A 60,948-nucleotide genomic window follows, 5' to 3' on the forward strand; every position below is an offset into this window, starting at 1 on the left:
GCCTTCCCTCAGATTAGTGCTTTACTAATCTTCTAGGTGTTTCTCCATTTGACAATCAAAATTAGCCATCAAAGCAGGTTAATAACTTTTAAGCCATTATAGGTATATAATAGAACTGAAAACATCAAATAAATGTATGGCAGATGGTGAGAGCTGGTTTCTCACTGTTAGAATAGGAGGTTACAGAAAAGAAAGGAAAGGGGGCCAGAATGATCAGCATAGAAATGGATTCGAATTGGAGACCTCAGTATGATCACATATGTAGCTTGACATAGATGTAGGTAGTTACATATAGAAATATTTCTAGATATTTTACATATACACAAGTGAGTATACACACTTATACATCTCCTTACCCTGTCCGTTGGATGCATTTAGAAGCAATGACCACCCAGTAATAGTGAATACCATTCAGATCTTGGTTTATAATAGAATTCTCCAGTAAAGAGAACCAGGACTCCTTGGATAAATAGCTGATTCTAGGACTGGGGCAAGAAATAAATGAGATGATCCTAGAGTGTCTTGAAATACCATAAAAGTAAGAAGGTGTTCAACATGAAAATGAAAACAAAAAATCCCCCATTGTTGAGAATGTGTCAGAAGGACATAGAAATGAAAAATCTCTAATGAAAGACCTTTCAATGGCTAGAGTAGGAACAAAGTTTATGATTCAATGTATATAGCAAATATAAATCAGCCCATGATGATATAACTCAATTATCAAATAAATAAGGAAGGATAAACAATCTCTTCTGCAGAATTCCAAGTAATTTGCATAGGGTGCCACATACCTCAAGAAGTTGGAGCGTAACTCTTCACTTCCTTTTTTTTTTTTTTTTTCTTACATTGGTTATTTTTGCTTTATGCCCAGGCTGGCCTGAACCATGATCTGTTTGTGCTTCCCTGGATAGTTGGGATTCCAGGCACATGCCATGATACCCAGTTGAGTTGGGAGTCTTGCAAATTTTTTGCATGTGGTTGGCCTTGAACTGCAATCTTCCCAATCTCAGCCTCCCGAGTAACTAGGATTACAGGCTTGAATCACTACATCCGGCTGACTCCCCACTTCTTAAGTATGGGCTGTGCATAGTTAATTTCCTTCAAAAGAATACCAAGTAGAGAGGGAGTAAACTTTGAAATCTAGACACCTGAAAAGCACTACCTCAGTCAAATGACCAAGCTTAAAATCAACAGTGATAAGTCATGTTGATTGTACCTTTGATATTTGATGTGATGAAAAGGATGCTTTGCCTTTTTGGTCTTCCTCCCCAAAACCCTATAGTCTTATTCTACTCATGAGAAAAACACCAAATCCCAACTGAGGGACAGTCTACTTAAAACTGTCAAGATCATCAAAAACAAGGATGTCTGAGAAGCTGTTCCAACCAAGAGAAGGCCAAGACATAATGATTAAATGTAACGTGATGTCATAGGTGGGACCCTACACTGGAAATGGGATATTGGGGGAAATTTTATCTAAATAAAGTGTGGACTTAGCTTAAAAGAATGTATTAATACCAGTTCATTCCTTGTGACAAATGTGCCATGCTGATGTAAGATATTAATAAAAGGAAACCAGGTGTGGGCCACACAGGCACTCTCTGTGCTGTACTCACAGTCTACAAATCTCAGACTGTTTGAAAATTAAAAGGATATTTTTAAACCCGCTTTAGCAAAGCCAGCTTTTTTTACAGCTCCACTGGTGGCTCCTGGTTTGGGGAGTGGAGAGGGTGACCCTTGCCCTGTCCGTCTGGCTATGACAGACCCACTGCTCCACAGCACTGGTGATCGTCCATAGTTTCTATAGATTCAGCTCTGAGTCCCCTTGCCTGCACCTAGGATTCATCTGGGTTCCCTTTCTTCACCATACTTTGGCACAACAGCCTCTCTTAAGCATGAAAAAAGAAATGCCCCAGTATAGTAATTTGACATTTGATGATGGGCAGGTATTTTCATACATTGGGCAAAGGCAGGGGTGGGAAGCATTTGTGCTTTGTTGAATTTCATCCTTGCACACTTGAAAAAAATGAGGAAGCCCAGACCCCACCCCAGACCAACTGAATGAGTCTCTAGAGAATGGGGTCTGGCTGTCAGTATTTTTCAGGCTTCCCTGGTAATTCCGACCTGCGATCAGGACTGAGACCCTTGTGTTAGGGGGAACGGGGAAGGTTGTGGAACTAGGGTTTTTTCTTTATAATGAAATCCCCAGCCCACCCTGGGATCAAGCATAAGCCATCCATATTTCCTTTCAAATTCAGTGGCCCAAGCAAGCATTTCCCAGCATTCAACTGCAAAAGATGCATCTTCACGACCTTCCCCTCCAGAGCAGGGGTGAGTAGACTTTCTCTGCTTCTCTTGTTTCAAGTATTCATGTGGTCTCCCAGACTCACACGTACTCACACACACACAATTCCTGCCCACAGGTGACTCACTCCTCTTTCTGTGCATGAGATTCTCCTCCACAAATATAACCAATGCTTGCAAGCCTTATCAAGAAAGTTTAGTTTTCCTGATGGCTCCCTCCCACGTGAAAACTTTATCACTACCTAAAAGGCTGTTTCTTTTCTAATTAGTTTACCATGAAGAGCTAGATCAAATGACAAAGATAGGAGTCAGCTCATTAGAATTGTCAGATTTATATTGAAAGGAGAGTTAGATTTGTATTTGCTTAAAACAAATTACATTATCAGGTAATGAAAATGCATCAAATTTTTTTTAAATGGAGAATAAAGATGCTTTAATTACTTTTAATAACATTCTCTTTTATAGGAATAATGTCAAAGAAATTACCAGTTAACCAGAAATGAAGCCAAAATGGCTAGCCTTTGAAAGGGCTAGTAATTCACTCTCCTGAAATCACCGCTTGGACCCATTGGCACTTTCCTTCACAGTGGCTCTCCAGGCTTCACAAATCTGTGTAGATGGCATAGGCAAAATCTGAAAGCACAATGATGATCTGATACTTTTCAAGGTTGTCTTTGTGACTTAGCAAAAAAGGAAATGTAAAGACAAAGTAAAACATGTTCCCACTAATGCTGATCTTGAGTGGGTAGAAGAGGAAAATCCATGACAGAGTTCTGTGGGGCAATGGTGTCAAATAAAAAGCATGATTTTACTTGTTTTCTCTCAGAATCACTGCATATCAAAAGATAATCAAAGAATAAATATTACATTTATTAAAAAAATCACAAATGGTGTTCTGTGATGTGATAGTCATTAGTCCCACATTCCAGATTTTTCTGGATTTTTCTCCTAGGCCCATGACATAAATACAGGTTTCCTGCACTTGAAATAGGGTATGACCATGTGTCTTCCATTGGCCAATGAAATGGCAAAGGAAGTGACATGGTCACATGATTTGCATTGGGTAATTAAATGGCAGAAGTGATGTGTAACTCCCAGCCAGAGTGTTTTAAGAATCTATGTGTGGTTTGCTACTCTCTCTTGTCCACAGCAGTGTTTCAGATGATGGCTGCTTCAGTATCCTGGTTTTTAGAGTCCGAACATGAAGTGGAACATAAAAGATCAACCCATGTGGGCATCTTGCAGGCAAATGAAATAAATAAACCTTATTGTTATAAGTCATTATGGTGTGTGAGATATTGTTACTCTGTCTCCACCTGGCCTAACTAGACTTGCATATATGACATGAAAGTCAACTATGAAAGAGCATTTTGTAACTATAAAATTCGCAAAAAGTCATTACATGATGTTTAAAAACCCACAGGCAGGAATGCTGGGGATAAAAAAAATGTTGAGAGCTATATGGTTTGATAAAACATTTCTGAAGTGTGATCTGGTATTATTCAACAAGATTCAAAGAATATTCACAGTATTTGACCTAGCAATTACCTTCTCCAGATTTATTTTACGGAAATAATTCAAGATTCAGCCAGGGCTGCAGTTTCACCTAAAGGTTTGGCTGGAGTTAGGAGGGGGAACGTCCAGTTTCTAGCTCCCTCTTGTTCTCCTCCACATTCTCTCCATACATAAAGCAGTGCTGACATCCCACCCCAGGGCTAGGCCACCTGCCAGAGCTCAACAGCACACAGCAGATCCAGTCCTGGGCCCAGAATATTCCACAATGACTAAGGAAGTTGGCTAAATCATACAGATCCACATACAAGAAGAATCACCTAGGACCCCTAAGTCCAGGCCCACTCTCAACTTTTACACACACCAACTTAAAACAAATTGATGAATTCATTAGAAAAAAAAAAAGAGAGTAGTAGTTAAGCATGTGCACTGAGGCAATTGAGTGCCTGCATTTGAAGCTCGATTTTCCACTTAATTATTGTCTCAGCCCCAGTTTCCCCATCTGTAAAATGGAACTTATAGGACTGTAATGAAGATTAAAGAAAACAATAGGTAAAGCACTTAGAATAGTGTCTGGCACATAGTAAACACTCAATAGATGTCAGTAATTTGTTTACTTTGTTGTTGGAAATAAAGACAGAAAATTGATCCTGATAGTGTAAAATGACTTAACCTACTGATTCTGCTTCACACTATTCTTTCTTTTCATGTAATCTGCTCTGAATAACAAGCCACTATCTTTTGAGAAAAAGAAGAAAATATAGCCTCAAACTTCCCTCTCAGTAGTCATGGGCTTCTGAATCAGGAGTTCAAGCATTTTTCAAGAAGACAAAAAATTTTCCAAAAAAGGCCACGTCAGGGCCACTGCTTGTTAATGCTCAGCCATCCCAGTTTTGCTTGGGCCATCAGGAACCCGGGCAGTGGCAGGAACACAATAGTTTGCTTTGTGTGTCTCTCCTAATCTGCAAAACAGATGCAGCTTGGACAGTGTCCATTCCAGGCTGTCGTCCGGAGGCGTGAAGCCTCCCTCTGGCACACGGCTCTGCATTCTTGGTGGACGAGATCCCCATAAATCAGGCAACTGATCCCAGCCCCAAAACCTGCAGCAGAGGGGTTCTTGGCAAGAAACTTCTATTTTGTTAGCATATGACTTTTACTCTAATTATTTAGACCTATGAAATCCACATGATATGAAGTGAAATGGGTTATGATGAAAGGATGATTTTAAATGTGACTTCTGTCACACTGAGCCTATGCCTCCTGTCTGCATCCCTTGGTGAGTTTGAAGGGAGGCAGATTATGGCAGATTCCTCCCATTTCTAGTCCTAGAAAGAAAGCTAAGCAAAGTAGAACATCCAAAGCAGAATGGCGAGGAGCTGGAGCAGCCTCCTGGCCCTCGGCCTGCCTTTCCTCACTGGAAGTTCCAAGAGCTCAGCGTGGCCTTGCCTCCTCACAGGTAGCAAGTCTAGCACCTGGCTCTCCTGTCTGTGCTCCACAGGGCTCCACTGCACCCGAAACTGACCACTTCACCTCTCAAGAGGAATCACCAGGACTTCATTCTCCCCAGAGACTCCTTTTCTGTCCCTGAGTTCCCTGCACCTCAGCCTTGGGCAGCGGCAAAACAGCTGTACAGTTAAAGCAAAATCAGTGTAAGCCTCATACCACATGCTGGCATGTGAGCATGTCAGTCACTTCACCTCCCTGAGCTCACTAACTGCTCTTCATGAGGAGGAAAGTTGAGCAGCCAATGACTTCCATGGTCTCTTCTAGCTCTGTGTATTCCGATTCAGTAAGTGGACGGTGCCAAGTCTGAAGGGGAAACTCCTGTTTGATCCATCCTCCCTCCCCACCTCACCTCTTAAGATGGAACAGACCCCCTAGAGTCACTTCCCCAGCACCTGAGAGATTGAATCTGGAGAGTTGTTAAAAGGCTCCACAAGAGGGAGGGCCATTTGTCACCAAAATTAAATGAGTACATAAAGCTAAAATCCCCTTCCAAAGAGCACACTCAACAATGGAGCCAAATCTGGTGTGTGTGTTGACACTCAGAATAAAAGGGTTGTATTTGAAATCAGAAAAGAAAATTACTATGGAGAACATTGGTAAAATTTGGATATGGACTACACGTTGCATGTTAGTATTATGTTAGTTAAATGTTCTAAGTTTAATAATTAGATTGTGATTATGATAATGAGTGCCCTTATTCACAATATTTAGGGGATGAAGAGTCATGGTGTCTGCAACTTATTCTCAAGTGGCTCTGTAAATAACAATGAGTCTCCTCTCCTAATGAAGAGTGCTAAAACACACATGGCAACGTTAACCATCAATAAACATAGGTCAAGGGCAGGCAGATGCCCAAGACAGTGTTATCACAATTTTTCTGTAGGCTTGAACATTTTCAAAACATGAACTTAAAAATAAAATGAAATCAGAGATATGAAAAATAAAAGGTCTAAGGATTTTTTTAAACATCAGTTTGAGATAAAAGGCAGAAAGTACAAGGACAGGTAAGAGTCTCTGGTTCTAATTAAATTTATCGAACTTCTTGGATTTCAACACAGTAAAACATGGGCCAAACTGAGCCAGCTGTGTTTTGCTGGAGAGAACCCAAAGAAGGAGTCTACTGTCAGCAGGGGAGAAAGGCAGGCCATGAACCATTGCCCCCACAGTAGATAAAAAACACCCAAATATAGTGAGTACCCAAAAGGATACTCTAGAGGTCAGGGGGCTTGCTTCCCAGGGGCATCTAATCTGATTCCCTCTAGTTGCAAACGAGCCTGCTGCTATTACACATCCTTCCCCTCTCTCCACCAACCATCAGCATTTTCCCCCCTTTCTTAACCTCTAGATTTAGTCTTGGCAAGGGTGATGTCAGCCAAGAAAGGGCTCCCCCAGCAGGCAGGAATGCTGGGCCCTTGACCACCTGCGCACACAAGCCCCCAGTCATCCCCTCTGCTGACCACACCAGACCTCAACAGGTGACAAGAAGATCCAAGACTCCTGTTCTGTTAGGAGGATTTGACATTGGAGATATTTTTAATGCCTTTGCCTTCTCTCAAAGCATTGTGATTATCTCCATAATGAAATCTAAGTCTTCAAAAGAGCAGGAATTGTGCTAGCTCATTGCATGGACAGAGGATGTCTCTAGTCTTCTCAGATGGGAGGAGTGCTGCTCATGGAGGAGGACTCAGAGGACAAAACATGCCCTGCCTGGCTCTTCAAATAGCTGGCTCCTCCTTTCACCTAACTGTCCCATGAGGCTCTGGAATCTTCCGCTTCATCTAGAGTTGCTTTATTTTCTTCTCTTTCACTCTCCCCAATTTTTGGGTAACCATTGAGCTCGTTTTGATCTAAAATATCAAAGAAAAAGCCAAGCTGGAGCGCCACTTTCCAATCCTTCTTGCTGCAAGATAGCCTTATACCTGAAAGAACTAAGAAGGTCCAAAGTCTCCAAAGGGTTCCAGCTCTTTCTCCTTGGCTAAGGAGAGCCAAGTGGTGCCCCCCAGGAGACCACAAGAGAGACAAAGCTTTCTCTACTAAGGTCAGGGACAGGAATTCCAGTATATCTGACTGATCAATATGCCCAAAACAAGTGATTGGGAAAGAGGCATATAATTTAAGAAGGCATAAATGAGGTCATGGGAAGAAAAAATAATCCCTCCCACCCTGTTCTCTCCAGTTCTTCGACTACATATAAGCCCCCCGTGTAAAACAACCTTTGGGCTGATTCACGGATCCATTTTGGTTTTCAGGCTTTCACCCCTTTCATTTTGAGATACAAAATGTCCCTTTTGAACCTCATTCTTGCTTTTCTGCTTCCCACCTCTCTTTGTCCCGTCTCTCCAATACTTCTCGCTGATGGGCTAAGCTATGGCATGCAATGAACAGAGACTCTCAGCCACCCTATCATTTCTCTACTCTGCTTCTCCTCTTGGACCACACCCCACTCTTCCCCGCCTGCATCCAGCTTGCTTGGGCTGAAGCCTCAATACCCTCCCCCACACACACTGGGGAGCCCCAGAAAGCCTTGTCCTTACCACCTGCACCCTCAGAGGAAAGGTGTACCCCTGATCAGGTGGGGAGTCAGATAACACAGACCCTTGCTACAAAGACACTGTACATAGCACTTGCTACCAGTCTATACCCTCCACCTTCCACTGAACCCAGAGGATGGTCATGAGGCTTAAAGGACAAAATGTTCTTAAAAGCACCTTGAGTTGTGAGGTGATACTAATAAAGATGTGTTAATACTACTTTTAAATAGACTTTCTTTTTAGAGCACTTTTAGGTTCACAGCAAGACTGAGTGGAAGGAACAAAGAATTCCCCTAGATCCTCCATCCTCACATGTGCTCAGACCCCCCCCCCCCATCAACATCTTATACTAGAGTGGAGCACCTATTTTGATACATCATTATTGTTCAAATCCCATAGTTTACATTAGGGCTTGCTCTTAGTGTTGTGCAGTCTACATTTGAACAAATGCATACTAATATGTATATGCCATGATTATAATTCAGTGCAAAGTAGTCTCGTTGCCCTAAAAGTCCTCTGTGCACCGCTCTCCCCACTACCATATACCTGACCCTGGCAACCACTGATCCTTTACTATTTCCAGACTTGCCTTTTCCAGAATGTCACAGAGGTGAAACTATACAGTATGTGGCGTTTTGTGATTGGTTTCCTCAGTTAATAATATTACAGGCTCATACATGTAATCTTACCTACTCAGGAGGTAGCGATCAGGAGGATAATTGTTTGAAGCCAGCTCTGGAAAATAGTTCTTGAGACTCTATCTCAAAAAACTCACCACAAAAAAGGGTTGGTGGAATAGCTCAAGGTGTAGGCCCTGAGTTCAAGCCCCAGTACTGCCAAAAAAAAAAAAAAAAGAATACTATGCATTATATTTCCTTCATATCTTTTTATGACTTGAAAACTCCCTTATTTCTAGTGCTAAGAAATATTGCACTGTCATCTACTAAAGGACATTTTGGTCACTTCCACATTTTGATAACTATGAATAAAGCCGCCATACACAATGGCATGCAGTTTTTTGTATGGACATGTTTCTGAATCATTTGGATAAATACAAGGAATGCAATCGTGGGATCTTATGGTAAGAACCAGTGCTGTCATTCTTTCTATCTTCATCCAGAGACCCCCATCTTCCTCAGCTCACAGCACTGTGAGAGCTTCAAAGAGCCCCATGCTGGTGCCACTGCCCCCAGTTCTTGGTGTTCTCTTTTCCTTGACTTTTTTATATAGCTTTATTTTAAGAACTTTACTTTGAAATAATTATAGATTCTTATATGGTCGTAAGCATTAATTCAGGAAGAGCATCCTCTTCATCACTACAGTAGGCATCCCAGCCAGGAAGCTGACACAGATGTGGATGAGCCATTGTTTGTTTAACGATTCACCCATTCAAGCACATTTACAGTATTTCCAATTTGAAGCTATTACAACTAGCGCTGGTAGGGACATTTTTATTGAAGTTGGCTTTGGTTTTTTTTTTAACGTTTCTAGGGGATAAGTGTCCAAGAGTGCAATTGCTGGTTCATATGGTAAGCACATGTCTCATTTTGTAAGAAGTGCTCTTTTCCAAAGTGACTGTACCACTTTATGTTCATTCCCATCAACAGTCTGTGAGTGACTGAGTTTCTCCACATCACTGATGGCACCTGGTATTACCACTGGTTTTTATTTTAGTCATTCTGATAGGTGCCCAGTGATAGCTTATTGTCGTTTAAATTTGCATTTCTCTGATGTCTAATGATGCAGAACATGGGGAATGAACTCAGGGCCTTGCTCTTCCTAGACAAGTGCTCTACTGAGGCAGGTTAGCAGGAAGGGAAAATTACTCGCCAGGGCTTGCTTCTCTTAAGCAAACAAAGTTTACGGGCATCCTAGCATGACGCTGAGCCATCTCCAGAGCAATAAATCTCCTGTAAATTGTAAATACCCTGGTGGTTGTAAATATCATCACAAGATAGCATCCAGAAGATGTGCCTTTGGGTCTGCCTTAGTTGTAAAAAAGGCCTGCCCCCAATATGACCTTCCAGGCCAAGTCCTCTTACTTAGGACCTCATGACTATTGGTCACATCTCATATATACAATTAAAGGCCTAAAAATTAGCATAAGCTCATGCACAGAATACTCCTTGTAATGTGATAAGGCTGTATTAAATATACCTGCCAACCACCCTAGCCCCTTCCTAAGGACTGCCCAGATTTTTCTCACCTTACAAATTTCACCCTGTACCAAAACCAAATCAAAGTGATCAAAGACCTTAATATAAAGCCTGAAACTTTGAAACAACTCCAGGAAGTAGTAGGACATACACTGGAAAGTACAGGTATAGGGAACAACTTCCTAAGTAAAACTCAAAAGGCTCAGCATCTAAGAGAAAAATAAACAAACGGGACTGCATCAAACTAAAGAGCTTATGCACAGCAAAAGAAAGAGCAGACTCAAGAGACAGCCCATAGATGGGAGAAAATCTTTGCCAGCTACTCATTTGATAAGGGACTAATATCCAGAATCTACAGGGAACTTAAAAAACTCTGCCCCCAAACAATCAGCACCCCAATGAAGAAATGGGTGCATGAATTGAACAGGGAATTCTCAAATGAAGAGGTACAAATGGCCAGTAAACACATGAAGAAGTGTTCAACTTCCCTAGTTATAAAAGAGATGCAAATCAAAACAACACTTAGATTTCATCTCACCCCAGTTAGAATGGCCAGAATCAAGGGTAATAACAACAACAAATGCTGGCAAAACAGGAATTTTTATATACTGCTGGTGGGATTCCTCAAAGAACCAGAGATAGAACTGTCATATAGGGATACCGCTCCTAGGCATCTACCCAAAAGAACGTAAGTCAGGATAGAGTAGAGACACCTGTACACTGATGTTCATTGCAGCACTATTCACAATAGCCAAGCCCTGGAAACAACCCAGTGCCCTACAACTCATGAATGCATCAAGAAATTGTGGTACATATACACAATGGAGTATTACTCAGCCATAAGGAATAATGACAAGTGGTTTGAAGGTAAATGGATATAATTGGAGGACATCATGTTAAGTGAAGTAAGCCAAGCTCAGAAACACAAAAAGATGAATATTTTCTCTCATATGTGGAAGACAGATCCAAAGATAAACATATATACAAAAATAAGCATGGTCATATACAAACTCAGATGTAGAACATGTTTGTAACAGTGGAACTACTCTATGAAACTCGGGGAAAGATGGAAAGGAAAAGAGAATAACAGAGCATCAGTTATATTATGAAATATAACACCTGTGAAGGTAGAGGATATAAGGATGTGTATTGAAAACTGTTGAAAAATGGGGGTGGGAGTGGGATGGTAAAGGGGTAAGGGAGAATAATGGAAAGGGTTGAACAGACCAAAGTAAAATATATACACAGTAAGGATACATTGAGAAATCCCTTTGAACATCAATTTAAATATTAATAAATGAAAGATAGGGCCATAAAATAGATACAGTGGGGGAAGGGGGTTATTAGTGGGAGGGAGAAGGGTGAAGGAAGGAGAGTAAAGCAATGGTATATGGTTATAGACTTCATATACCTATATGAAATAGAACAAAGAAACTTCTTGCAATCGCTTTAAGTGGGGTGGGGAGGGGATTGAGTGGGAGAAATGATGGGGGTGATGTGACTAATGTACAATATAGGTCTAATCAGAAATGTCACTATGAATCCCCCCCATAATGAATATATCCTAATTAAAAAATTTATTTTAAAAAAGGCCTGCTCCCAATATGACCTCCCAGACCAAATCCTTTTACTTAGGACCTCATGAATATTGGTCACATCTCATACATACAATTAAAGTTCTAAAAATTAGCATAAGTACATGCTCAGAGCACCCCTTGTTATGTGATAAGGTGTGGCTAAGTACACCTGTCAGCCACCCTAGCTCCTCCCTAAGGACTGCATAGATTTTTCCCACCTAATGATTTATGAATTGGGCTTAAACAAAGAAATCAATACTTCTGTGCCACCTGGAGAGCCCACCACTTCCTTTGTGGTGCTTCTTTCTTTCCTTTTCTTTCAATAAAATTTTGCTAATCAATGCCTCCTTGCCATCTGGCAGGAGCCCACTGCTTTTTCTCTTGCGGTGCTTCCTCTTACTCTTTCTTGCTTTTGTTTTCAATAAAGTTTTGCTATCGTTTTGCAATTTGTGTCGCTGTCAAGTTCTCTGTTCAGGTGACACAAGGACTCAAAGTCTTCTAGACTAGTGTCTTCCTAGACTACAGTCCAGTAACACTACCACTGAGCGTGTGTGTCCTTTTGCTTTTAGTTTGTTTTTCAGATAGGGTCTCACACTTTTGCCTGGCCAGCCTCAGACTGTGATCCTCCTACCTCTGCCTCCTGAGTAGCTGGGATTACAGGTATATACCTCTACACTCAGTCTTTTGAACACCTTTTCATGTGCTTACTTTCTACATAGTGTCCTCGGTGAAATGTATGTTCCTGTTTGGCCCAATTTTCTGAATGAATTGTTTGTAGGTTTTTTACTGTTGAGTTTTGACAGTTCTTATTGTTTCAGGTACAAGTTCTCTGTTAGATACATTTACAATATTTTCTCCCAGACTGTGACTTGACGTTTCATTCTTTTCACAGGGTCTTTCTCAGAGCAAAAGTTTTAACATAAAAAGACAGAGTTTATTAATTTTTCCTTTTCTGGATCACACTTTCAGTATAAAGTCTTGGAACTTGTTGAGCCCTGGTCCCCAGGATTTTATCCTATTTTTTATAAAAGTTTTATATTTTACTTTTTAATTCTAATTTAAGTCCATGATCCATTTTTAGTTAATTCATTTCTGTTGTTTTAGAAAGACAGACTGCCACATGCAGCGCCTCATTTGAATGTGTGTGGAATCTTGGAAACATGACTACCCTCCGTTCTCCTACAAATGGACCTTTAGAGTTTGTTTAGAGGTTCCAGCAGGAGGGTGCAGCTATTCATATACCCTTAACTGAAGAATGGTCCTCTCTACTGGGATGGTCGCCCTCCTCCACCGAATGCACAGCATTGGGAGGGACCCACATGGGGGTGGTGAGGAAGAAAGGGGACACCAACATAGCCAGCCGGATCAGCTGAATCAACCCAGGTGATCAATCAGGTTGATTTTCAAGAAGGAAGCATTAGGGAAGTAAAATTCCAAAATGCGAGTTCCTTATACTTACCTACAGCACTGAGCTGTTCTAGAGGCTAAGCGGTGTCACACCATGGTATGACCACAAGGGTGTGAGACCAGCCCTTGCCAGCAGCCAGTAAGAGCTATTATGCGTCTTTGGGGGTGTCTTGCAGCTCTGTGCAGTGTGTATTTTCAGGCATGCTTCCTTTATTCTTTTTGGTTCTCCTGGGAAGTGTCAAGACTCAGTCCCCTCCTGAGACTTCACCTAGAGCTGAGGGGCCCAGTCATTTGGTTCTGTACTGAGAATCCAAAGCCCTCTACTTCTGTTCTATCGCTGTGGCCTCTTCTTCCTCCTACCAAGCCTACCATTCACAATCCATTTCACCCCAAAGTGGTCCTGGGCAGGGAAGGTGGAGGAGGGTGAACATTTAACCAGAAGCCTTGGAATATGGGTTCATTTTCCCTCATGATCTGTAATAAAAAGAAAAGTCCCTCAGAATAGAGAAATCTCTTCCCACTGTGAGCGCAAAGCTAAGAATCTCAGCTCAAGATCTTTGTTTAATGTCAGAAATGTCAAAAACTAGACTAAATTTCTCCCAGAGCAGGTATTGGCTCTTCACAATTCCTCATTCAGGCCAGCTCCCCAAACCACCTTAAATCAACCTAGTGCTTTCCATCTTCTGTGCCTCTGAATCTCCTAAACCCAAAAGCTATTCAAGACCATGCACTTGGCCAAGAGGAGACCCTCCTGCCCTTTCCTGGACGTGGAACAGCAGAAATGCCCAGCAACAATGCACATGGGGCAAAAGCTTCAATAACAATGCAGAGCAAAAAGAACAAAGACATCAGCCCTCTGACCCCATCCTGCCCCAGATGTGTTGGAGAATAACATCCCAGGGTGAGCTCTTGTCACAAAGCAGTCTCTGCTTGCTGTTCCCAAGACAAGCTAAGAGGGCAGTCATAATTAGATTGCTGCAAACACACCATGGTTAATAAGTGACATAAATAACCATATAAATGTCAAGCTGAGAATCTGAAACTTGACAGGACCTTTCAAATCTAGCCGAGTTTGGCACAGAAAAGCATTCTCTGAATTTGCACATAAGCTGCTTTTTGCAGTTCTTTTGAGAAGGAGCTATTTACTCAGTAAGCATGTTATTCTCCACCGGGAGATTACAGTCATTCCAAGTCAATTAGCTGCATTCCAGAGAAAAGGGGAGGACCTTAAAATACAAGATTTGAAGATTTGAGGATGAGACAGAGGGGACATGCAGAGGCCTTGTAAATTGCCGTTACTAACACATTGGCATTGCCTTTGAGCTCCAAACAGCACACAACACCAAGTCATGTGACTTAAAAGACAAAACAAAGCAAAAAAAAAAAAAATCCAGGTTGTTCCTAGGGTTTGCACACAGCCAACTTGGTGGAAGCTGTCCAGGCTGATTGCAGGGCCTTTGTGGCACTGGATGGCACCAACATCAAGTCCATTCCCAGCACAGCAGGTGCTGTGAGAAGCTATTTATTCATAGCTGTGGAGTCTTCACTGTCTCTAATACCCAGGACTTCTATTTTTTAAGTGAAGTAAAAATTCATGTAACATTAAACTAGGCATAAAATGCAGACAATTCAATGGCATTTAATGTATCACAATGCCGTACAACCACCACCAAGTTCAAAACATCTTCATCACCCCAAAAGAAAGCCCTGTCCTATTAGGCAGTCAACCTTCCTTTCTCCTCCCCATAGCCACTGGCAACTGCGAATCAGCTGTCTCTGGATTGACTTATTCTGGACATTTCCTGTAATGTTATCATTCAGTATGTGACCTTTTACATCTAGCTTCTTTCACTTAGCATGGATGTTTACAGGTCTGCCCATGCCGTAGCATATATCAGTATTTTATGACTTGTTATGGTTATGACTGAATTACTAGTCCCTTATGTGGATGGATGTACCACATTTTGTTTATCCATTTATGGACATTCGGATTACTCACCTTCATGAATAGTGCTGTTAGGAGCATTCGTATATAAGTTTTTGTTTGAATAAGTTTTTAATTTGGAGGGATATGTACTCAGGAGTAGAATAACTGGGTCATAAGATAATTCTATGTTTAACATTTTAAAGGACCATCAAACTGTTTTCTCCCTTCTTGCTTTTGAATTCAGTTAGATCAGCCCTTGAAACAGTCCTGCAGTATGTCTTTATGATTATTTCTGAGGTCTGGAACCTCACCCCTGTTAGAATAGCCATCATTAGCAACACCACCAACAACAGGTGTTGGCAAGGATGTGGGGGAAAAAGGAACCCTCTTACACTGTTGGTGGGAATGTAAACTAGTACAACCACTCTGGAAAAAAATTTGGAGGCTACTTAAAAACATTGATCTACCATTTGATCCAGCAATACCACTCTTGGGGATATACCCAAAAGACTGTGACACAGGTTACTCCAGAGGCACCTGCACACCCATGTTTATTGCGGCACTATTCACAATAGCCAAGTTATGGAAACAGCCAAGATGCCCCACCACTGACGAATGGATTAAGAAAATGTGGTATCTATACACAATGGAATTTTATGCAGCCATGAAGAAGAACGAAATGTTATCATTCACTGGCAAATGGATGGAACTGGAGAACATCATTCTGAGTGAGGTTAGCCTGGCCCAAAAGACCAAAAATCGTATGTTCTCCCTCATATGCGGACATTAGATCAAGGGCAAACACAACAAGGGGATTGGACTTTGAGCACATGATAAAAGCGAGAGCACACAAGGGAGGAGTGAGGACAGGTAAGACACCTAAAAAATTAGCTAGCATTTGTTGCCCTTAACGCAGAGAAACTAAAGCAGATACCTTAAAAGCAACTGAGGCCAATAGGAAAAGGGGACCAGGAACTAGAGAAAAGGTGAGATCAAAAAGAATTAACCTAGAAGGTAACACACACACACAGGAAATCAATGTGAGTTAATGCCCTGTATAGCTATCCTTATCTCAACCAGCAAAAACCCTTGTTCCTTCCTATTATTGCTTATACTCTCTCTACAACAAAATTAGAAATAAGGGCAAAATAGTTTCTGCTGGGTATTGAGGGGGTGGGGGGGAGAGGGAGGGGGTGGAGTGGGTGGTAAGGGAGGGGGTGGGGACAGGGGGGAGAAATGACCCAAGCCTTGTATGCACATATGAATAATAAAAGAAAAAAAAATGGCTTTTGAATATGTGGCAAAAAAAAAAGAAAAAAGAGGCCAATCTTGGCTCTGTCAGTCTTCTTGGTACCAAAAGTCTACCATTAAGCCAATCTGCAGAACTCAGATAGAGTTCCTGAAGGTCCAGTCTTCTGCACAACCCCTTTTCCCAGTGAGACCTGGAGATGAACGATCATGAGGGAAAGAAGAGGGACAGAACTAATGAGGCAGTGATCTCCAAAGAAAAGAATGCACACCCCATACACACAGACCATCACCCACTGGGATAGTAGATAACCCATTAGGACTTTTACTTTGATGATTTTTATCTAAAAGGCATATTGAAGTCTCAACCCCCAGTGCCTCAGAATGTGAGCTTACATGGAGACAGGGTCTTTAGAGAAGTAATAAGGTTAAGATTAGGTCAGATGGGTGGACTGTAGTCACGTGACTGGTATCCTCAGTACAAGGGGGACACTGGACACCACACACACACACACACACACACACACAGAGATGTAAAAGTAAGAGCAGAGATCATGGTGATGCATTTCCAAAGACAAAGAACACCAAAGACCGCCAGCAACCACCAGACACTAAGAGAACAAATTCACCCCCAGAGGCTTTAGAAGGAACCAGCTCTGTTGACACCATGACTTGGACTTTCAGCCTCCAGAACTGTTAGTCAATAAATTCCTGTTTAGCTGCCCAGCTTGTGGTATGTTGTTAGGACAGCCCTGGTAAGGTAGGCTACAAATATTTAGCATAAAGGCTCTCCTGGGTCCCCTCACTTAGTTCTTCACGTGCAGGATTGGAAGCTGCTGGAGAAAGTAGAGAATTTCACATCTGCGAAGAATAGACAAGTCACTACCTGGGCAGAGTGACCAGGAGCCATCTACCTGCACTAAGGCAAGTAGGTTTATAGATTAGATCATATGACTTAATCAATTCTCACATAATCAATAAGAGACTTAGGATTGTTACTTAAAACTGGTTGGCGATTATACTGGCCCTGCCCACACAGGGAGCGAAAAGCTAAGACTAAGTTCATTTGTCTTTTAGACTGGAGAGAGGCCAGCTTGCCTGTGGCCACATTACACTAAGAAGATGTTGGGAAGCTGATCAGATCTGACCAAAAGCCATTAAAGTCCTAAAGATCTGATCAGATCTGGTCAAAATTCACAAGAAGTCTACTTTGAATGTTTATTTCTAGCCCTATTGTTAATGAATCTTAAATATAAATTCACGTTACGGCTTTAAGTGTCATAATTACCAACACCTAAAACGTTGTTTAGCTTGTTCCTCCTTTTAGTCTCAATTTCATGTATATTTTATAATTTCTATAATGTGCAGTTTTAGTCTTTACTAAATTGGGCATAAGCAGAAAGGAATGGAGACCCTGGGTTAGGGTGTGGATAGATTTGGGACAAGAGTCAATAAAATAGGAGGTGCTGGCACTCCTATATCTGATCTTCAGCCAGAGGCAGATGCTATTGAGACATCAGGTGCTCTGCACAAGGAAATGTCCCAGGGTTAAGGTGGTCAGGTCACACAGGCAGAGGAAAGACTTCTGAGGCACAGGACAATGGGAAAGCTGCGTGATGTGCCAGGTGACACACAGTGCCCTACGGCTGGAGAGGAGGGTGCCACACGCCTCACAATAGCATCGACCCAGGCGCTTGGAGGACGGAGGGACAGGGTCCTTAACTTTGCAAGTTCTGGAAAAGAACTTGGCAGGGTTGGTTCTCCCCACCTGTTGCAGTGAAGAGAGAGAGGGAAAAAATTCAGATATTGGAAAGGAGCAAAAGAAGGCGACTTTTTAGTGCATTTGAAAAGGAAGGGGAGATGCACCTTCTTTTGGTAAGTACAAACTCTCAGCAGGAGGTTAGCCTTGTAGTGCAAGAGTTTAAACTTCTGAGGTTGAGTCTGCAAAGAGAGCAGTGGGGTGGGTGAACTGTCTTCCAGAACTAGACATTTTCTTTCCCCACCTTCCTAATCTGAGGTCTCCACCCTCCTCTGACCCAAAACAGAACTGGGTGGGAAGAGCCAGCAAAGCAAGAAGTTCTAAGACTTCCAAGTTATGGAGGTCAGGGAAGGCTCTCAGGCACAAGAGAAAGAAGCAAGGGACACTAGGGGGAGGGAAGGAGAAATTCATAGGACCTGAAGGCAGTGAGAGAATGTTTGAGAAATCCCTGTGGGATGCTCAGAAGGTGTAAGCAGTAATCCCATTCCCCACATGCACTCCTTCATGCACACAGGGATGAGTTATCTGGATGAGAAGCACAACCCTTAAGGTCTTTCAGTGCTGTGCATTTAGGTACATGACACAGAGAACTCTCAAGGTCAAGAGCAGATGGGGCTGCTATGGTTTGGATATGAAATATCCCCCAAAAGACTCATGTACTAAAGCCTTAGTTGCCAGCTGATGGGCTTTTGGGAAGTGATTGCATCTTGAGGACTCCAACCTAATCAATGGATTCATCCCTTGATGGATTTATAATATAACTGTATTTTGGAGAGGTGGGGTCTGGTTGGAGGAAGTAGGTCACTAGGAGCACACTCCTTCCTGTCTGTCCCTCTCTGTCTGTCATTAGGTGAGCCATTTTGCTCCACCACACACTCCCCACCATTACGCTCTGCCTCATATGCACAGGGCCAGAACCAAGTGACCATGGACTACAACCTCAGAAACTGAGGCAGGCTAGATATTAGGGAAAGTTCAGGACTTTTAAAAACCATACAGCCTGATTTAGAGCGCCTCACTTCCACCTCCCCCCCACCCAACCTGTCCCCTCTGAACCCAGAGAGCCCCATTTCAATTGCAAATCCTTTGTTAAACTAAAGTGGAAATTTCCTCCTGAATGGATTTTAAGTACCTGAGAGTTAGCATAGGTGTTTGCATGAGTCTTCCCAGATCCTCCACCTGGCCCAAAAGTAGATTTTCTCCTCATGACCAAATTAAGAATGATACAAAAATGACTTAAAATAAATCCTTCCCTTTTTTTTTCTGCATGTGGCACCTCCATTCCACCTGGCAAAAACCACACCTGTAATCTCCTTTCCCCTTTCCTATTATAAAACTCCATTGTTTCCCTCACTACATCCACATGTTCTGCTTGAATTCTTTTTTGTCAGAGCGCAAGGACCAAGATCTTCTGATTAGAATCATCAATGACTTTGGCAAAACCATGAGCAAAAATAAATCTTTCCTCCTTTAAATAATTTCACTCAAGTATATATCACAGCAACAAAAAACTGGCATCAGAGAAGTGGAGTCGTTGCTGTGACTACCTGCCAATGTGGTTCAGAATCTTCAGGAATTGTTTTGCAAGAGGAATTTGGAAGCGTTTGGAGAAGGCTACAGAAAACCTATAATGCTATATAAGCAGAGTTTAATGGGTGATTCTGATGAGAGCTCAGAAAACCAGAATGCTGGAAGAAATGCAGAAGTAAAGACTGGGCTCATGAGTTTTCAGATGGAAACAAGGACTCTATTGAGAATTGCACTAGAGGTCATTCTTTGTAATGACAAAGAACTTGTCTACATTTTGTCCCTATCCTGCGACTCTGTGAAAACCTTGAGTTTAAAGGTGCAATCTCATTAACATGGAAGAGAAATTTTCAAGGCAGTCCAGAGTTTAGGCTGTGGTATGGGTATTTATAGCTGCTTTAAGCCAGGTTTATAAAGAGAATTGGGAGCAAAAGACAGAGTAGAAAGACGTGAAAATGTACATTTGGCCAGAAAAGGAGTACATTCATAGTGTGAAGAAGTGTTAGAAATAAAGTCAGTTGAGGTCCAGCTTGAAGGCAAGCCATTTAACTCTGGCCACTTGCTTGCATATCAGCTTGTGGGTGTAGGGGGAGGCCCAAGTGATAAGGGAACTTAACCTGGGAGGGGTAAATCATGATAGAATGAGGAATGAACATGAAAGAAAGCACATGTCACAAGGAGACCTCTCCACAAAGGAAGAGGATTCCACCTAAAGCCCGCCTCTAAAATCTGACCAATCCCAAGAGAAGCAGATTTTAAATAGCCCAGTAGGAAATCTAGGCAATGACCAGGTGGGGGAAAATGTATACTCCACAGTACTCAGTCAACAAAGAGCTGTGGGAAGGACTTGTGCAATAGACAATATAATGTTTGTGGTAACTGCTTCTGGTGTCTGTTTGCCAGGCACCTGACCTTGCAACATCACCATTAAAGTCTCACTTTCACTATACTCCATGTGTCTGTCTCTGAGTTCATTCTTTAAGTTTGAACAGGTGAATGTATTTCTCACAGAAGGTTGTGGTTGCTAAAGAAATTAGCACCATTAAAAAGAAATCAAATCTTTTGCACTGGCACAATAGGAAAGATGTTTTGAGGGTTTCTCAGGAATCATTCCTACACCAATCACAGACTCAAGGGTATAAAAGTGTCAACTCATTAAGATGACTTTGCCTTGAGAAGAGAGAACCACTGGGGCACCCTGCTTGCAAGAGGCTACCTAGGATGTTGTTTACCCAGGATTCATTTCACCATACTGTTTCTCCAGCACTTGCACTACTTAACATTCCCATCAACAGAGCACAAGGGCTACAGTCTCCCCACATCCTCACCAACACTTGTCATTGTCTTGGTTTTTTGATAGCAGCATTCCTGGTGGGTGTGAGGTGGTATTTCATTGGGATTTTGATTTGCATTTCCTGGAGATGGGACATCCAGAATGACCTGGACATCAAGGCTGCAGGTCCAGCGTGATCCTGCTGTTACACAAGGAAGCCCAGATGCGGCCCCTCCACCATATGCATGTGACTGTATGTTAGGGACACTCGGAGAATGGTTTAGCCTGGACCCTGACAGGATGGAGGCCAGCAAATAAGACCAAACTAGACTCCTTGGAGACCAAGGTGGATGAAAATTCATACTGATGAGTGACTGCTCATATGCCTCACCTGCTCCTGAAATTGCAAGAGCTTAGATTTGGCCCAAGGTCCTAGGCTGATGACCTTCACCAACTCTCCTGCCATTCAGGCATGTTTGAGTTTGGGAGAGTTACAATGGAGTCTTCTGCTCCCCTGACCATCATCACAAGCTCAAGAAATGAAGCTTCCTTCAGCTTCTCCTTTACCCTTAGGGAGGCATCCTTCCTGGAGTTGCTTCAGGAGCCTCCAAGGAGCCTGGCACAATCTTGTGCCTTCACGGCAGGATTTCAAGGCCACTTACAGAGGCAGAGCAACAAGCCTGTGTACCTGGATTCTTCTCCAGGCCCAGTGCTGAGTTGATTTTGAAAGAAATATTTGTACTAGAGGGATTAAGTGGAAGGAAGATTTCATCACCTCTTATCTTTCATAGTTTAGAAAAACAACCAACATTTCATGGATAAATGACCTCAGGGCGCCTGTGTTTGTGGCTGGTTACTCTGGGGAGCCTCATCTTCCCAGAGTCTTGTCTCAGTTTACTTTGTACTGCTTACTTCCTCTTGGACTCAGAGTCTCATAGACATTCTGCATCCCTGCAAAAGTTCTCTGAGCATTCCAGCTTCTCCAAACTTGAGACTAGCATTGCTCCATGTTTCATCTTATATGATTGTGGCTCCCAATTCTAGTCCTCCAACCAAAATATCACGAGTCTCTCAGCTGGGAGGAACCTGGAAGACCCCTCCAAGACCCAGCCCCATAACCCAGCACAGTCACATTGCACACCATCTCAAAGCTATGTGCTGAGGTTGCTCACACTGGACTCTATATAGGACCTGCTTTCCTAGCCACTGCTCTGGCCCATCTTTGGAAAAACATGCTCCATAAGACCTCATGACAGAGGATCTCCAGCTTGACTCCCCACCAATGTGGGGAGGCCCTGGAAGAATTCTGTTAGGCTAAGGGCTCATCCTCTCCAAAAATCCAACTGCAAACTTAGAGCGGAATTCTCTGTGCCCACCATCCTCTTCCCAGTAATCTTCTATCATCCCTCTAAATCAATCTGCTATTCCTCTTTCCCTCTCACCTCCCATGGTGCTACCATTATTAGCAAACTCATAACAGCCTCAGTCATTTCTTTCTCTTCACTTTGTGATTCTCAACATCAGAATCCCCTGAGGACAGTTTTTTAAAAAGATACTGTTGCTCATTCCAGACCCCTCACTACCTAATTTGTGAGGACCACTGCAAAAAGACTATTCAGAGCTGATTTTTCAACAAGCATGAACAATTTCAAGATGATAGCAGCAGAGCATCAAACCAAGACCTTCTGAGTAAGGAGGCCTGTGGGACTGCCCATGGAGCCAGCCTTGTGCCAGGTACTCCCCCTAAATATTCAAATTTAATTGGCCTGGGTATGGCCTTGGAATATGCATTTTTTAAGCTCACCAGTAGGTGCTAAGGCCACTGAGCTGCCCCAGGCTGAGATACCACTTCTGTTGTAAGTCTCTCATGTAAAAACTCTTTAGTTTCATGCTCTTGACCTTGGGGTTGAAGTTGCACTCCTTTCTTCCTAGCTCCATATTGTCACTTCCAGACCATTTCTCTGTGTAATTTAAAAATTAAAATTTTGCAAATTACCAGCTCAAGTGGAACTATGGTCTTTCAGGTCTTCCCTGCCCTTGTCTAAACACTTTTCTTGGCACCTTTCTTCCTCCAACCAATATTTGACACATGGCTCACAGCTTTCTCCACCTCTATTCTTGATGCTGCTTCAGAATCTTTGAGTGTGGCCCAACCCGGGTTCTGACCTCTCAGTTCTTTGTCCTCCATCTTCAGCAGCCATTTTCCTTCCTCCTCACATTATTCCCATGCTCACACCTGGACCTGGCCAAGCTCAGAACTCCTTTACCTCTAATGCTCCAGCCTGAGTGACCCCTGTCCAAGCACAGTCTCCTGTCCTAACCTCTCTCAGTCCTATAATCCTACTACACTGTGTTCCCTCGTTCTGCCTCATGTCCCTTCCATGGAGAAAAGTCATTGGGAGGCCATTCTGGAGGATCCCTGAGAAATCCCTCAATAGCCACCATGAGAGGACTCTATGTTTTGTCTCTGGTTTCTTTACAGAGAGTCCCTATCTTGACCCTCACTCTTCTCTTGGCCAGAAGCCATCTCCACTCCCACCAGCCCCTGCGGTCTATCACTAGGAAGAGAACTTATATGAGGAAAACTGTGGCTTCCTCCCCCAGAGACCCTCGGGCAGTGGTGCAGATTAGTCCAGGGACCAGAAGTAAAGCTGAAGGGATAGGAGCTCCCTCACCCCACATCAGGGCAGTGGAGGAGGCATTCTGTACCCCTTTTCTCTTGTCCACTTACCGGGTATATTCTAGCAGCTTCAGGCAAGCTCTCAGCTGTGTGTCTAGAAAGTAAACCTTGTACAAGCTGGTTATCTGACCTATTTTTCTTGTGTTTTGCCCTTTGAAAATGAAATGCTTTGCTCCCACAAAGAGCCTTCATCCACTCCTGAAACCCAAAATGTAGATTTTTTTTTTCAAAACTCCTCATTTTTTTTTTTAAAAATTCAAATCCTAGAATCAGGATACAAGAGGAGGCTTAGAGATCATAAAATCCAAATGAAGGATCAGATGTTGACTGGAGAAACTGCAACCCAGAGAGGTCAAGTGGCCGGAGGGTCACACAGTAGCCAGCCCCAGGGTTCAGCTCATGTCACTCAGCACACTGAGCCAGATCTCAGTGAGGCCGGCCTGAGATATTGGAGCCCAGCCTTGAAGGATGCTATGCTGGATGCTGGCATACTCAAGGCTGCCCCTTGCCTGCCCCCTGGGCTTCTCACTCTCTCTTTGGCTTCTATGCCAAATGGAGTTAATAAACAGGGAGACATTGCACAGGAAATTCTCACGGGAGGATTCTTCAAGATCCGTTAAGAAAATGTTCCCTTGTTTACAACAGAGTGCATCCAAGATACTATGCCAACAGTGCTTGCTCTGCCTTGTTTATTTTAACCAAGAAGGGAAATTAGTGGTAAAAAGAATATTTTGATAATGAATGAAAAGCTAGTCATGACATTTTTTGGGGGGTGGGGAGATGTAACTAAACTTTTTCTAAAACGAGAGATGTCTCCAAGGATGATGGAGGGGATTCATGGTTCTCAGCCAGTTTGAAGAGCTATTTGGGGTACCTAGATTGTCTGCTATGGGTTTCTGTCTCTCCCATACACATGCTTTGTGTGTGTGTGTATGTGTATGTGTGTGTGAGAGAGAGAGAGAGAGAGAGAGATCTCCTAAAGCAATCCTAGTTAATGGAAGGATTTTTAAATATTTGGAAATAGACCTCAGAACTTCACAGAACACAACGGCATCTATTTCAAAACAACCTGGGAGCCTTTGGTATCCACTTTGGCCTGGTAAATTTCCATTGTGGGCAGGATGCACAACTTTTTCATTCCAACCCAACTCACTTCAAGTGGCATGATTTCATTAAGCATTTTTCACTTTTAAATACATGCCAAGGCTCCAGGGCATCATTTGTTGGGTGGCCCTGAGTGGGCTGGAGTGGGGGCAGCAGACATGTGAATCTATAAAGGTTTGTGCCTGACTTCTCCTCTAAGTGTAATTGTGCCTGGTGCCTGGCAAGATTTCCCTTGTTATGAACAGGCCTGGCTCTGCTGGTGGTGATTTTTCTATGGTCCAAGGCAGGGAGCATCCAGGGCAGAGCCTGTATCTGCTGAGTTCTTGGCCTCAGTAAAATGTGGGAGAAGTCACATGGCATTTGGCTAAACTCCACCCCCTGCCTAGGAAATTATATCCTGAGTTCCCGCTTGCAAACTCTATCAGCACATTTTTTTGTTTGTTTGTTTGTTTGTTTTTTCTTTTATTATTCATATGTGCATACAAGGCTTGGGTCATTTCTCCCCCCTGCCCCCACCCCCTCCCTTACCACCCACTCCGCCCCCTCCCTCTTACCCCCACCCCCTCAATACCCAGCAGAAATTATTTTGCCCTTATTTCTAATTTTGTTGTAGAGAGAGTATAAGCAATAATAGGAAGGAACAAGGGTTTTTGCTGGTTGAGATAAGGATAGCTATACAGGGCATTGACTCACATTGATTTCCTGTGTGTGTGTGTTACCTTCTAGGTTAATTCTTTTTGATCTCACCTTTTCTCTAGTTCCTGGTCCCCTTTTCCTATTGGCCTCAGTTGCTTTTAAGGTATCTGCTTTAGTTTCTCTGCGTTAAGGGCAACAAATGCTAGCTAATTTTTTAGGTGTCTTACCTGTCCTCACTCCTCCCTTGTGTGCTCTCGCTTTTATCATGTGCTCAAAGTCCAATCCCCTTGTTGTGTTTGCCCTTGATCTAATGTCCGCATATGAGGGAGAACATATGATTTTTGGTCTTTTGGGCCAGGCTAACCTCACTCAGAATGATGTTCTCCAGTTCCATCCATTTACCAGCGAATGATAACATTTCGTTCTTCTTCATGGCTGCATAAAATTCCATTGTGTATAGATACCACATTTCCTTAATCCATTCGTCAGTGGTGGGGCATCTTGGCTGTTTCCATAACTTGGCTATTGTGAATAGTATCAGCACATATTTTTAAAAATGATTTAGCATTGAAAAATCTTAACCTCTAAATACAGTCTACTCCTCTGTAAACCAAGATGATAATATGACCTCATTGTTGGGTTGACAGGGGTGTTAGAAATATTCTAGATCAAGTCCTGCAATGTGGTAAAGTTCCATAAATGGTATTGATAGGTGGCACTCTCAATTGTCATAAGAATCCCCATTTTGGTTAGATGTCTACCGTGCTCCCCATGCAGCCGAGAGTCCAGGTCAGAGCTTATGTAGGGGCCTGAAGGGACCCAAGTATCCTCCGTGCCTCAGGATGAGCCTGAGACACAAGATAACCAACAAAACATGAATAGAAGCTGCACATGGGCATTCAGTGAACAATGGCAATGTCTTCCCTCCCAAAGGAAGGCCACATGAATAATCCTCACTTTTCAAGACATTATTTCTCAAGTTGATGCTTCCATCTTGAAATCAGCCTGAGGATGAAGCCAAGATCAAAGATGACAGAGCAAAGACAGGGAAAGAGATAGTTCTGTTTAACTGACCCCCAAACCCATCATCTCTGAGCTTCTCAGGAGCCCCCAAGAATAGTATCCCAGGTGGCCTGAAGTTCTGAGTCAAGGAGGGATGGGAAACTCAACACACTCAGCACAACTAGTCTTCTTCAAACCTCTGGCTGGAAATCTTCTTTGTCTCTCTAGTAATGAGCTCTTCTTCCTGGTGAGCCATCCCCCAGTAGGAGCTGCCTTCACCACTACAACATCCCCCACTAGAATCCTCTCCCCTTCACCAACAGTATGAGTCATTGTACTCCACAGGCTGAAGCTGAAGGGGCACACGTGCCAGGTGGGAGGCTTTTCTGATCTTCCCCAGAAAAGTGGAAGGGGAATCAGAGTCAAGAGGAATAAAAAGGAAAAGCTCAGCAGAGGAAGGAAGAGTGGTTTAGTGGAGGGAAGTGAAAAGGAAATTTCAATTTGAGGAAGATTTGCAAAGGAACAATGGTGCCATACATTTTAAAACTGTTTCAGGGACTACAGTGGTGATGCACATCTGTAATCCCAGCTGTTCAGGAGGTGGAAGTAAGAGGATCACAGTCCAAGACCAGTCCCATGCAAAAAATGAGAGACCCTATGTGAAAAAATAAAGGACTGCAAAATGTGACTCAAGTGGTAGACCACTTGCCAAGCAAGTGTAAGGCCCTGAGCTCAAACCCCAGTAAAAAATGTTTTAATAAACTAAAATACTGCTCTTTGGCTTCGGGTACTAAGAAGCTATTGAGTTTGTGGGAGGGGCCTTTGATAATATCTCCTGTGTGCATTGCACAGCTGCGGCCACAAGAGACCTGGACCCTGACTTGACCAGACCAAGTCAAAGCTTTCCTGATGTGGAGCTTGGGAGATGGTTGTATAAATGGCTGAAGGATGTCAACAAGGACTCAGTCCTTTCTAGCTCCAGTTTTGATGTGGGTTTCATTGTCTGTCTGTGTCAAGACTGCCACAGGAATTCTGAGCCTTTTGGGAATGATTCCACCAACAAAACAGCTGGCTTCAATTCCACTCCTAGGGATGTACCCAAAGGAATGTGAGTCAGGCTACAATAAAGGCACCTGCACGTCCATGTTTATTGCAGCACTGTTCCAATAGCCAAGCTATGGAAACAGCCAAGATGCCCCACTACTGAAGAATGGATTAAGAAAATGTGGTATCTATACACAATGGAATTTATCAGCCATAAAGAAGAATGAAATTTTGTGATTTGCAGGTAAATGGATGGAACTGGAGAACATCATCTTAAGCTAAGTTAGCCAAGTGCAGAAAGCCAGAAGCCACATGTTCTCTCTCATATGTGGAATATAAACCTAAGAAAAATACAGCAATATTATAAAAAAACAGGTCATGCTAAGGAGAGGTCACATATGATGGAGGAAGGGTAAAAGAAGGGATTTTAGAAGGTGAATATGGTTGCTGTACTTCCTATACAAAAGTGAATATAGAATATTTTGAACCTGTTGAAACCACCATAAAAAGGGGACTAAGGCAGAAAGAAGAAAAATAGAGGAGATGAACAATTTGGGTTATAATACACATATACATGAAAATGTCACAAGGAAACTCTCTGTGTAGCTATCTTAAACAAAAATGTCATTTTTTTTTCTTTTACAAAATCAAAGAACAGGAGGGCAGAACAGGTCCTGCCTAAGGAGGGGGGTTGGTACCAGTGGGGGGAGGTGGTGGGGAAAGGGGGTAGGAGGGTGAATATGGTGAAAATACTGTGTACGCACGTGTGTAAATGGAGAAATGAGACCTGTTTAAACTGACCCAGGAGTGGGGAGAGGATGAGTAAAGGAGAATGGTGGAGGGGGTGAATTCAACTATGATATATTTGATATATTGTAAGAACTTTTGTAAATGCCACAGTGTACCGCCACCCAGCACAACAATTAAAAAAAAACAAAAACAGCTGGCTTTGCATTCATGCTACTGAAGTTCTGCTGCCTAAAGAAGGGATGGGCTTTGAATGAGTACAAAATTCAAGGTCCCAGTACCCAAAGTGATACTGAGGTCCAGAGAGATAGCTAGCTTTCTCTGAAGTCACCAACAGTGAAGAACAAGGCTCAGTATGCTCACTGGCATTAAAAAAGAATAGTTAAGGGGACTTTGTAACAGAAAGCCTGAGACACAACCCAGGAAGCAAACCCCCCAAAAGCACTGCCCGTTAGATACCCAGGGAGCCTCTGCCAGGAGACTCACGGGGATCTCTCAGCCTCTGGGTGTCAGGACAGAGGGCATTCTCCTTCGGGAAACAGGCAACTGCTAACTTGTGGCAGGCCCCCAGGTGGGGAGTAAAAAGACAGTCTTGACTGTATATCAGATCTTATTTTCAAAAATTATCAAAAAAATCCCAAGAAAAATTGAGAAAAACATTTGCAACATGTATGACACAGCTTTGCCACCCTTGTTTCATCATAATCTCTTACAGATCAGTTTTTGAAAGATAAACACACAGCCCAGGTGTGATGATGAACGCCTGCAATCCCAGAAATTGGAAGGTTGGCTGAGGCAAGATAATAGTGAGTTTAAGGCCAGCTAGGGCTCAGAGGAACACCCTGTCACTCACTCACACACAAGATGAACACACAGAAAGCTTATACAGAACTGATGACATTTGAAAAAATAAAAATGTTACCACTCACGAGTAACAAAAAAGTAAAATTTAAAAACTAGATGCATTTTTTTCTCTCTTTCCAGCTTTTTGTTTATTCCTTTATAAAATAGTGCACAAATGCCACACTGTGATAAGGGCAGTGACATCAGGTCTGGCCTGCACTACTAAGTTCATGCAACTGATATGGAGGTCAGTTTGGCAAGATAGAGCAGAAAGACTTAAAAATGTATACAAACTTTGAATCAATGGTACCACATCTAAAAATATATCATGAGGACAAATTGGAGAAATATCCAGGTGGTACTGCATACTCAAAAATACCCAACCTAGTATTGCTTTTGACACTAACGTGTTGGAGATGACCAAAATATCTCATGACATTTGGATCAGTCAAGTTGATGATGGTACAACCATCCCGTAAATAATATGCAGTCATCAAGAACTAATGAAGGCGATGAGCTGGTGCAGTGGCTCAAGTGGTAGAGTACCTGCCTATCAAGTGTCAGTCTCTGAGTTCAATTCCCAGTACCCCCCCACAATAAGATAAAATACAATGAAAGTTGTATCAGAACCACTCGAGGCCCTGATTTCAAACCCCAGTGCTGCCAAAAAAAAAAACAATGCAGAAGAATATCTCATCATAAGGAGGATGTTAAGTTCCAGGAGAGGGTGACAAGTCATTAGGTTGGTATAGATTTTGGTAAGTATTTGCATGGTGTATATTTTTAATTATGTTTTCAAAGTTTCTTTTGTCCTTACCTTTAAGGCAAAACCAGCAAATTGTTGGTGCAACATATGGTTTGAATTTTATTTAAAATAGCAAACTGGCATGCATATTCAGAGCTGATATTCAGCCAGTATGCACCAGTATGCCTAAAAAAAGTGTTGAAACATTTTACACTGAACTGCAACTAGTCACTTCCATGGGCTACTTCCCTGCTGTCCAGCCTCCCAGACCCTCCTTGGGACTTTCCACACCCTCCCAAGGTTGAGAGCTAAAAGATCAACATCCAAGACAGCAGAAGCCACCCCAAGACTGCTGCCCATTTTCATCAGTTAGTGTCCATGCCATACGTGTGACTACACACTTTGAATATCCTTCCTGGGAGTAGTGTTGCACCTACCTGCCCCTGCACCAGAGCGAGAGCACAGAACCATGTTCCCCACATAGCATTAGTCTCAATGCTCGAGTTGTTAGTAGTTTTCATTCAATACTTGGTGGGTCAAGTCCCTCCCATGCAAAGCAGTTTTATTTAATTGGCATTATTTAATTGTCCACAGGATAGTAGATTTTTAACAAATTTGTATGCTCCCATGTTTCCATGTTTTCCACTTTTGTTTACAGAAAATGTAGTACAGTAGACCCTTGGCTTGGTATCCGTGGAGAACTTGTTCCAGGACCCCTTACAGATTCCAAAATCAATGGAAGCTCCAATCCTTTGGATCATGTCCTCCTGTACATTTAAATCATCTCTACTACTTATAATGTGTACATTGCTTTATGATGTACTATACAATATAATTGTATAATGTATGTATTATAGGTTATATTATAACTTGAATGCTACATAAATAGTTGTGTTGCTGTACTGTTTCAGGAATAATAGCAAGAAAAATTCCGTATGTGTTTAGAAAGACATAAGTTTTTTAAAAATTCCTGGGTGGATGGGCCCACAGATGTTGAATCTGTGGAAATGGAGGGTTGTCAGTACTTACCTATCAAAAAAAAGCAGTGTATGTTAAAGTCAGAAATAAAGAGTTCAGTGGATGGGTATTATTTTTTCATTTGATACCCTTTATTTCTCCCTCCCCAGACTCTAACCCTTGCTTGGTCTCTATCTGGAACCCCAAAACCTATTTGTTATAGTTTGGATCTTGAATATATCCCCAAAAGCCCATGTGTGAAAAGCCCATGTTACCTACCTCTGGCACGACTGGGAGGTGGTGAAACATTTAGGAGGTGGGGCCTAGTGGGACGGGGTCAGGTCATTGAGGGCATGTCTTCAAAAGGGATATTGGAACCCTAACTTCCTCTCTCTTTGCTTCCAGATTCCTTGAGGTGAATTTTGCATTGCACTCCTGCTATGTACTATGCCACCACAGGTTCAAAGCAACAGCGCCAAGTGACCATGGACTAAAACTAAGTCGAAGAGTCAAAGTAAGTCTTTTTCTGTATCAAGTTGATTATCTCAGGCTTTTGTCACAGTATAGGAGAGATCACTAACACACTAACATACCACATTCTTCAAATCAAGTGCCATCTATCTTGATACTGATAACCAAATTTGACTTTTTGACACCTAGTGCAGCTTCAGGGGCAAAGATGTCAGGCAGCAATGTCCTTGCACACTCATGTGTGCAAATGTGTCCCCAGGCCATCAGCAGGGACACATTTGCAGGCTTCTAAGTCCTGCTTCCTGCATGGCTCTTCCACTGCTGATGAGGGGGTAACTGCTGCCAGGTTGTTGGAGAACAAATCAACCTTGTTTATAATGCAAAAACCTCAGCATTTATCATCAAGATCTGCTCACAGTGTTACAAAAAAATTCCACACAAGTATGTTCCCAAAAGTATTGTTAAAAACAGCAAAAATGTGGGAAATAAACCTATCTATTAAGAGAAGACGACTAATGTTCAAGAAATCTACTACAGCTGTCCAAAACATGAGGGAAAACTACAGGTGCTGATATGAAAGATATCCACTGATGAATAAAAAATAAAAATCTGCATAACACATAAAGGCATCCCTCAGGGTCCCCAAGGAATTGAACTCAGGGCCCCCTGAGTCTATGGAAGCTCAAATCCCTGAGAAAACTGTGTGGCATTTCATGTCATACACATGCATCTTCCTGTCTACATAAATCATCCTAAATGACTTATGATGGCTAATACAACATAAATGCTATGTAAATAGTTACTGCTTTGCTTGGAGAATGGCAGAGGAAAATGGCAAAAGTCTGTACATGTTCAATGTAGACACAATTTTATATAAGTATGTGTAATTATATGTTATGTAATTACACACAATTATAATATATAGTATCCATGGTTGGTTGAGTCTGAGGACAGTGGAGCTGCAGATATGGAGGTCCCATTTGTTTTTGTTGTTGTTGTTTGCAGTACTGGCGTTTGAACTCAGGTTCTACACCTTGAACCACTACCTCAGCCCTGTTTTTGTGTGATGGGTTTTTTTTGAGATAGGGTCTGAGAAACTAGTTCCCTAGGCTGGCTTCAAATTGTGATCCTCCTGATCTCTACCTCCTGAGAAGCTAGGATTACAAGTGCAAGCCACCAGAGCCCACCCATTTGCTTTTTTAAAAGTTAAAAATCTGTTATCTACACATTTCTGGAATAGTCCATGAGAAGCTGTTAGCAGGGGGCATTCATGAGAATAGTGGGGTGGGGGATGGGGTGAATAAGGGGGCTTTTTTCTATTCATTGTTCAGTCTTTGGTAGTGTTTTAAGTTTTTGTCACGAGTAACAATAATTTTTGAATTCTACTTTCCAACATTTAGGCCAGGCCTACACAGCTCATCAGCTATGGTCCACTGAGCCAGGCAAGTGCTCAAGCTTCGGTGCATCATTTACGTGTCGGGAGACTTGCCCATGAGTGATTTCCATCTTAGCAACAAGGTCACCTCAGGTCAGTGCCTCTCAAACTTTTCCACAGAGAAGTACCCTCAATGACAAAACAGAAGAAACATGTAACCTCAAGGGATGAAGGAAATCAGCCCAACTCTCTGCCTCAAGCAACATTTCTTTAATGTCCAAACAATCTTAAAACTGAAGGCAAATTTTGAAAGTTATTCCACAGTAGAGTTGCATATGATCCATTATTTTTAAAAAAATCTCTTCAAATCTTATTTATGTAAGTATGGTTACTGTATTAATAAGCCCTTCATTCCTACTTCAAAGTAATTAAAATTTGGGCTAAAACTGAATGAAGTTAACATTTTATTCATAGGCTGTAAGGAAAGAAAGGTGAAATTGATGGCAAGAATTCAAGATAAGGGACTGACAGAAGCTGCATTTGATATGGTTGGGAGGTGTAGATTTCAGGTCCATGTGAAAAACAAAAAACGAGCCAGATTTCAGAGCACGCAGTATGAGAGCTGAGTGAAAGCAGAGGGCTGGGGTTCATAGAACACAGCTACTGACTTGAAATAGACACAAGGATTAGAAAGATTCTACCCACCAGTCTGAGAAGTCACATCCATTTGGACTTTGGGGAAGAAAAAAGGTGAAATATACTAAAAACCAAAACCTAATTCAGTAGTGTTGGGGAGTGCGAGTTCACACCACCTTCTGCATAAAGTGGCCTCAAGCCACAAAATCAATGTAAAAAATAGTGCAGGACTCAAGAAACCCACGAGGGCCATAGTACAGAAGTGGTCCCTAAATCCAGGAAATAGGGACTTACCAGGAATGCATGAGCCACATGAAAGATAAGCAGAAATAACAAACTCCGTAAGGAAATGAATCACCATGAGGGAAAACCCACAGATATAAGAAATGGGGAAAATTGCATACAAAGAAGCAAAGAAAATAAGATAATATTTTAAAGATATTCAATATGTTTAAACATATACAGGAAGAAACTATAAGAACAGAATGAAAATAGAACTAGGGTATTGCCAAGGGCCAAGGAAAAGATTGCAAAAAAATATAGAAATTTTCTGTAGGAAAATGCAGTTGATGTGTGGAACAGTATATTTGACATGTTTGGACAGTATTAGTGAACTGGAAGATTCCAGAGAATCATTCAACATGCCACAAAACAATAAAGACATGGAAATAGGAGAGAGAAGTTAAGAGATGTGAGCATTGAAAAGGGAAAACCCAACAAATATCAAAGAGGAGTTTCCATACATATCTGAAAAAATGTTACAATATTCAAAGAAATAATGGCTGAAATCACTCCCTTATTGAAATAACATCTTAACTCTCAGTTTAAAAAATACCAAGCCTGAGGGTGCTGGTGGCTCATACCCATTATCCTAGCTACTCAGGAGGCAGAGATAAGGAGGATCGTGATTTGAAGCCAACCCAGGCAAATAGTTTGCAAGGTCCTAGCTAGAAAAAACCCTTCACAAAAAAGGGCTGATAGAGTGGCTGAAGGTGTAGACCCTGAGTTCAAACCTCTGTACCACAAATAAATAATAAATAAAGAGAACCTTGGCAACAAGGACTAGAAAGCAACAATTCCAGTGGAGGAAAGCTGTAGTCCCCCACCTGGATGTGGACTAGTGATGAGCTGTTCTCTGATGGAGGGGTTCTCCAGGGGATGAGAAGTAGGCAGAGATTTTGTTTAGATTGGGAACTAGAAGAGCTAAAACCAGAAGGCTAATTTTCCCCATGAGGCATTCTAAGTTCTGGGTTGTCCAGAAGGCTGGATGACATTGATACTAGATTGCTGATCCCGAGTTCATGTCCAGATGAAGTCAATGATTGATGATGCCAGATCAGGAGTTAAGAGTAAAGCAAGTATAAGGTTTATTGAAAAGACAGCAAATCTCCCACACACGAGAGACTTAGGGAAGAGCTAAACTGTAATGTAGCTGGAGTCTAGGAATGATATAAGCTCTGCCTGGCTTAGGTACAACTAATCTATCTTGAAAAGACTTGGTTGGCACCTAGTCAACCTCCTGCTGAACCCGGCCACCTGCCTGACCACATCATTGTCAAACAGAACATCCCAGAAAGGTCTGGTCAGTTTGTTCTGGCCTTGGGGCCTGCCACCCACATCCTGCAACTGCATTCTGTTATCTTGGTAAGAGGCCTGTTGTTTCTCACGCCTCTTCAGATGTCTGCTTCTAAAATGTCTCCCTCATCTAAAACGGAGTCACCACTTTTGTTCATTCTCCTCACAACATGATCAAAAAGTTAGAGTGAAATATCCTTAAATCTTGTGTTTAGAAAACATAGTTCATCAGAGGAAGAAGTCTGCAAAATACATAACCACCTTCCCCCATCAAGACTGACCAAATTTTTTAAGAAGTTTTCTTCACTCTTTTTTCTTTCTTTCTTTTTTTTTTGTTGTTGTTTTTGTACTAGTTGTATAGCTCAAAACTTCCAAAAAGCAGGACTTTCTGGGCAAACCAGAGATGAAATTCATCTTATTAAAGCAGAATCCAACCCAACCCAACTAAGTGATTAGATTGAAACAATTCTCTCTTCACCTTATCTCCCTAAGAGAGGAAAAGGCAATACTTATCAGGGGAAGATATCATCTGAGACTCTGATTCTGAAAAAATATGATAACTGTGGTAACAAAAAAATTAGAATCCTTGAATCTAATTAGAATCTGTGGACATTCTACAACTGAAAATACAACAGTTAAGTATGTGTTTTGAAAAGACCATATACAATAGAAGATAGATGAGTAAACTCAAATATTCAATAGAAAAACAATGTAAAGGATAGACAGAAAAATGAAGGAAAGAATAGAATGGAACATGAGTGATGCAAGGGACATGGTAAAAGATCTAACATATGCCAAGAATGGGAAGATAAAGAGATAAGGGCAAAAGCAATATTTGAAGAGATAATGGCTAAGAATTTTCCAATTCTGATGAAAGACATCAACTTATTGATAGAATTTCAGGGAGCCCCAAGGAAGATAAATGAAAGAAAACTACACCAAGACAGATCTGAGTTAACAGTTTAAGATCAAAGACAAAAAGAAAATCATAAAGGCCAGATGCTGGTGGCTCATACCTGTAATCCTAGTTACTCAGGGAGCAGAGATCAGAAGGATCACAGTTCAAAACCAGTCATGAGAGAAATAGTTCAAGAGACCCTATCTATCTCGACCTGTTATACATTTTATGAATAACAAGAACAGAGGTACTTGAAGTCTCTGAAGATAAAGTAATGATAAGGAGATAGAAATGTTAATGACCCTGGTTTGATCAGTACACATTGTGTGCCTTTATTAAAATAACACATTGTACCCATAAATATGCACAATTATTACATGTTAACCAAAAATGTTTAATGATTAAGGAGATGGAAATGTTAAATACACTGATTTAATAATTGCATGCAGTATGCCTGTACCAAATTATCACACTGTGCTCCATAAATATGTACAATTAAAATAATAGTAATGAATAAAAATAAAACAAAAGCCAAAAAAAATAATAATACCCATCACAAAAAAAGGGCTGTCAGAGTGGCTCAAGTAGTAGAGTGCCTACCTAGCAAGTGTGAGGCCCTGAGTTCAAACTTTAGGACCACAAAAAAAAGAAAGAAAAGAAAATCAGAAGGCACTAGAGGGCAATTTTTTACATTATTTTCAAGGGAGCAAAGGACTAATGGTTTGGCTTTCCAGCCAAAACCGTGGAAGCCAGAAGATAATGGAAAAAAACTAGAGTGCTATACCCAGCAAAAAGTCCTTTAGGTATGAAGGCAAAATAAAGATAGATTCAGCCAAAATAAATAAATAAAAGCTAAAATAATTCATCCACAGGGGAGAAGGATTACATAAAATACTTCAGGACATTTTTTCAAGTTAAAAACTGTTTCTACATAGAAGCAAAGAACTCCAGGAAGGAGCAAAGAAAACTGGAAAGAAAAATATATAGAAAAGAGAAAAGAAACTTTTCTGTTTGAAGCAGAAATAATGTCTTGTGAGCTGTGTCACATGTAAATAAATAAAATTATACAACCATAACATCACGAAGTGTGGGAGAGGGTAAATGAACTTAAACTATCATAAGGATTACACATTATTAATTAGGAGGTAAAGGTAATGATTTAAGGTAGAAGGTAATGTCAGGTATACATGACAAACTCTTTGGATCATTTGCACAAAAAGTATAATTTAAAAATTAATAATTTAAAAATGGGGGCAGGGGGGAGAAATGAACCAAGCCTTGTATGCACATATGAATAATAAAAGAAAAAGGAAAAAAAAGAAATTAATGTGAAAATGAAATAGAAAAATACATGACTAATCCTCAACCATGGCTGATGATTCATTCTTTCTTCAATTCTGTTGATTTATATTTTGAAATTATGTTAGTAGGTGTGTACAAGTTTCAGGTTCTTAGTTTTTCTTGTTGATTGATCATTTATTTGACAAAAAGCATCTCCTTTCCTCTCTAATAATTTCTTGCCTTACATGTGGTTTTCTGATATTAATATAGCCACACCAAATTTCTTGTTAATATTTGCATAGTGTAACATTGTTATCCCTCATATCTATTCTAACTTTGTCCTTAAGTTTAATGTGCTCAGTGTAAGAAGTACATACTTGGGTCTCAACTCTTTTTATTTGAGCTGACAATTTTTTCTTTTAATGGAAGTGTTTTGTATTTATATTTCAAATGATTACTGTTATGAGTCTATTAAATCTTCAGTGTTTAGATACTTTCTGTTTATTCTATCCTATTCTGTTCTTCATTTTCTGCCTTCTGAGGATTAATTACATATTTTTATTTCATTTCCTCATTTATTAGCTTTCTAGTCATACTTTTTTGTAACACAAATACACATACATATGAATAAATTCATTGTTTGTGCACTTCAGATTTGAATTCTGTATGTACACTTGACATTTCTGCACTTTTATCAGTTAAAGTGCTAGCCAATATTTGCAGATGAAAACAATAAAGTACTCCTTGACCAAATGAGGGCTAATCCAAGGATATAAGGAAAACTCAGTATTCAAACATCTACTAATACAATTCAAGCATTAATAATTCCAAAGAGAATTCCATACATGACAAAACATTACTCAGCAAAATTTGGCAATCCATTTTTTATTTTTCATAGTCAATAATATCATAACATATAGATACATTTGAATATTATGTCTGTGTGTGCATACATATGCATACCTTAAAACCAAAAGCATGTTAAATCAGGAAATATGAAGCTGGGATGATGGCACACAGCTGTAATCCCAGCATTCAGAAGGCAGAAGCAGAGAGGATCCAAGAGGGCAGTTGGGATAAGGAATCAGAAATCCTAAGCTCCATGACTCCAGAAACCACCTTAAGATGTTGGAGCTACACTTGGAAGACACAGCATCAATCAGGATTGAGCTCTGCGACATCCTGGACCCTTAACCAGTGGAAAGCCTCCTTATGCTGCACCATTTCTGCCTGCCAGCCAGTTTCAAAGTTGCTTGCATGAGTCTGCAGAACAAACCGGTGAGCATCACGTACCACGTGGGACTCCCCTACCCACCCCCAGGGAACATAATTTAGCCCAGCCCCTGGGCAGACTGAACACCACCCCCCCCAACAAAATTGAAGAGCATAAACAGTGAACTATAATCTAACACTAACAACAGAGGTGGGGGTGGAACACTGAACCTGCCCTGGAGAACAGGGATGGGGCAAGGAGCCAAACTCTCAATGAAGGAACACAGGAAAAGCAACACAGGCTGAGAGCAGGGATGGAGCAACAAGCCAACCTTCTAGAGGAGCTGCTAGCACCCAGCAGACGTCAGGAGAGGCACAAAGGCTGAAAGCGGGGATGGGGCAACAAGCCAACCTCCAAAAAACAGGGCAGGTGGTAGATCCCAAGTGGGACAGAGGGCAGCACTCAAAACTGAATTGCCCCACCATGGTGGGGGAGGAGCTGACCAAACAGAGCCACCTGGTGAAAACAACATTTCTCACCACCCTGCAATAGCTGACAGCCTTACCTCATCTCACAATTCCAACTAACTTTGTGGACAGAAGGACCAAATACTACTCACAAGCCAGTCTTCTGGGGAGAGCACATCAGAGCTCCTGCCTGTACGCCAATACCAGGATTGGACGCCCAAGGAATAACTCCAGAACTATTACCAAAAGACTGAACTTTTTGTTGTTCCTGTACCTGGTGTTTTGGGTGGTTTTTTTTTTTTTCTGTATTATTAACTTCACCGTCACGATTTTCTTATCCCTATTTTTACCCCCTTCACTTTCCCTCCTTTTCCTGTGCTACAATCCATTGTTCTCCCTCCCAACTACTCTTTCTGCCCCTTCTCACCCACTCTCTCCCCATCTTCACGTCCCCCTCTTCTTCAACCCCGACCTATCACCACATGACCTCTCCTTTCTACACACTCACTGCTGGCTGACTGGCCTACTGTCCCAGCTGTACACAACCCCAGCCCCCTGCAACCCCTGACACAAGCACCCTCTGCTACAACAGAAATACACCCAAACTCACGCAAAACCCCAAAACCAAGCAACCTCCTTAACTCTTCCTCCACCCACCCCTTTTTCTGCCCCCACTTTACCAATTACCCCAATTCCTGTATCTAACCCAATAACCATTACCCTCCCCCAACTCCCTCTGTTCATAGATATTGTCACCAAGGGGCTTTTCTATATAATATGCAAACACCTGGTCTGGCATTGAGCCTCCAGATCAGGGACAGAAAGAGCACATCAACCTAGCTAACAACCCAGTCAGTCACAACATGATAATTAAATCAAGGGAAAGAAAACAGGCAATTAAAACCACCAACTAGACTATCAAGAACACAGTGGAGCAATGGGAAGAAGGGATGGAAACCACTCTCCTCAAAAAAATATTTCTATAGAGGATTCAGTGGGAAATGAAGAAAATGGATACCCCAACAAAAATATGATAAATGTCACTCAGGAGCCCAATGACACCACAATAAAACTCTCAAAGAGGAAATTGTGGAAGAAATCACTGAAAGATTCATGAAGATACTAGACATGGTTAATCAGAATGTATAAGATGCACTCAAGAAATTTCAAGACACCAGAAGTAAAGAACATGAGAAGACACAGAAACAAATAAATAAACTCAGAAAGGACTTCAACAAACACCAAAATGAAACAAAGGACACTACAAAAAAAAAAGACATCTATGAATTAAAGATGACAACACAAAATATAAAAGAGGAATTGAACAAAAATGGAAAACCTCAAAAACAAAGAATCAAAAAGAAATCCTGGAAATAAAAAGTCCCTTTAGTCAAACAAAAAACACAGTGGAAGGTCACTCCAGGAGACTATAATAAGTGGAAGACAAAAATCTCAGAGCTCAAAGGTAAAATAGAAATTAAAGAAAATAACAAAAGAAATCTTAGTCAAACAACTCAAGAGTTGTGAAAGGAATATGCAAAAACTCAGGGACTCCATCAAAGCCAAACCTGAGAATCATGGGCATTGAAGAAGGAGAAGAGGTACAAGCCAAAGGGATACACAATATATTCAATAAAACTATAACAGAATATTTCCCAAATCTCAAGAAAGTTTTTTCCCATTCAGGTATAGGAATCCTCCAGGACACCAAACAAACTTGACCAAAGTAGAACCTCTCCATAGCATATTACCATTAAAACAAACACAGAAAACAGAGAAAGACTATTGAAGGCTGTGATAGAGAAAAAACAAATAACATATAAAGGTAAAACAGCAGATTTCTTAATGGAAACCTTAAAAGCAAGAAGGGCATGGAGTAAGGTATTTTGGACACTGGATGAAAATAATTTCATCCCTAGGATACTCTACCCAGCAAAACTATCATTCAAAATTGATGGAGCAATAAAAATCTTCCATTATAAACAGAAACCAAAACAATATATGACCACCAAACCACCACTACAGAAGGTTCTACAAAGAATTCTGCACACAGAAGATGAAAGCAAACAAAACCATGAGAGGACAGGAAGTATCAAACCACAGAAGAGTGCACTTCATTTTTGTCCTTATCAGAGATATTTTGGGGCGGGGAGGCAGAGACTGGGGTTTGAACTCAGGGCCTCATGCTTGCTAGGCAGGCACTCTACCACTTGAGCCATTCCACCAGCCTTCAAACCACAGAAGAAAAGACAAGTAATCAGAGAGTAGCATTGATATGGCTATACACAATCTAATCCTTAAATAACAAAAAAACTAAACAGCAGGAATCACCACATACCTGTCAATATTAACAATGAATGTCAATGGGCTCAACTCCCCCATCTAAAGACACCATTTGGCAAACTGGATTAAAATGGAAGATCCAACAATCTGTTGTTTACAAGAGACTCATCTTATTGACAGAAATAAACACTGGCTTAGGTTGAAAGAATGGAAGAAGATTTACCAAGCCAAGGGCCACCAAAACCAGCAGGAGTAGCAATATGTATATCAGACAAAGTAGACTTCAAACTTACATTGGTCAAACAAGACAAAGAACGACACTTCATGCTAATAAAAGGGGCATACAGCAAAAGGAAATAACAATTATTAACCCATATGCACCCAATGTCAGTGCACCCAATTTCATCAAACATGCACTAAAGGACTTAAAAGCACATATAGACTCAAACAGAGTGGTAGTAGGAGACTTTAATACCCTTCTATCACCAATAGATAGGTCATCCAGACAAAGAAATCCTAGAACTAAATGGCACCATAGATCAAATGGACCTAATTGATGTCTACAGAATATGTCACCAAACAACAGTACAATATACATTCTTCTCAGCAGCCCATGGAAATTTCTCCAAAATAGATCATATCTTAGGCACAAAGCAAGCCTCAACAAATACATGAAAATAAAAATAACCCCCTGCATTCTGTCTGATCACAGTGCAATAAAACTAGAACTCAACAGCAAAAACAACAGTAGAAAATACACAAATAATTGGAGTCTGAATAATACCAAGCTCAACAATCAGTGGGTCATAGAAGAAATAAGAGAGGAAATCAAAAGGTTCCTGGAAGTTAATGAAAATGAAAACACCACCTATCAGAACCTACAGGACACAGCAAAGGCAGTCCTAACAGGAAGTTTATAGACAGGAGTGCATATATTAAAAAGACAGAAAGATCTCAAGTCAGTGACCTAATGATACATCTCAAACTCCTAGAAAAACAAGAACAAGCAAATCCCAAAACAAATAGGAGAGAAATAATAAAAATAAGGGCCAAAATTAATGAAATAGACAAAGAAAAAAAGCATACAATGAATCAACAAAACAAAAAGCTGCTTTTTGAAAAAGTAAAGAAGATTGACAAGCCCCTGGCAAAAGTGACTAAAAGGAGGAGGGAAAAGACCCAAATTAGTAAAATCAGAAACAAAAAAGGGGAGATAACAACAAACACCAAGGAAATCCAAGGGATCATCAGGGACTACTTTGAGAACCTATAGTCCAATAAATTGGAAAATTTTGAAGAAATGAACAAATTTCTAGATACTTACGACGATCTAAAACTGAAGCAAGAGGATAGTAACCATCTAAACAGATCTATAACGCAAAATGAAATTGAAGCAGCAATCAAGAGTCTCCTCAAAAAGAAAAGTCCAGGACCTGATGGATTCTCTGCTGAATTCTAACAGACTTTTAAGTAATACCAACACTCCTTAAACTTTTCCATGAAATAGAAACAGAAGGAATGCTACCAAACTCATTCTAAGAAGTCAGTATTACACTCACCCCAAAACTGGACAAGGACACATCCAAAAAGGAGAAATATAAGCTAATCTCCTTAATGAACATTGATGCAAAAATCCTCAATAAAATAATGGCAAACAAAATCCAACAACATATCAGAAAGATCATTCACTATGTCACTATGTCACTTGGTCACTATGACCAAGTCAGCTTCATCCCAGGGATGCAGGAATGGTTCACCATATGCAAATCTATAAATGTAACACAACACATTAATAGAAGCAAAGACAAAAACCACTTGATCATCTCAGTAGATGTAGAAAAAACCTTTGATAAAATTCAACACCATAGGCATGATATAAGCTCTAAGAAAACTAGGAATAGAAGGAATGTACCTCAACATTATAAAGGCAAATTATATGACAAACCTACCTATAGCCAACATCATGCTTAATGGGGAAAAACTGAAACCATTTCCCCTAAAGTCAGGAATGAAATAAGGGTGCCCACTCTCCCCACTCCTATTCAACATAGTCCTGGAATTCCTAGCCAGAAATATGGCAAGAAAAATAAATAAAAGGAATACAAATAGGTAAAGAAATAGTCCAAGTATCCCTATTTGCAAATGACATGGTCCTATACCCTAAAGACCCAAAAAACACCACTCCAAAACTACTAGTCACCATAAACAGCTTCAGCAATGTAGCAGGATACAAAATCAACTTTCAAAAATCAGTAGCCTTGCTATACACCAATAATGAACAAATTGAGAAAAAATATAGGAAAACAATTCCATTTACAATAGCCTCAAAAAAAAATCAAATACCTAGGAATAAACTTAACAAAGGATGTGAATGACCTCTACAAAGAGAACTGCAAACCCCTGAAGAAAGAGATCGAGGAAGACTACAGAAGGTGGAAAGATCTCCCGTGCTCATGGATTGGTAGAATCAACATAGTAAAAATGTCTATACTCTCAAAAGTAATCTACATGTTTAATGCAATTCCCATCAAAATCCCAATGACATTCATCACAGAAATTGAAAAATCTACCCTAAAGTTCATTTGGAAACACAAGAGACCACGAATAGCCAAGCCAATCAATACTCAGCAAAAAGAGCAATGCTAGAAGTATCACAACACCTGACCTCAAACTATACTACAGATCCATAGCAATAAAAACAGCACGGTACTGGCACAAAAACAGACATCAAAACCAGTGGAACAGAATAGAGGACCCGGATATGAATCCACACAGCTATGCCCACCTTATTTTTGACAAAGGCACCAAAAGCATACGATGGAGAAAAGTCAGCCTCTTCAATAAATGCTGCTGGGAAAAGTGGTTATCTGCCTGCAGAAAACTGAAACTAGATCCATGTTTATCACCCTGTACTAGTATCACCTCAAAGTGGATTAAGGACCTTGCAATTAGTACAGGAAAGAGCAGGAAACACTCCGGAAGCAATGGGCAAGGACTTCCTCAGTATAACTCAAGTAGCCTAGCAACTAAGAGAAAGGATGGACAAATGGGACTAAATGAAATTAAAAAGCTTCCACACAACAAAAGAAATGGTCTCTAAATTGAAGAGACCATCCACTGAATGGGAGACAATCTTTGCTAGCTATACATCAAAGGACTGATAACCAAATTATACACAAGCTCAAAAAACTAAACACCCCAAAAATCAATGAACCAATAAAGAAGGGGACAAGTGAACTAAACAGAACTTTTTCAAAGGAAGAAGTCCAAATGGCCAAAAAACACATGAAAAAATGCTCACCATCCCTGGCCATAATGGAAATACAAGTCAAAACCATACTAAGATTCCACCTCACTCTTGTTAGAATAGCTATCATCAAAAACACCACCAACAACAAATGTTGGTGAAGATGCAGGGAAAGAAGAACCTTTTAACAGCAGAAAGGACTTGAATAAATGAAAAGGTATAGAATATATACATACATGTTTATCAAGAGGAAAACTTAGCTTTATAGAGAGGTCAAGTTTCCTGACTGATAAATCTGAATTTGCAAATGTTATCTGTGAAAAATACGCTCACCTGTCCAAACTCAAAGAATGGACTCAGAGACACATGAAGTACAGCAGAAGAGAGACTTTCATGGTGGTCTTATAAGATGGGGTGTCTAGTAAGCCATGAACACTTAGAGCAGTTACAATAGGCATTTTAGTGCTAGTGCGCAGGTCCCTCTCTGGTTCCTCACTGGCTGACCACTGTGGGGTTTACATTCTTTCCCAGGTCCGTGCCTGAGTCCTCTTGGGTTATTTTAAAATATGCCTGTCCTGGGATTGGTCATATTTTAGAAGTGGTATCCACCTCTTCTTGTAGTGGGACAGTCTCCCTGTGACACGCGCCTTCTGACAGTGCACAGTTTTTACCTGTTTTCTCATTTTATCATGATTTACCCTTACCAGCTTAACTTCCTGGATCAGTTGTCCCTCCCCCAAAATGTACAAGCTGAGATGTAAGCAGGGGTTCAATGCCTTGCCTTGAAAATGGACCACCACTTACTTTATTTCTAACAGTACCCCAATAAAAAAGCTATAAGAACTTTTTATCTATACAAGGTGTATGTAATGCTGGGGGTCACACCCAGAACCTAGGCAAGTGCTCTGCCACAGAGCTACATCCCCAGCCCTAATTACAAGGTCATTCTAACTTTCACATGGAAAAATAAACAAGCAATTTTGATACAGAAAATAAGTGAGAATGAATAGCTACAGATATTACACTATATTTACATTTTTCAAGAATTAAAACATTCTAATAGTGTAATATGATTTATCAGACTGACATGGCAGAGTTAGAAATCCTGATAAATATCCAAATATACAGATTTTACTCAGGATCAAGGTGGCAACTCAAATATATGGAGGTTTCTAGTCAATCAGTGATGCCAACAGCCACCATTTTTGAATTTGGGTTACAGACTTCATATCTATGGTAGAACAAATTCTAAGTGCATAAAAAATCTAAATGCAGAATCCATGCATAGTAAACATATTTGTAGATATTAAAACAAAACAAAAAAAGAATTAGCAAGACCTTGTTAACTGAGACTTAGAATCTCAAAGTCAGAAAATAAATGGTTATCATTTCAACTACAAGAAAATCAAAAACTTTTTTAAAAATTCAAAAACTTTTCCATGGCAAACATCACAACAGTCTTAAGACATGCATATGTGCACACATATACATACACACATATCCTAAGCAAAAACAGCAAGCAAATAATAAAATGAGAAATATGTCTAATTCATGTCACTAATTTCCCTCATACACAAAAATAGGGCTTCAGGCAGGCGTGGTGGTACATGCCTATAATCCCAGCTACTCAGGATGCAGAGGTAGGAGGAGGAACAGGTGCAAAAGCTGGAGATCCTATCTGAAAAACAAACTAAAAAAGCAAAACATGGACTGGGGGCATGGCTCAAGTTGTAGAGTGCCCACCTAGAAAGTGTAAAGCCTGAGTTCAATCCTGAATGCAGAAAAAAATAAAAGCTTCTAGTAAGTTTTAAAAGATTAGCAAATCAATAGGAAAATGACAAATATGGGCAGGTAACAGGAAACACGGTCTTTGAACATGCTCAATGTCAATCATAAAAAAATACAAGTTAATATTTATCAGATATTATGCAAGAATTCAGCAGATTTTTTTTTTTTTTGATGGTATGGATTCAGTCCCTCATGCTGCCTGGGGCTGACTTCAAACCATGATCCTCCTGATCTCTGCCTCCTGAGAAGCTAGGATTACAGGAGTGAGCCACCAGTACCCGGCTAAAAATCCAAAAGTTTAGGAAGCAACCCTTTTGATCATCTCTGAATCAGAGGCACTGGCTCTCATATGCGGCTACTGGGAGCTCCATGGGCGGGTCCCTATCTGAGTGTCATCTTACATCTGTCCCACCCACTAGAGATGCGTTTGCCCTTTGCTCAGCAGTTCCACTTCTAGCAATTTTCCATATGCATGAATGTGATGGTGTACTAAAGCAAGAATTGCAAAATTATCTATGGTAGCATTGTTTGAAAACAAAACATTGCAAGCCATTTAAATGCCCATTATAGGGAATTGTTTGGGCACATTTTGAAGAGTAAACATCAGTAAAGAAGAAAGAAATGCTTTGAATATCACGATGAACAGAACTCTAAAAAATACCCTGGAACCAGGGAGGCAGGGAACGCTGTGCTGTGTACCACCGATGAAGGAGAAAAAGAGGTGAGAGTAGAGGAAGCATATATATTCAATTTATCTGTGCAAAAAAAACAATGTCTAAAAGGATTGCCAACAAATTAACAAAAGAGGCTACCTCTATGGGGTGAGGGCAAGAACTGGATAGGTGGAAAAGGACACTTTTCCTTATGTAATATTTTATACTTGTTGATTTTTTTTGAAACCTATAATGCATTACTTATTCAAAAAGTTAAAACCTGAAACCTTCAGTCCTTGAAGGAAGTACAGGACAATGTTTCCTATCTCTCCCTCTGTTGTCCCCAGAGCAGCCTAGCTGCGGCTGTGCTGGGAAGGAGCGCGTGAGGTTGTCTTGGTTTCTCAGAGCCTGGGGTGGGCATAGCTGAGTCCCTGGAGGTCAGAGCACTTGCTCAGACCTGTCCCTCAGGCAAATGGCGATTCTATAGCCTGAAACCCAGGGTGGAATAGAATCCCTGATTCCTAAGGCGAGGAGGCCGAGGATGGGACACGTGGATGGCCTCTGAGGGGGACCAGCATTTCTGCATTCTAGAGGGACTCCAGGGCCTGGATGGCCAGGCTTTAATGGGGCTCTCTTAGCCAACTTTTAACTTATTCATTCCTGGTCACCCTTTTTGCTTGGTGAGACTTGAGGGACAGGATTACCAAACCAAGGGTCAGAAACCAGGAAAGGAGACTGGCTTCTGGGGCAGGAAATGGCTGCCTCCAGGCAGGTCCTGATTCCAGGGTCTTGGCTGTCCCATTACAGAAGTGAGGCTGAGGCCTAGACTCAGGAGTCCTTTTTTTTTTTTTATTCTCATGGAAGGAAAATTCCATACTATAACCAGCAGACTCGTTTATTTCTTTGTGAGGCCTTTTATCACCCTGTGACTGGAGAACCATGTATGCCGACAGCACAGCTGTGTACTGGTAGCACTCTGACCAGCAGGTAAGTGGTTGTCAGGGCCTACAGGCCACCCTGCATCTGGTGGAGAGGACTTATTTAGCCCCAAAGTGCTCTTGGTTACTCAATTTGGGATACTCTGTGTCCTCAAACAATCATTAGGCTCCTACTATGATCCCAGCACAATCCTGGGGTACCTCTGGGTCCCCAAAGGTCCAAGGTTTTCCTTCTGATTTCAGGGCCCCTCCCAGCAGCATGGCAAGCAATAGAAACTATCTCATTCTGGTCACTAACTGCTTCTTGTGATTAAATTTTATTGGCAACAAGACTGTGGTCTTCCTGAAGCCATGGATCTCTGATCTATCACCTAATGTTCTCTGAGCTTCCAGAAAGGCCTAGAACACATAGCAAGTCTTGCAATAAATACTTGTTGGTGGCTTGCCAGTCTCCATGTGAAAATTACAGTTCCATTACAGTGAGCTGAGACCCAAGATTTTGCCTAAGCCATGTCCTCCCATCTGCCAAGAACATTCACCATAAAAGCCAGTACAAAAGGTTAGACCCTGACTCCCACCTCCACCCCATTAGCCACTGACCCCATCACTCACAGCCCTTCAGAGACAGCACACACCTTCTGTTTCTCCAACAGAAAGGCCACAGTCCTAGCTCAGAGCCTTGCATTCATCTGCAAACACCCCCCACCAAAACTGCTCTTCCTCTAGAAATTTATAGGTTTCACCCCCTCACCTGCTTGTCAGGTCTTACTCAAAGACCACCTTCTTCTCCATGAGGACTGTTTCAGCACCCTATTAAAAATAGATGGCTGTACATGCTTGTAATCCCAGCACAAGGAAGGCAAAAATAGAAGAGTCAAGAGTTTGAAGCCAGTGAGGGCTACATAGCAAGATCCTGTCTTAAAAAGTACCCAAAAACAAAAACAAAACAAAAAAATGCTCCCCAACCTCCCATGACCTTACCCCTTTCTCCTGCTTTATTTTTCTCCACATCACTTATAATACCATGAAAACTCTATCATTTTCTTATTTATTGTGTCACCTGTCTGCTTCAATGAGAATGTAAGTTTCCCAAAAGCTGGGCTTTTCATGTTTTGTTCAGTGCTGTGTCACTACTCACGGAAGTGTGCCAGACACATATATAGTAGGTGTTTAATAAGTATTTACTGAAATATATCAATAAGTGTATGGATTGATCAGCTGTGGCTCTAGCTGAAAGTTAATTCAATTAAAATGGCATCGATTATGCATTGTTTATGTTGATAACAATCTCTTCCATGTATTTCTCACTTCCGTGTACTTCTAGTCATAGTACGGAAGTCTCCCAGGTGACCTTAGATGGTAAATGGGTCAGAAATTGCAACAACCTGATCAGTTGCAGAACTGGAGCATTTGGGATTCTTGTCCCCTGTGCTGGACTTTGTTTACTTCTGTAAGGGCGGAAATGGGTAATACCAGTGAGGCCCGTAAACAAAAGACAGACTGACAAGAAAAAAGCATAACACCTTTATTCTTTGGAAATGAAGATCTAAAGACAAGAAAAACTATTCATGTAATTTGTCAACATAGGATGACATCAACCTACTCAAGAACAAAGAAAATTGCATTTGTTTATGGGTAATTAGGGTGGCAATCTGGGCAAACATAGATCAAAGAGTCTTAAAAATGGACTCCAAGGTTTTACAAAATGGTGGCTGTTTTTATAGCTTCAAACAGTAAGGGGCTGATGATGACATTATTTGTTAGGAATAATGACTGGTGCTGGCAGAAGCTGAGCTGTCCTGTAAGAAGGGATTGGGTGCAAGTAGTTTTGTGGAAGGGATCCATTGTACCGAAGGTCAGCAGGGGTTAACAACATTTTAAGGGTCAACTGAAACCAGAGGTTGGGTATGTGTGTTTCCCAGTTCAAAGTTTCATCTGTGGACATGTCTGAGATGTAATTAACAATGACCTCCTAACTCCATTTTAAGTGACTCAAACCAATGCTACTCCCTCTTGACGTTTTCTTTCACGTTACAGTAAAGGATGGGTAGCTGTTCAGAACTGTGATCTCCCAATGGTAACAGACTGAGTAGGGAAGCAGCAAGGCCTGAGTGCTCCTGTTCTTTTTGTCCTCTGTGCCACATTCCTTCCTCCTGGGACAGGATGGAACCTTTCTGGAATGCAATCTACTATCAAACAGGTAGGTCAGAGAATTCCTTTATGGCCAGCTTTTACACAAAAAAGTTGTTTCATATGGCTGCCTTTGGGAGATTTGGAGAGAAAGAGGTTGTAGTTTCTAGGGGGTCAAAGAAAGATGGTCAGGCAAAGGTCAGAAAGGGACTGTTTCTGAGACCCTTCCAATGTCAGTCAGGTCAAAGTACTCAGTATACCAAAGTGCACTGTTTAGAGATATGCTTTGCAGAGTCTCAACTCTTACCTGAGGGCTTTTGGACTGTGTATGGCCCTTCTTCCTCTTGCGTCCACTGGATTCTTCCTGAAATGTCCTGTTTGCTTCTAGAAGAAACACCCGTGGTTTTTCCCTTTCCTTCTTTTGGGCCTCTCAGCTAGCCACCCATTGTCCCCCAACCCCCCCAACCCCGGAAGAAGCTCTTGCAGTTCCGTTTTGGCAGGAGGCAGTTGGACAGGGCTGTGTTTAGAATGTTGGACTGTGTTCTCTGGGTTCTTTCTCTCCCACTGCAAAGAGAAGAAACAGGTCTGAATCTCCTGAAATATTGTGAGTCTGCTGCCATAATTCTGGGAGGTTAAAAAATATGGAGATTTAGTAACACAGCCCTCAGCCTGGGCTCAGAACACAGGCTGGGGCACCTCCTCTTCCCTGCTGGCAGGCATCTAGCCTTCTTCTCCCCTACTATCCCCAGCCCCCCACCCCCAATCTCTCACACACACACACACACACACACACACACACACACACACACACACACACACACACACACAGTGACAGATGAGCAATGTATCCCTCCTCTGTGGCCCTGGAATTTTCTTATCTTGTTTCCTTGGGTTGCCTGTTGATCTGGGTCTCCCTCCTCCTATTCATCAAGTGCTTTTGCTAATGAAACTTTTTTCTCTCTAGGACCCACAGGCCTCTTCTACAAGGGCACCATAGTTCAAGCTGTGTGAAGACGCTCCTTCCTCCATTCTCTCCCCACCCCCACCCGAATGCAAAGCCTAGCAGAGGAATTGGGGGGGGTACAATTCAGGTAGGATTTATAGCTTGGGTAGGCAAGTGGGGGCTGGGGCTGGTGGTTTATCACACACACACACACACACACACACACACACACACACACACCCCACACGGGGAAGAATGCCACCATTGTCCCCCAGAGTGAGACAGCCGCCGTCGCCTGCTTCTCTTGGATTTGCTGAAATGGTTTCTCTGACCCACAGATGGAGAGAACAAGGGAAACGACAACTGGTCGCCTGGTGACCCGATGAGAAAAGCCTGGACCCTGGGCTGGTTTTGATCGCCGCTCTTCAGCGTGCTGACTCCGCCTGGCGACCCTGGCTGCGGGATCCAATTCATAGCCCAGGGGGCCACGCGGGCCGAGAGCATGGAATTTTCCACTGCCCCGCAAAGCCTGCAGAATCGCATCGCATTGGGCACGCCGGGGCGTTTGTCCCCGCGTGGGTGCGCAGATGCGATTAGCCAGGGAGCCTTCCTCAATGGGCTTTGCAGGGTTCTGACTAATCGGGTCAGCAGGTCCAGGGTGAGGAGTGGAGGGAGAAGGGGGGGACCCGGAGGAGCCACCTCTACTTTGTAACCCACTCACCCTGCTCTACAGAAAACGCAGGAGGCAGGGAGAAGTCGGGAGCAGACCTTAGAATTTACCTCTTCATAGTAAAATTCCCTTAGAAACCACGGAAAAAATCAGCTGCCTGATGCTAAAGCCCGGCCCCTCCCCATCTCATTTAAGCTCCCCACCTCCCATTTGAGCTGGGACTGTCATCAGGTCCTTCTCTTCCTAGCCTTGTCGTTTAACCCTTGAAGCATGCGTGCATTGCCAGCAACAGACTCTCCTTCCACGGTGCCACTCACAGACTCCCGAATTCCAGAACCAAATTGGGTAACCCCACCCCAGGGTCAATCAAGAAATGCAGCTGGTGAAAGACAACTGGAACTAGTGACAGTAGACTTTTTTGTCTGCAGAAGAATCAATGTGAAATTCCCACCCTGACATCAAAATATGTGGCAAGACAGGAGACGCTGTGTTCAAGTTCAACGCAGTGCTCAAATGGTACTGGGTTGTCGCAATGGCAGTGTGATCCAGTCCTGGTGACTTATGATTAAAGACAGCCCCCTACTTCTGCGTCTCCTGAGGTTTCTGGCATAGGAAGCTTTTTTTCTGAGAGTTGTTAAATGCACCCTAAAGGCTAGCTCTGGTTGTCCTAAAATGTTTGGGGAGTGAGTGAATGATGTTGCCTGTGGTCAGGGCCCTTATAATGGCAGAAGTGTGAGAGAAGATCGGGATCCTAGTGCTGGCTTGTCATGTGACCTTGGACACCTCATGATTTCTTTGAGCCTTTTACTTTTCTTTTTTACACTACTGGGACTTGAACTTGGGGCCTACACCTTGAGCCACTCCACCAGCCCTTTTTGTGTTAAGTATTTTCAAGATTGGGTCTCTTAAACCGGCTGGCTTTGAGCCGAGATCCTCCAGATCTCTGCCTCCTGAGTAGCTAGGATTACAGGCACGAGCCACTGGTGCCTGGCCAGCCTTTTACTTTTAAAATGAGGCTAATAGATTCTTCAGCAATTCCACTCCAAGGTTTATACCCAAAAGAACTGAAAATAGTACTCAGATATTGATAGCTGAGTGTTCAAGGCAGCACTGTCTACAGTAGCCCAAAGGAGGAAATAACCCAAGTATCTGTGAGCAATGAATGGATAGAGGAAATGGGGTCTCTCCATACAATGGGATATTGACCGTTAAAGGGAAGGAAATTCTGGGCTGGGGATATTAGAGAAACATCTGCCTAGCATACACTAGGCCCTGGGTTCCATCTCCAGCACTGATCTCCTTCCAAAATAAAAGGGAGGAAGGAAATTCTGGAATGTGCTACCATATGGATGACCCTCAAAGACACACCAAGTGCCAAAAGTCAGGTGCAAAAGGCCATATATTGTAAGAGTCCGTTCACATGACAAATCCAGAATGACAAATCCATAGCGACAGCAAAGTTGATGGTTGCCAGGAACTGGGGAGAGGGAGGAAGAGGGTATAACTGCCTGATGTGTGCAGGGTTTCCTTTTGGGGTCATAAATTTTGGGAACTAGATAGAGTTAAGGGCTGAACGTCATGAATGTACTAAGTATCGTTGGATTGTATACTTTAAATGGGTAATTTTATATTAGATGAATTTTACCTTAAAAAACTTTAATGAAGCTAATAATAAAAATCTTTTATTTTCTACATAGAAATGTTTGAACAAGTTCAAAATGCCATCTTTTAATTCCCTCTATCTTATTTGCTAAAGTGGATAATTATCTCTTTCTGAAGTTTTCAGTTAAAACTCAGGCAATCTTAAGCCCACCCAGCACCAAGCTGCAGTGTCACTCAGGATGGGCCGCCATATTGTTCCTTAGCTAGGAGGCTGCAGCCTAGTGGATCCTGTCAACTGATCTGATCTGAATCCCCACAGTCCGTCCTTCAATTGCACTCCTTGAGCACCATGGAAACCCCTGGAAACTCTGAATGACAGGATTAAGTGTTTAAAAAATTCAATACAGGATCCCAGAAGGATCACACAGAACCCGAGTCATGGCATGTTACTCAAGTTGGAGTCCATCTTAGCTCTGCTACTTTCCACACGGGGACCTCAGGCCAAGGCTCTTGCCAAGAGTTAATTATCTTGTCTAACTAATGGGGTTTCTTAAAGTACTTACAGCATAGGGCTGCAGTCAGGAGTAAGCTAACTCATATATATGCCAGAAATGGGCTATGTGCTCAACAAACGTTAGCTGGTGTTATTAAGAAGTAAAATGTTGAAAATAAATGGAGTGGTTTATGCTCTGTTGTGGAGCTGGTGGGATGTGAAAGCATTCCCATTTAAAGCAAAAGGGGATTGATTTGAAGATGTTTAAAGCAATATGGAACACTACAGGTTGGGATGGGGATAGGAGATATTTTGCTCACAGGACAATGACAAGAAGGAAAAGGTCAAAAGGAATAGTCTGACAAAGGACTGATAACCAGAATATATAGGGAACTTAAAAAACTAAATTCTCCCAAAACTAATGAACCAATAAAGAAATGGGCAAGTGAACTAAACAGAACTTTCTCAAAAGAACAAATTCAAATGGCCAAAAAACACATGAAAAAATGCTCACCATCTCTAGCAATAAAGGAAATGCAAATTAAAACCACACTAAGATTCCACCTCACCCCTGTTAGAATAGCCATCATTAGAAACACCACTAACAACAGGTGTTGTCGAGGATGCGGGGGGAAAAAGGAACCCTCTTACACTGTTGGTGGGAATGTAAACTAGTACAACCACTCTGGAAAAAAATTTGGAGGCTACTTAAAAAGCTGGACATCGATCTACCATTTGATCCAGCAGTACCACTCTTGGGGATATACCCAAAAGACTGTGACACAGGTTACTCCAGAGGCACCTGCACACCCATGTTTATTGCAGCACTATTCACAATAGCCAAGTTATGGAAACAGCCAAGATGCCCCACTACTGATGAATGGATCAAGAAAATGTGGTATCTATACACAATGGAATTTTATGCAGCCATGAAGAAGAACGAAATGTTATCATTCGCTGGTAAATGGATGGAATTGGAGAACATCATTCTGAGTGAGGTTAGCCTGGCCCAAAAGACCAAAAATTGTATGTTCTCCCTCATATGTGGACATTAGATCAAGGGCAAACACAACAAGGGGATTGGACTATGAGCACATGATAAAAGCGAGAGCACACAAGGGAGGGGTGAGGATAGGTAAGACACCTAAAAAACTAGCTAGCATTTGTTGCCCTTAACGCAGAAAAACTAAAGCAGATACCTTAAAAGCAACTGAGGCCAATAGGAAAAGGGGACCAGGAACTAGAGAAAAGGTTAGATCAAAAAGAATTAACCTAGACACACATGCACAGGAAATCAATGTGAGTCAACTCCCTGTATAGCTATCCTTATCTCAACCAGCAAAAACCCTTGTTCCTTCCTATTATTGCTTATACTCTCTCTACAACAAAATTAGAAATAAGGGCAAAATAATTTCTGCTGGGTATTGAGGGGGTGGGGGAGAGGGAGGGGCGGAGTGGGTGGTAAGGGAGGGGTGGGGGCAGGGGGGAGAAATGACCCAAGCCTTGTATGCACATATGAATAATAAAAGAAAAAAAAAAAAAGGAATAGTCTGAAGCTAAAGCAAGGAGGGCCACCCCCATCCTCCCATCCCCACCCAGCATCCCATTCCTAGATATTAGGAGTGGCTCAGAAGTGGGGATGGCACAGAAATTCAGGAGTCCTCCAAGGCACAGGAAGAGCCTTCTTTTGTTTTAACAATGAAATGTGGGCTCTGAAGCTTTGTCCCCTGCAACAGGGTAGTTGAAAAGTCTACCCCTCAAAGTAGAGTTCCCAGTGCTGAGAGAATGGCTTTCATCAAGTGAAACCACTAATGAACTCAGCTCAATGGAGACCCTCTGTGCCAGTATCACCAATTTGCAGTGTAGTTCCCAGCTGAGTTGAAAGTCACATCAGGCCAGTGAAGCTTTCCACAGATCAGCCTGAGGCCAACAGTCTTTAGCTGTGAAAGGGAAGGAAGAATTGAATGGGAATTAGGAAATTTCCTGGTTTTCCATGTGAAAATCATCCTCGTCCTTTATAATATCAACCATCATTCTGATCACCCTACTACCTTCACTGTGACCCTCCACTCCCCAGTGTTCGTAATGTGCCAGGGTGAGAACTGAGCTCCCCCATCCCCCCCTGCCCTTATAGGAGATCTGTGATGCAACTTGCTGTGTGGTCAGCCTGTGTTCTCTAAATCAGTTGCCACCAGCCTCAAAGCAAAGAGCGACATCCTGAAATGTCAAGTCACCAAGTCCCAGAAGGAAGGAAGGTTTGAGCTTTGGTAGGAAGCACTGTCAGACTTCAGACTCTCTTCAGTCTACTATGCATGCACACAGTCATCTGCGGATACTAAAATACACAGAGGCTCAAGTTCCTTGTGTAAAATAGTGTAGTCTTTTAGCAAAGCCTGTGACCATCCTGCCATGTACTTTAAATCGTCTCTAGATTACGTGTAACACCTAAACAGTGCAAATGCTCTGCAAATAGTTGTTATACTGTCTTGTTTAGGGAAAATGATCAGAAATCACGTTCAAGAGATGCAACCCCCATCTACTCACTAATGTTTTCAATCCACCGTTGGTTAAACCTGAAGACTCACAAGTAGCTATTGGGATTCTGCCAAAAACTGAGCATAAAAAAAGACGTGTACTCTACTAGAAATCATTGATGCCACAGTTCTACATGACTTTCTTGCGGGTGGGGGATGTCGAAGCTGGAACCCAGGGTCTCACACATGTTAGGCAAGTGTTCTATCACTGAGCTACACCCCCAGCCCTTCATGACTTTTTATGTGTATGGTATATTCCTGCCTCTTCCCCTCTCCCACCTCCACCACTCCAACAGAAACATAGGTAAAATGCTTCACCTTGGATGGTAGGAAGCTCACAGACAGATGTGCTAAACAATTAAGTGCTTTCAACGATTAGAGTCAGAGCTGATTTGGGGGATATCCTAATATTTTTAGTACATGTATATTGTAGAAATTTTAAAAATATAAATAAGAAAAATTTTAAGCACCCCAATCTGGTCATTCAGGAATTACTATTAAATTTTTTAATTCTAATTTATATGACTTTAATAACACACAAACACACAGGGGGATAGGTAGGAACCAGTTGATACCAATGAACTTGAAGCCACCATATGAGTTCATCAAGAGTGGAGGAAGTCTGGGAGGTAGATTCTAGATGCCAGGATCTAGAAAATGATGAAGAACACTGACTACGTCCACGGCCTGTGGTCCCAGTCGAGCCCCAAGTATTTCAGCCCCAGAAGGCCGTTAGTCCTCCTGCTTCTTTTTGGCAAGTGGAAGAGCCCCAGCCAGCAGAACCATACCGTGTGCAAAGCAGCTCCTTTAGGCATGGTGAATACAAGTGGGTATGTGGACGGATGGCACCCACTCCTGGGGCACCAGTGATAGGACAAGGGGCTCCTCCTGTCCTTGGGTACCTCTGCAGGGGGTGAAAACCATGAACCAATGGATCCATGTTCTCAACAGGTAGGACACCCCGAAGGCCCCTCACTTACGACTGGGGAGGCTGAGAAGGAAGAGGCCGTTGTTACATAAGTGAGGACCACCAGTCGGGAAACTTTGATAATTACGATGAATGTGATTTCATTTTTGACAAAGACTGGTGAAGGCTGGAAAAATTTATAGACAGATAGACAGATAGCACTGTTATAAGTATATTTATAAATATATTTATAATATATATACTTATATATTAACATATATTTAATTGTTATGAGTATATATGTTACATATACTTACAAGTATATATATGTTATATATGTTAACATATATTTAACTGTTATAAGTATATATAAGAATAAATATATAAGTATATATGTATAAATAAAAGTATATTTAGAAGTATAAATATATACTTACATATGTTAAATATATATACTTATAACAGTGCTATCTACTGTGATCGCATGAAAGACTGAATATAAAAAGGGGGAGGTGTCCTCTATGGCAAATAATTTGAAATCACATCTCTGCATGACTTTTTAATGCTGCATAGTGTTTCCTTGCATGGATAAATGATAATTTATTAATCAAGTCCCTATTTTTTGGACAGGTAGGTTGTATATAAATTAGGAGTTGTGTTCAACTGCCACCATCAAACACTTGAAAGTGACCTGAACAAGTGAGGACTGTAATTATCTCATATAAGGAAACATCTGGGAGGGGGTGGTGCTGTCTTTGGGTCATGGTCATTCCCCAGCACCCCACAGATATCCAGGCAGGATAAAGGGAACTCTGAGGAGTCATAGGTCAGAAGGACGCTGAACTGATTCCCTTCCTAAAGTGTTTTTCTGGAAGTGTCATCCAAGACTTCCTCTTACATCACACTGGTCGCCCCTAACCTGCAAAGAATCCAGAAAATGTGTTTAGCAGAACACATAGCCCCCTTCCCTTGCAAAACTAGGGATCTGTAAGTAAAAAAAAAGATTAGAAAAACAATTAAACCATTGTCATGAAGCCAAATCCTTGAAGTTCCATTGCAACCTAACTTTTCCCTAAGATCAAGTCATCAAAAGGAAATCTGTCCTTTAAAGAGCTACAGATTGTTCTAAAACTTCTCAGATCAGTTGCTCTTTAGAAATGTACTAATTTACATTCTCACCAGCAGTGTCTAATAAAAAGTACCTAATCAACAGAAACACTGCTGTAATCTCTTTATTTTTAAGCTATGCCAATTTAATAAGCAAATTTTTCATGTTTGAAAATATTTCTTAAATATTCAGCTCCTATCCATGTGATGTGTACACTCTAGAGCAGAGCCTTTGAAATGTAATGTGTTCACAAATGACCTGGGATATTATTAAAACACAGATTCAGATGCCACAGGTCTGGGGGCACACACTACACTTTGAGTAGCAAATTCTTAGGCACCATATCACTGCAATTTCATGATAAGACAGAAAATATCTGGACTGCTGTGGGAGCCCATTCTTGTGCATGAGAAAGACCAAGCTGCGCACAGAGGAGGACAGCAAGCTTTCCAGTGTAGACTGAGTCCTGAAACCAAATTTCCACCCCTTATGCTGCTGCAGAGGGAATAACATAGCTCAGCCTCACTCAGCAAGTGATTTCTGAGTGAGCTGGGAAGTCCTGCAGAAAGTGAGTACTGTCTTAAATGGTTGAAGTCTTGGGGCAGGGAGTCAAGGACCTCTATTGCTATGGTCCCTATAAACAAAAGACTGGAGGATCCCATGGCAGACACAGTGAGTCAATTGTAGTTACCTGGGGAAAGCTCCAGGTGTGGGTTTATTGCTAAAATATTAATTTGGGCTTGGTCCCCTTTCTTCCCCACTCATTTCTAGTTGGTAGCCACCTCCAAATCCTTGCCTCAAGGATTTGGGCTGATGAAAAGATTCTTCTTGGCTTTTGTAAAAGCTGAATTCACAGATGAGATTAGGCCTGGAAGATGAGAGGAAAAGGGGAGGAGGCAGGGAAAAAAGGATCCAGAGCAAGATAGTGTAAGGAGGAGCTGTGGGGACCTCTGACGTCCTGAGAACGCTCAGAGAGATGAGCCCCAGGCACAATGCTATAGTTTGAATGTGTCCCCCAAAGTTTGTGCATTGTAAACTCAATGCCCAATGCAACTGTGTTGGGAGATGGGACATTAAGAGGTGGTTAGGTCACAAGGGCTCTGCCGAGATGAGTGTTGTCTTGGCAGTGGGTTGTTTCTTTCTCTATGTACGTTCTTTGCCCTCCTGGCTTCCACCATGGGATAACACAGCAAGAACTTCATCACCAGATGCAGGCCTTTGACCTTGAACTGTAAGAAATATATTCTTTACAATTTGCCCAGTCTGGAGTACTCTGTTGTAGCAACACGAAATGACTAACATACGCCCTACCCATGTTTTCTACCCTGAGATTCTGACCCCAGGAACATAACCCAACCACAGGATTTACTGCAAAGGCACTGCCATTGTGGGGACTGGTGAAGAGCATCTGAAGGAACCACCTCTGTTTATGCTCATTGCCTTGAAATGTGAAAATAAAGGAAAAAAAATCATGACAAAAGCAATATTGGAAGAGCTTTTCAAAAAAGGGTCAGGAAGCCATTTGGAAAGCAGGACCTGTGTCCCCCAACAAGCTAGACGGTGTCAGCTTTGCTCATCTGTCCCCTACCACAGACACATGCACAACAAGAGGCTGGCACACCCTGCTACCTGTGTACGTTCTTTTCTTCATCTTCTATCAGCCACATGGCCCCTGTTCTCAACTCCAGCAGAATTCTCCCCACAAAAGAATTTTTACCGGTCTGTAATAAAAAAAAATATTGTGTAGTCAAGCAAGCCCCCTGCTTTCTTTGAGGCACTGATTTGGAGAAGTCTGAATTGTAATTCCTAGAGCCCCAAATAAAGTCCTTTTTTCTTTTGCAGGTTTTTGTTTGGTTTTGGTTTTTGGTTTGTTTTGCAGTACTGGAGAGTGAACTGAGGGTCTAGCACAAAGTGCTCTACCACTTGAGCCATGTCTCCCAGTCCATTTTGCTTTAGTTTTGTTTTGCAGATTGGGTCTTGTGTTGACTTTTGCCTAGGCTAGACTCAAACTGAAATCCTCCTACCTCTGCCTCCCAAGTAGCTGGGACCACAGGCATGCACACCACACTCTGCCTTTTTTGGCCTTCTTTTGCAGTTTCTGAGTCTTGGTTGACTGACAGAAGTCTGCTCTGTCTGACTATAACAGTGTCCCAACACTTTTCTATTCTTAGGGTCTGTAGAGTACGTCTTTTTTCCACCCATTCTTTTACTTTCTTTATATTTGAAGTGTGTCTCTTGTAAGCTTTTTTGTCATAATTGTACTAAGTCACGTGCTACCAAAAATTAGGATGCTTTTGTTTGATACCAAAAGAGTATGGTATTTATAGGGTTTAGAAAGTCCCCAAGGGTCATAGGTGAAAGGGATTTTAATATCAGTGACATAAATTAAGTACGTATTTATTCATTTATTGAGACAAGGTGTTGCTAAGTTGCCCAGGCTAGCCTCAAATTTATAATTCTCCTGCCTCAGTCTCCAGAGTAGCTGGGATTACTGGTGGTTGCCAAATCTCCCTACTTGTGGGTGACAAAAGATTAAGGAACAAATTAGCAGTTTAGGTCATGAAGTCAGCAGCTGCTATGGCTACTGACTCTTATGGCCCAACCAGGTGACCAGCATGAGGACTTTCCAATCGGGAAGTGAGTTTGAGAGAGAGAGAGAGAGAGAATGTGTGTACTTGTCAGGTAGGCTTAGCTTGTGCAATGCCTGTTTCCTTAATAACAATGAAATCCCCTCCTATGGAAATGACCCACTGAGGCCTTTTGTTCACCTACATATGTCACAGAACCAACTCTATGGGAGGCAGAGACTCAGAAATCCCTGCGAACATAGCCAAGAAATCATTTTCATTTCTCTAGTTCAGTAGTCCCAACCTATGTGGGAAAATTTTTAGAATGACAATGCACCCCTCCCCTGTCCCCAACAGATCTATTTCATAGATCTACAGGTAGAGCTAGGAATCTGGTTTTTGTTTTGTTTTGTTTTGTGTTTTTGGCAGCACAAAGGTTTGAACTCAGGGCCTCACACTTGCTAGGCAGGCATTCTTACCACTTGAGCCACTCCACCAGCCCTAGGCATCTGTATTTTTTAAGGTGATTTAAGTTTGAATCAATATTTTTAAAGTCTGCTTAAGCATCTTGAAGGTGCAATCTGATCCCTTTGCAAGCTGGAACTGTCCCCCAGAGGGGAAATAAGTACAAAGCCACCTGTTTTACAAGGGCTGTGTTATTCTGTCACAGAACCAATGACACAA

The 60,948-nt window shown here is 41.7% G+C and overlaps 1 long non-coding RNA gene across 1 annotated transcript; it reads left to right on the forward strand.

Moving 5' to 3' along the window:
- The first annotated feature begins 49,941 nt into the window (after positions 1 to 49,941).
- LOC141423029 (uncharacterized) lies at positions 49,942 to 52,737 on the forward strand. Its single transcript, XR_012447692.1, has 3 exons — positions 49,942 to 50,044; positions 50,405 to 50,531; positions 50,722 to 52,737. It is a non-coding gene; the product is annotated as an uncharacterized lncRNA (long non-coding RNA).
- The last annotated feature ends 8,211 nt before the right edge of the window (positions 52,738 to 60,948 follow it).

The sequence above is a fragment of the Castor canadensis genome, chromosome 5 (genome assembly GCF_047511655.1).
Source record: "Castor canadensis chromosome 5, mCasCan1.hap1v2, whole genome shotgun sequence".
NCBI classification, from domain to species: Eukaryota; Metazoa; Chordata; class Mammalia; order Rodentia; family Castoridae; genus Castor; species Castor canadensis.